At 53.8% G+C, this 70,629-nt stretch overlaps 1 protein-coding gene across 1 annotated transcript; it reads right to left on the reverse strand.

Moving 5' to 3' along the window:
• Positions 1-12,255: 12,255 nt before the first annotated feature.
• CUNH14orf132 (chromosome unknown C14orf132 homolog) lies at positions 12,256-24,353 on the reverse strand. The gene is made up of 3 exons (XM_040975685.1): positions 24,242-24,353; positions 23,881-23,975; positions 12,256-12,480 (listed from the first exon to the last, which is right to left on the reverse strand). The coding sequence occupies exons 1-3, from the start codon at positions 24,351-24,353 to the stop codon at positions 12,256-12,258; spliced, it is 432 nt and encodes a 143-aa protein (XP_040831619.1).
• Positions 24,354-70,629: the final 46,276 nt, after the last annotated feature.

Raw genomic sequence — 70,629 nt, forward strand, 5'->3', positions numbered from 1 at the left:
TCTGGAAGCAGCAGGAGGCCTCTCACACGCACTGGAGTGACTGTGGCTATTCTGGGCTTGTGTGCTACACTGCTGCCCATGACGGGCCCTGGTGGGGCCTCCAGACTGGCTCCTGGCGGAGTTACTCCTGTGCCTGCTGCAGTCATGGACTGATTGGCATTTCCTCCCTGCCACACACACACACACACACACACACATACACACACACACACACACATGCAGACACGCACACATACATATTTACCTGTTTCTGTCTTTGAAACAGGAGATTTTCATTTCAAAATGTATTTTCATTTACTTAAAAGGCAGAAGGAGAGAGAAGAGACAGAAAGATCTCTCACCTGGGTCATTTGCCTAAATGCCCGCAGGAGCCATGTGTTTACCAGTGAGTCCCTGGGGAGGTTCCTGTGTGGGAGAGGGTGGGTCTTGAACCCAGAGCCCCAGTTCTTGGGCGAGAACCAGGGAGTTGGGAAACGTTTGGCCTGGGGCAACTGTTGTGGCTCATAGCCTCCCCCTGCTGCTTCCCTGGGTCTGGGCAAGGATGCCAGTCTTGTAGAGTTTCCGCTCAGTGCCATGCGTTTTCCCAGCATTGTTGACCTCAGTCTCCACCGCAGCCTTAGAAAGAAGGTGTTCTCCCTACTTTACAGATGGGAAAATGAGTGTGCGGGCAAGGAGTAGGGCAGGAATGGGAACAGACTTGCAGAGTTCTGCATGCCTACTCCCATGCTCATATAACGATGCCCAGGTTCACTGGGGGCTGGCCACATGCTGTGCGGGGATGAGCAGTCCTGATGCCTGAGGGGAGGCCCAAGGCCCCCGTGGGAGCAGACTCCACTGCTCTTGATCTGGCCCATGGCTGCAGACTGGGTTGGGTGTTGGCAGTGCCCATGCCGGGTCCTATGGCTACAGCCTGGGTCGGGTGTTGGCAGTGCCCATGCAGAGCCCCATGGCTGCAGCCTGGGTCAGGTGTTGGCAGTGCCCATGCAGAGCCCCATGGCTGCAGCCTGGGTCAGGTGTTGGCAGGTATGTGGGGAGACCTGCATGGTGATATGTGCCTGTGGACTAGGAAAACGCTCCAGGAGCCACCTGTCCTCATCCCAAGTGTGGCCAAAAGAGCCCTGGAAATCATGTACTCTAGGAGTATTGAGTCCCCCTTCCCTGCAGGGGGCACTGGGGTTACTCATACTCACACCTGTTAGCACTCCTTGTGCCCTAAGTGATCCTAGGGGGCCTTGATGGATGTCGCGTGTTCTCTAGGGCACCGAGGGCTCTAGCCCTGCCCTGGCATGGCACACACTCATCCCTGTGCCATCCCGTCTCCTCCATCTCTCGGTACTCATGGCTGGCGATGTGCGAGCAGTGTTCTCCCAGGTAAGTTGCCCTTTTGATTTAGGACACATCCTCTGATCAAGGCCACCCATCGTTGCCAAGCCTGTGTCTTCTACGTTGAGAGAAGATCAGAGGGAGCAGAGCACGGTGGGGCCGAGACAGGCTCTACAGTGACGTGTGCAGTCCATAGCCTTCACTGTGCTGTCCCGGGCCTTCATCATGACGACCCAGCCCTTCGCCGTGCCATCCCGGGCCTGCACCATGCTGTCCAGGGCCTGGACAGGAGAGAGAGGTGTCCAAGGCTGCCCTAGAGATAACAGGAGCCTGTGGCTCACACCTCCGGGGGCTGCAAGGCCATGGCCAAAGTGATTCTGACAAGGATGCACTTTCTACCTTGTGGGGCTGCACCCTCACTGGGTCCTCAACTGGGAGTGAGCAGCTGGGGAGGAGGGAGGGAGGGGAGGGAGAGCTGCTGCGGCTTCTTTGTAAGACAGTCACCCTGCAGCGTCAGGGCCCTGGGCTCAAGAGTCTTTTAACCTCGTGACTTTCTGGCTTTGCATACAGTCACTCAGCACGTGGATGCTGGGGATCCCCCTGCCCCCAACTCCCGGCGGGAGGGAATCAGGACAGCTGTTGTTCCAAGCATGTCAGGGTTGGGGCTGAGACTTCCTGGAGTGCACTGGGGGATCCCCTTGTCCAATCCCCTGGGCACCTCGGTTTCTCCATTGAGCAGCGTGCTTCCTGGGTCTCGGGCTTGATTTGAGCAGTGGTGTGTGGCCATGGGGGGCTGGCCACCTCCAGCCCCGGGGCAGTTTGCTTCTCCCGGAACCCCTACACTGCCTCACCACAAACGTGTTGGAACATGAGGCCCAGGCAGAGGTGTCGGTTGCCAAAACAGGAGTCAGACTGTTCTAGAACACCTAGGCGTGTGCTGGCCACAGGTTTGTTGTCCCGTCCGGCAGGACAGTCAATGAGGGTCGCAACCAACGTAGGAGAGAATGAAGGGACAAGAGACGCGAAGAATGGACAGCAAGACAGGGTGTCTGATCAAGCTGTCAGTTCACTGATTTCAACTGAGGGTTTTTATATTCTTCAGTAACTAAGGCTCAGGGAGAGAAGGAGAAACTGGGACGCAAGCCATGGTCTCAAGACCGATTGTTCTTGAGCAGCCACCATATCAACAATAGTAACCAGCATACCAACAATAGTGTAGGTAACCAGTAACAGGATGCCGGCAGGTGCAGCATAAATCACATTCTGAAACAGTTGCTACAAACAATTGAAGCTAAGCGTGTGATCAGTTTCGTAACCTCTTTCCCAAGCATCTAGCCAGCCGGGGGTTTTCCACTGTCCCATAGGTCTATATTCAAAATGGCTTCAGCGTGGCTCTAGTACATGGCTCCTGACAGTGTGAGTGAGCCGGCCACCCTCACCCAGACTATACGGAGAACTGCAAGCCAAAGTCAGATGGCTGCAGTGTCAAGCCCCTTTTTTGAAAGTGCTTCATGCATTTATATATATATATATATATATCTTAAAATTATTTATTAATTTAAAAAGCAGGTCAGGGAAGGATGCATATGCTAACACACAGAGAAATAGAGAGCTCTTTTATCTGCTGGTTCACTTCCCAAAAGACCACAGCGGTCCAGGCAGGGCCAAACTGAAGCCAGGAGCCCCATGCTGGTCCCCACGTGGACAGCAGGTGTGAGCCCTTGTCTTCTGTGCCTGGGTGCACTCCCAGGAAACTGGAGCAGGTGGGATGCAAACCAGCCCTCAGATAAAGGCTGCCAGCATTTCAAGCAGAGGCTTGACTTGTGGTGCCACAAAGCGATCGCTGCAGTAAAATGTGACAGCACTGTGAGATGCACTTTGTCTGAAACGCATGGGGCTGTGCATCCTAAGCCCCCTTCTTTGCAAGGTGTTACTGCGGAGCGAGCTCTGAGCTGGAGATCTGGTACTGGTATGGAAAGCATTCTTTCTCCTCAGTGTTGGGTTTTTTCCCTTGCCTGCAGCATTGAAGTTCAGAGCCGGGGCCCTGGAGGCTGTAGAATTGGCTTCTCCAGCTTCAAAAAGCCCACAGGGTGTGGGGGAGGTGGCTTGTCTGGGACTCAGGGGCTTCCTGGACCCAGGAAAGTCCTGCGGGACTTGAAATGGGTTGCTCATGCTGGGATTGGGTCATGGGGCGGCACACTGCAGCTGGCCCAGGGGGTGAAGGTGGGGCAGAACCAACCAGGGATAGCGTGTGTGTGTGTGTGTGTGTGTGTGTGTGTGTGTGTGTGTGTGTGTGTGTGTGTGTGTGTTGGTGGCCACATCCCAGCCAGGTTAGTCATTACAGGCCATAGCCTGGCCTTGGCCGCCAGTGGCCGCTGGCTGCTCTTACCATCTGGTTGCACTTGTTGCAGGTCCCTCAGTGAAGTGTGTGACTCATGATCTCGCCGGCCTGTCGGCTCCGGCAACTCCGGAAAAGGCAGGCCATGTGGTTCCTGGGACCCCTGCACCGCCAGGCTCGCTCTGGCCTCCTGCCTTCCTCCCCAGTCAGACAACCCCGACCTGCAGCGACATAAATGGACTAGCTTACGATTCAGCCACCAGGAGCCCAAGATCATCCTCAGCAACTCCAGCCAGGGCGACTGTGGGGCTGGCTGCAGGGGGAGCCCATTTCCCCATGGGTCCAGGGTCTAGGTGAGGATGCCTACACGGCTGAACCCGAGGCCCCTTCCTGGACTTTCTCCAACCTCCACTCCACCTTCCTCCCATGAGCCCCCGATCAGCCAGTTCTGGTGAGGTGATGCCTCCCTGGGCATGAGGGATGGGGGGTGCCCTTAGAGAACCTCTGCTGGGCCTGCCACATGGTCCCATTTTACAGATGAAGGAAGCAGGCTGGGAGAGCACGTGTCTCTTGCTCAAGGCCAGAGCCATCATGGGCCTCCAAGCCCAGGCCCTGGAGGACTTGTCATGTCCACTCAGAGTGTGGCATGAGTTGGACACCAGTCTCGGATGCCCACTGAGCATTCTTGTATCTGTGTAGTGTCTACTGATGCAGCCAGATGTGGCCTCCACTCATGCTGTCTCTACACCCAGGCTCCTGGGCGAGCTCCTGGGGGTGACGGTGGGGTCAGCAGCCACACGCGTGCAGGGCTGCCTTGCTGTGCCAGCCACCTGCTCCTAATTCCTCACCCCCACCCTTGGGAGTATGATGACAAAGAGGAGATCCCGGGCAGGTGCCATCCGGGTGGCCCGCCTGCCCCCTTGGAAGGGCCACCTCGCAGCCATGCTGTCTCCCATGAAGTCAGTGAGCATTTGCTGTGAGATCCCAGACAAGGAAGCAGTTTCAGTTTCGCCAGCCGCAGGGTCTCGGCCACCACCACTCAGCTATTATTGCTACTCCCAAGCAGGTATAGACGGGGAAGGACGAATGGGCATGACCGTGACCCGTGATGACTGCTTGCAAAAGGAGGCAGTGGACTCTGTCCCAGGGCATTTTGTTGTCTTGTGACCCAGCAGACAGGTACTCCCTGAGGAGCCTCAAGGCAGAACAAGGCTCTGTCCTCACTGTCCAATGGCGGGACTCGCTCCCCTTTGCTCTGCCTAGCAATTACATAAAGGAGTGAATCTAGAAGCAAAACAAACCGAAACACTGAGTGCAGAGGCCTGCAGCACAGAGAGAATTCTGGGGTCACAGGTTCTGATGAGTCAGAAGGGGTGTGTGCGTGCGTGTGACAGACCCTGGTAGACTCTGGGCCTCCTCAGCAAGGGTCAGACAGGACAGGCTGGGGTCCCTCTTCCTAGGCTAGAGGCCTGCCTGGAACAAGTGAGCACCTGCCTTACCCAGAGCCAGCAGCCACCTGGCTTCCCCAGCCCAGGGCCAGGCAGCCGCTGGGCTCCCTGCTGCTGTTGCTGCGGACGGGAGCCTTGGGGACAGACCCTGGCCTTGTGGGCTTCGGGGTGATGTAAGACTCACACATCTTCATCAGTACAAACCAGAGCACACACACGGCCGGTGGAAGAGGAATGAGGGCTGGGTCTTGACCTGGGGCCAGCAGGCAGGGGCACCAGTCGGGCCCTTGGCTCTGAGAATCTATGCAGCATTTAATTGTGTGGAAGGTAGTGGGGGTGGAAGAAGAGGATGTTATAGGAGCTGTCCATGGGTTTCCTCTCTGATTTGGGGGGAAGTTGAGCTCCTGGGAGTTGGGTGTAGAGGCAACAGGGTAGGAAAGAGGTCAGTGCAGAGTTCTGCCAGTTCTACAGCCCCTGTTGCAACAGCTGGAGCAGGGGCCCAGCAGGCTGCCCTGGCTGGTCCCATCCCTGACACCACACTGCCCCCTGCTGGTTCATGCTCGTGGAGATTTTCCACTCAGCAGGGGCCACTGCTGGGGTTGGATGAAGTTCCCCTGCACTTCCTGGGCATAATTGGGAACCTGCTGCCCAGAGGAGGCATTGTCGCAGGAACACAGTTGCACACAAGCACACAAACATCCTTCTTGGAGTTGGAGCTAGGACCTTGGTGCTCCAGCCCCAGGGTAGACAGCAGCCGGGCGTTCAGGGCTCTGACTCGTCTCCTGCAGTAAGTGATGCCCATCAGAAGACTCCGAAGGGGACCTCCGTTTTCATTGTCACCGTCACCCAGTCATGTTCCTGTCCCCTCCCTTCTCCCCAAAGCAAATGTAACCCCAAGTATGCTGGGAGGAAGGGGAGCCTTGACTGAGTACTGGGAAACCTTGGCACACTGGGAGTCTCCTGATGCCCCCACGTGATAGGGGACCGCCCCAAATCTGATATTCATGGACGTTAAAGACAAAAATTAAGATGCAGGCCTGGCATGATGGCTCAACTGGCTAATCTTCCACCTTCAGGTGCCAGGATCCCACATGGCTACCAGTTCATGTCCCAGCTGCTCCCCTTCCCTCCGGCTCCCTGCTTATGGCCTGGGAAAGCAGCAGAGGATGGCCCAAGCCTTGGGACCCTGCACTGGCATGGAAGACCTGAAAGAAACTCCTGGCTTCAGATCAGCTCAGCTCTGACTGTGGCAGCCACTTGGGGAGTAGACCAGTAAATGGAAGCTCTGTTTCTCTAACTCTCCTTCTCTCTGTAAATCTGCTTTTCCAAGAAAAAAATAAATCTTTCACACAAGAAAGTAAGAGAGGAAGGAAGGAAGGAAGGAAGGAAGGAAGGAAGGAAGGAAGGAAGGAAGGAAAGAAGGAAGGAAGGAAGGAAGAAAGAAAGAAAAGAAAGGAAAGGAAAGGAAAAGAAGGAAGGAAGGAAAGAAGGAAGGAAGGAAGGAAGGAAGGAAGGAAGGAAGGAAGGAAGGAAGGAAGGAAGGAAGCAATACCCAATTGTGATGTCTGACAGTGGAGCCTGGAGAGCTGTCAGCTTGCATCGGGTCACAGGGCGAGGGCCCTTGGTTGATTCACAGTTGCTCCTTGCACACAGGGCAGTGGGCTCCCTACCTCTCTGTTCCCTCGTCTACACCTGGTGTGCCGTTCCCAGCTCTCACCAGACCCCAAACCAATGGGCTGGGAACCTCCAACACAATGAGCCAAGGTGACGTTTTTTCTTTATCCGCAGCTCCCCACAGGGACCAAACTGGCGCAGTGACAGCTGACTCACACGAACGCTGGTGCTGAGCGGCAGAGGTGTTGCTGTTAGCGAGGGAGCCAAGGAGTCCTTGAGACTGGCTTGCTGGAAGAGGTTGCAGGGTTTGAAGGAGCAGAGCATCGCAGGTGGTTGTGAAGAAGGGACACCTGGAGACTTGAGTGCTGGGGCACCGTCTCCCACATAGGTACCACGTCCGGGTGTGGAGCCTCCATTCTGTACCTGCTGAGTTACACAATCAGAAGGTGCAGCATGGCTGGCTGGCTGGGTCACCCTCTTCACATCACCATGGCACATTCGAGCCACTGAGGCTGCAGGGGCAGGGGAGGCACACCGAGGGGTGTGGCCCTCCAAAGAATATGGGGTTCTACATGAGAGGGGCAGCATAAATAAGTTTTTAAAAAAATTTTAAAAAGAAAAGCAGCACTGCAATGTTCAGGCCTGGCTGGTGGTCAGGACTCACCCACTAATTCCAGATGAAGAAACAAACAGGTAAAGTTGAGTGTGCTTGCCCGGAACCTGGGTGCTGGCCGCTCTGGTCCAGGGAGCGAGCCTTGCATCCCCAGGGGCTCAGGGTCCCCCCACACAGGCCCTGGAGTTTCCACCCCCACGCCAGGAGTGGGTACCCCTTCATCGGTGCTGGGGCTTGGGGGCTGATTAGGAGCTGGGAGCAACACAAGGGCACCTGACAGAGGCTCCTGGCTGGATGGAGAACACTTGCAGACCCCAGAGCAGCGCAGTGCTGGTTGCCCGGGGAGTTAATATCATTTGTGCTGTTTGTGGGCGAGGCTGCGGCAGCTGGGCTTTCCGGAAGTGGCAATCACGGGGTCCATTCCCCTGCTTTGCTGTAGGCCAGGCCTTGGCAGGAGCCCTAGCAATGAGCCGCTGAGCGGAAAATCCCCAGAGAGGGTGGGTGTTGAAGACCACGGGAAGTGAGTGGACAGCTGAGCAAACAGCCCAGCCAGATCACCTGCCCTCTGCCACCTCCAGGCCTGGGGCAGCTCAGGAACTGAGCAAATGCAGGGGCTGGCCCAGAGGGAGGCAGTGGTTGGCACCCCGCCCTTCTCATTTGCTTATTCCCTATTAGGAGGAGGAGGCCCTTGCTCCAGTCCTGGCAGGGCACCGCGGGACACACAGGGAGAGCCAAGGTGAGGGAGGCTTGCACTACGTGGTGTACAGTTCTTGGAGGGGGGCAGTCTTGTCCTGGGGTGGGGGGTGCCCCAGCTGTGCTATCACAAGGGGTTACCCCTGTGGCTGTCTGAGCAGCTTTCCTTCATCCACCCACTGCCCCAATTTGATGTCCTGTTTGGCATCCCTTGTCACCCCCACACCCCAGGACCAAGATTCACAGGGACAGATAAACAGCATGCAGGGGGCGGAAGCTGCAAACCACATTTACACAATCACAAATCTGATTCTAGATGAGTCATTGTGAGGGAAAGCAGGTGGGTGAAAAAGACGCTGATTCTACTGGTATGAAATGTTGGGAAATGGTAGTAGTTCTATGGGGCAGAAACACAATTGATGGTTGCCCGAGACCACCTGCAGCGGGGGAGTGGATGGTTACAGCACGACATGAGGACACTTGGCGAGTGATGCTATGATGGCAAGCAGAGTCTCAACGATGCACAAATAAGTAAATCCAATTTAGATACTTTAACAACCTGCAAAAACATTTAGAGCGGATCCAGCAGAGAGGGCGGTGTGGCAGGCAGGGGATGCTCTGGCGTGTGCCAGGCTGGCACTGGCCTCAGCAGCATTGGCCTGGGCACTCCACCCTCTCTGCTGGGAGAGCCTTGAAAAACAAAGCTTGCCTGTCTCAGGCACCTGGCTGGGCTGTGGGAGTCCAGGCCATCCTCGTGAGGTGCACAATGGGATGGGAATGGGGGTGGGTGGGGGTGCACATCATGGCCCAGGTTGGGTGGAGGCTCACTGGATGAGCAGGAGCAGACCATGCGAGCGCAGGTTGGAGAGGCACGGCTGAGATTTGCTTTCTGGTCCCCTTGCAATTGCCTGGTGTCAGACACCTTGCCTCCTGCTCCCGGTGCCAGCCTGGCTGGGGGCAGCTGGTGATGGCCGGCACCCACTATAGCTTTCCATGCTGATGTTTCAGACCCTTTCCAGCTGGCTTTCTCCGCAGTGTGACTTGATCTTCAAGCTTTAGCCTTCTCTTCAACTCCCCATCCCGCCCCCCCACCCCCGCGCGTGCCCTGCCTCCCTAGACTCTGTGCCAGGTCGAGTCTCATCTCTTCCACGCTGTCCTCAGTAATGTGTTTGACATTCCTTGCTGCCTGGGGGACCCCGTGTGGCCTCTCAAATAAGTGCTAAAAAACTGAAAAGTTGAGTTAGAAAACTGCCTTCCGATGGCTCCACCAGTGGGGAGAACTGATGGGGTCCAAGGGTAGCTGCTGGGAGATCAGCTCCGTGGGCGTGGGCCCAGAAGGGAACCTTCTGTGGGGAGGGGATGCTGGGCACAGCCCTTGAAACATGGTGAGTGGATTGCATCGTTCACGCCGAGTGCAAATGGGACCAGGCACCCAACACAAGTTTTTCTTTTAATTATCCTAATAGAAAAACACAACAGCTGTACCAATACTAACAAAGATTTCACAGACATATTTTTACATCTGAAAGTGGGATAATTTTCATCAAAAGAATACACGAAAATCCTGGAAATCTTATGTTACAAAAAGAGCCTTTTTGCCGCAGGTAGTCTGTGAGCCACGACAAACCCACGGACTAGATAGCAAAGGACGTAAGAAGAGTTAAAACACCAGTAGAGGCAGTCGTCAGGTGCTCACAATTACAAGGCGGCTGTGAAAACCAAGCAAGACCCAGGCACACTGCCCACCGGATCTTAGTCAGAAACCGCCCCCCGCAGGATGAACTCGGCCCCTTCAGAAGACGTCACAAGTAAGCTGGGGCATGGCAAAGGGAGAAAATGGAGGAGCCACCCTGGTCCCCAACCCTCTTCCAGGAGCTCGGCCTCAGAGTGGCCCGGTCTGCAGGAGCATCTCCCAATCTGTGTCATCCGCCATGCCGTCTTGGTGGGGGGCTGGGGGGAGACACTCAGCAGCCTTCTGGCCTCCACCCACAGGATGCTAGTAACACCCTGCCCTCCCCCACCCCCACCCCTAGTCCCAACAACAACCCAGACCATCTTGGACGTTGCCAAGCAGCCCCCAGGAGACTAAACTGTCCCCAGTGCAAAAACAGCCAGCTCAGCGGAGCACTGTGCACTTTGGAGCCGGGATAACCTGGGTTCAGGGCCCTACCCAGCTAAGCTGCCCAACCCTGCCTAGCTGAGTTCCAGCCCTTCTCAGCTCTCAGCCTGCCAGCCTGCCAGCGCCCACGCAGAGCTGGTGGACTGTTGACCATGCTCTGGGTTGCAACAAGGGGCAGAAACTGCTGGTGAGGCAGACACAGGGTTCAGCAATAAGCATCTGCTAAATGCCCGCACGTGTGCCAGGCCAGGCTGCATCCCCCAAGGCTGAGCGGACAGCAAGCCTCCTCTCAGGTAGGCAGGAGGCCGGCCCAGAAAGGGAGCCAGAGGCAGAGGACACACGGCACAGATATTTGCCAGGACTGGTACCCCAGCGGGGGCCCGAGGCCAGCATCTGGGCCCTCCCAGGTGCCTTGCCACCTCAGCCAGGGCTGGTGTCCCTCCTTCTCCCCTCTCATTCATCTTCTGTTCGGATAAGAAGCTCTGTTGCGGTTCAGGACAGTGCCCACTGCCATGCCAGCCCCTACGCTGGAGTACTCGTTGATGCTTCTGCTGGTACTGCCTTCTCACTCGGCATCCCTCTTCCCGCCACTGCTCGAACTGCTGCATCCTCTGCTTCCTCCCAGCTTCCCCCTCCAAAGGAAAAACACCAAGTGCTCACCCCAGCCTCAGAAGGCTGCCCTGGGAGGACTGGGGGTGCCGCCACTCTGGTGGGGATGCTCAGACACCCCCCTCTCCTGCCGGGCTTTCAGGCCCCAGCTCACCCACGCTGCCCCTCCCTGTTGCTCTCTAAGTGAGTGTGGCCAGAGCAGGGGAGGTGGGGACACCCGCATATAGACCTCCCCCTGGCCTCTCAGGCCCCTGGGTCCCACTCCCACTCCATTCCAGCAGCTGAGCCCACTCCTAGGACTTGCTCTGGGGATGATCATTGGGCATCTGATTGCCAGCCAAGTAGGCATGTGACAGCCAGCAGGGACCCCAATCCCATTTGGGGGCTGAAGCTGCTCCTGTGGGGGTCCCTCTGCCTCCCAGGGATGCCCAGTGCTCCGGGAGACACAGCTCCAGGCCTGGTGCCCAGGGACTTAGCAGCTCACCCACTGAGCCCTGGCTGCAGACCACAACCACCACAGACACCCAAGAGGCCCCGTTCCTGCCATCAGGCATGCTTGTGTCTCCTGAGACCCCAGCAGTAAGTCCAGCATGCTTGTCCCCGGGGTTCCTGTCCCCAGACACACACCAGGGCTTCCACAGCGGCCATTTAGGAGCACGGTGTGGGCAGAAGGAGGCAGCTGCTGGCATCTACAGATAGTATCTCAAGCTTCCTTCCCACTGTGGTCTGTCCAGGACGGCAGGGGAGGCTGAGGTATGAGACAGGGAGCCACCGTTCCTCCCTCAGTGGACACGTGTCCTCCTCCTGTCCCACTCGCTGTTGACACTCAGGTGGCCCTCAGCGTTATCTGCCTGGGGGACCCAGAGGTCAAAGGCTACCTTCCCGCTTGCTAGCAGGAAGTGCATCCCTGGAAAGGGCCCCCTTTGCTGGATCAGCAGGGATCGCCCAGGTCTGAGTCTCCTGACCCAGGTCCCCAGGTGTTTGGGGACTAAGGTACTGTTTCCAAAGGGGCACTGGCACATTCAAGATGGCGAGGCACATGCCAAGGGGCAGAATAGGAAACCGAGATTGGGGTGAGAGCTCGAAGGCTCTCAGGGCTGTCCTGGCTCCAGCCCCCACACAGCAGGTCCAAGACATCTGTACAGAAATAAGACATACAACAAGCCACTGTCACATCTGGGCCTGGCAGTCCTCACTGCCGGCCCTGCCTGGTCTCCTCTCCCAGGGATGCAGCTTGGAAGCCTCCCCAACCACCTGCTCCCTGCACATCCCTGTCCTGGTCAGGGCCCCAGGAGCAGAAAGCCCAGGGCCACTGTGGTCTCTTGATGAGCTCCACCCACAGCATGGGCTGCTTGCAATCGGGAGGTCATTGGTTGCTGGTCCTGGAGAGGCCGTGTGTGTGTGTGTGTGTGTGTGTGTGTGTGTGTGTGTGTGTGTGCGTGCGCGCGCACAGCCAGGACTCCTGGTGGGGGAGCCGGCAGCAGCCCAGGCACACACATCAGAAGGTGAAGGCATACACCACCCCCACCACCACGATGTTGCCCAGCGTGGCTATGATGGCAATCCACAGCAGCACAGCATCGTTGGAGGACCGCGGGGGCTCATCCGGCTGCCCATGGCCATTGGAGGCCGCGTGGACGTTGGCCGAGGAGTTGAACAGGGAGTATTCAGTGCTGAAGTCCTCATTGGGTGAGTCCATAAACACTCCTCCCATCATGGGCAGCTGGGCAGGAGGGAGAGAGAGAGGAGAGAGAGAGAGAGTCAGAGCCCGTGGGAGCCAGGTATGTTAGCAGGAAGCTGGGCTGCAGTGTGGAGCAGCCAAGGCTTCTGAATGGGCTATGGTCCCCTCAAGCAGCAGCATCTCCTACTGAACCACAACACCTGCTCCTAAATTGATCTTTTCATTCCATGTATCCTATGAGCTTAAGACGTTTTATTTCTTTGAAAGTTTTAACCACAGAGTGGGAGATGAATTGCTCTTTCATTCATTGTTTCCTTCTGGAGACGCCCACAGTCAGGACAGGAAAGGGGTGAAGCCAGGAGCCCTATCTGGGTCTCCTAAGTAGGAAGGGCTCAGGGACCCACGTATCTGAGCTGCCATGCGGAGTGCACACAGCAGGGAACTAGGTTGGAGGAGAGCTGGGGCTCAATGCCAGACATTGAGACAGGACACCCCTCCCCCAGTCGGGGGCTTAGCCCACCCATCCCTCTAGGATCATTTTCAGTACCTTCGTGTACCCATTTCACAGATGGATGAGCAGAGGTGGAGGCCACAGTGGCAGTCCACGATAGAATCCAGGTTGGAAGCCGAGTGTGTGGAAGGGGCTAGGTACATCCCACTCACACAGCCTCCCTGGTCTCACACACGGGGCTCAGGAATGCCAGGAGGTGCACAGGGGTGCTTGGATGGCTGCTAGAGGTAGCACCAGGTTCAACCCACTTTGAACACAATGGCTTCATTGTAACTCTGGACCATTTCTGAGTCAACCAGCATGGAGCGTACAGCTCCGCTGAGATCAAGCCTGTTCTGGGCTTGAGCTCAAAGGAAGTGAGGTCTGGTGGTGTAGTGACAGGAAGCGGCCACTAGGCGGAGCTCAGGGCAGGCGCTGCAGGTGACTAGGTGGTGCTCACAGCAAGTTCATTCCTCAAGTTGAGCATGCGTGCCTCAAGCAAACATGTTACAACATATCTGAATATAAGTAACAGGCATAACGACAGACAAACGAGACAGCGGCAGCTGCTTACACAGATTGAGATCCCCGTGATGGGGTGCAGCCGGTTAATAGGTTGAGATTCCACGCTCTGCTCATCCCTCCCACGTGGCATTCAAGTTAACAGTGTGGAAATGGAAATGGCTCTGGAGGCAACGGCTCTGGGCATCCCTCCCCTCCTGCCTTCTACCGTGCTACTCACAGCTCCCTTCCCGTCTCCTGCCTCTTAGGTAACTGAAGGCCTGGAACTGGCTGAGCATCCCTTAATCTGATTGAAGGATGAGGGCTTAAAAATCCCGAATCAGCTGCCCAGTGCAGTGGCTCCAAGGGTGCAGCAGGAGCTGTTGTCACCAAGCTCGGCCATTGAAGACCCAGCACCTTGCACTTGCATCTGCTGTGACCTCTCTCGCACTCTGCAATGATCCCCAAAGGCAAAGGATCCTGACACTGAAGCTTTTTGAGCATCAGGGTGACCCCATAAATGCAAAATTCCACACTCAACCGTGAGTGACACCACAGGGGGCAGGCGTTGCACGTGGCAGTGAAGCCACCAGCTGGGATGCACGGATTCCACACGGCAGTACCTGGAGCAGCACCCCACTTTCACTCCCTGGCTCCAGCTTCCCGCTAACCTGGTCGTGGGAGGTAGCAGGTGAGGGCTCTCGTGGTGGGGTTCCTGCTACACATGGGAGACCTGGAGTCAATCCCCAGCTCCTGGCTCAGCCCTGCCTCGCTGCTTCAGGCATCTAAGGGGAGATGCCTGGCCCACCCCAGCTCTGCCTCCTTCTCTTGGCCTTGTTTACCGAGCCTAAATATAGAGATTGGATCAATACAGAATGCATTCATCAGTTATTCATCAACAAACACTGAAGGCCCACTCTGCAACAGGAGGTGCCGGACAGATGCTGGGGACGCCCAGGGGTTACCCATGACTTCTGAGCTTGAAGGACTCCACATTTATAAAACCGAGAGAATGAGGTCTTGCATCCTTTGACAGTCATGGGATCCCTGCAGTGCGGGGTGGTGTGCAAGCAGGGTCGCATAGGACAGGAGAGCATTGAGGACAGGAGACTCCCTCTGGGTCTCCCATGTGGGAGGAGACTCAGACTTGAGCTGTGCCCCTTACCTTCCAGGGTGCACATCAACAGGGAGCTGGACGCAGAGCAGGGACTTGAACCCAGTACTGCGGGAGGAGGGGCTGCCTGAATGGGCACACGGTGTCTGCGGAAGGATGCCCCGCAGGAGAACATCGGTGCTGGTTCTGGCCCAGCTTTGCCTCCCAGACACAGACCACTTCTACGGCCGAGTCTGCTTCCTGACTAAATGGGAGGATTCTAATCCTGCATTCAAGGGTCATTCCAAAACAGTGACAATACAGAGAAAAGGCTTTGGTGCCAGGCAGATGGAGCAAAGTCCGTTAGAGATCGCAACAAGGAACCCACAGTGCCTACTTGGGGCTTCAGTGGGCACCCCGCCTCTGAAGCCATCTCTCCTGCCCATGCAGCAGCCCCAGCGCAGGCCACCAAGCATGGCTCTCCCGTCCCCCTGCTTCCTGCACATCTCACACCTGTCCTGGTGAGCAGGCAAGCAGTGGACGTGAGAGCCTGCACCCCCACGTCACGTTGCACCAGGTCCGTCACGCTGCATACTTCATCTGTGAGCTCATCAAGCGAATGAGCTAAGTCTAACTTCTCTTTGATCCCACCGCCTCATAAAACATTTTCCACTTTTCAGAGCTTGCTCAGTTCCACGCTGTGAAGGGAGCTGTGGCTGCAGTGGCCCCGTGCGGGGCTGGGAGGACGGTCTGCCATGTGCCCAACATGCCCAGGCCCACAGGACTTGGGCAAACAAGGCTATTTTTGGAAAGCCTGAAAGCATGAGAGAGTTGAGAGGACAAAGCAAATTCTCCCCTCTTGAAAGCGTTGCCATAGTAACTCAGCCCAGCGTGTGGGGAGGTGCTGCACCTTGCCTGTGGTCATCCTTAATGAGAGGACATTTGACCTGCAGAACAAATGTGCTTGCAGGAGGAGGGGTTAGACCCACACTGACTGCAGGTCACCAGCAGAACCTGGGGAGCCTTCGTGGAACCCCAGAGCTGTAGCTTGGGCTTCAAGGAGCCCCTGGCCATGGACCTGAAGGAGAAAGAGCTGAGACTGGCTGGAGATGAGTCCACATCTCTGACAGGCTCAGGTGTGAGGCAGTCAAGCCCGGGTGGGTTCTGCCATGTGCACCATAGGCGGCAATTGGGCAAATGCAAGACAATAGGAGTTTTGAAGCCTTTCCTCCTATGACTGCTGGCATCTGGTCTACCCCTAGTTATGTCAGGGGCGTCCCTAGAACTGGATGGGCACCTGCTGGCTGGCCTGCATCTGCTGGGTGACCTGCACCCTGATGCTGCAAGAGAAAAGCCCCCATGGGATCCTTATTTGGGAAGGAGAGACAGAGCGGGAGGAAGAGAGAGGAGAGGGAAAAGCCGGCCGGGGGTTGGTGGCGAGCAGAGAGCTGCAGCCAGCCATGAGCGCATGTGGTGTTGGTGGGGGGGTTTCTCTCTTACCCCCCTCCCCCCCGTACTTTGTGTCATGAATCTCAGCTGTGCTCATGTCACGGAACAAGCACACAGCAGCCCCAGCAGCCCACTCCCTCTGCTGAAGTGCCTGGAGAACTTGGTTGATGATCTCCCCCAGGGGAGCCTGTGTCTCCCCGAGCATGAACAGGCAGGAGGGCTACCCCACGACTGACACAAACAGGTTCAGAACACGCTTCGTCTCCCCCACGGTTACCCCGCTGTCCCCTCAGGGTCAGAAGGCAGAGGTGGCTGACATCCACACCCCCAGCTTCACACTGTACGATGGACAGGTCAGGCCGCAGCAGGTGGACAAAGTGGCCAATTTCCACAGAGCAGGCCTGGGTAGGGTCCCACCGGGGATAAGCCAGGTGTCAAGACAATGCTTTGCTATTCCTTAGAAAGGAAGCCATGAGTGGGAAGGGCTTGTTAAAACATGTTTATTTATCTTTGAAGGGTAGAGAGACAGAGGTCACCCATCGGCTGACTCACTCCCCAAATGCCTGCAAGCAGGGCCAGGCCAGGACCAGGCCAGGAGCTCGGAAACCAAGCCAGGCCTCCCAGATGTCCGCGAGCCAGAAGCTGAACTGGAAGCCAGCACTTCAATGAGGATCGGATAAGTGATGCGAGTGGCCCAGGTAACATCCTAAGCCCTGTGCCCAGGGCCCACCCTAGAAAGGACTTGCAAGAGCAAATTTCTTATAAGGCGATGACGCTTTTGACATCCTGTTCCTGGGGGCAACTGCCCACGAGGGCCAGGGAGGTGAGCTCTGCCAGGGGTGAAGAGCCGAGCCTCTGGCCCACAGCTGCAGTGGCCAACCCAGCCTCGCCCTCCTCCCGGCCATTCTGCATGCCTCTGGTAAGAACGCTTTTCTTGGTAGGTGGTGAAGTTGGTATTTTTGCGTGTGCTGACACCCACAGCTACGTGGTACGAGGCAGGGAAGGATCGCCCTGTCCCAGATCATGCACGTTTGGCACTCTATAAAAGATCCCTGGCTCGTCTGTCTCACAGAAAGCCCACCGCATGCACCTGCCCACTGGGAGAAAGTTCATCTTCCCAGGAGCTGCAAGGGCACCCCGCGGAAGGACGCCCTTGCTGGCCTGCTGTGGGCAGCGCTTCCCTAGCCTGCCGGAAAGCCCGGTTAGGTTTCACCCAGAGGACTTGGCAAGCAGATCCGGACCTTTCCCCCGGGGGAGTCTGGCATGGATGCTGTTCGGAGAAGTGGTTCTGAGTGCATGGGAGCGATGCCAGCGGCTGGCTGGGGCTGCTAGGAGGCATTCACCTGGAAAAGAGCAACAACCCTGGTGTTCCCGATGCCGACAGCGAGCCTCTCCGGGCCGGCCTCTGTGGCAGGTGGGGAAGACAGAGGGAAAGCAAGATGAGGCTCCCTGCATCCTTTCGATGCCGTTCTTTTCTGACTCATCAGGAGCAGGTGTCAATGGCAACACTTGGGATGGGGCTAGATGAGGTGGGAGGATCCAGGCTTTGTCCCCTGCCAGCAGGGGGCAACAGAGACGCACAGCTTCACACCCCACCTTTGCTGGGGGACCCCATTGACAGGCCAGGCCTGATGCGGAAAGGAAAGGAAGTTCACTCCTAGGACCCTGGCCTCTCCGAACCTTGAAACAATAAAAGCTGCGATGCCCATGCAGGCTCCAGGGGAAGCTGGGCCAGCCGTGGCCGCGACATGGAATCATGCTTGTCTGGGCAGCATAGCTGCCTCCCCTGCTCACCCCAACGCTCAGTGCTCCATCAGCCATCCCTACCTCGACAGGGATGTGAGCTCAGGGTTCAGGCCCAGTGCTGAGCCCAGCTTAGCCCCTTCCTTCCTGGATGACTCGGGGAGGAAATGCCCAGGCTCTCAGCTCCAGGCTCCCTTTCTGTCCTGTGGGATGGCAGTTCACAGCCAGGCCCTGAGCAAGGGGGCTCAGGTCACCAATCACCTCTTTCTCTTGCCTTGGCCCTGGCCCTGACCTTGGCCCTGGCCCTGGCCCTGACCCTGACCCTGACCCCAGCCCCAGCTCCGACCCTGGCCCTGGCCCTGACCCCGGCCCCAACCCTGAACCCAGCCCCAACCCTGACCCCAGCCCCAGCCCTGAACCCGGCCCTGGCCCTGACCCTGGCCCTGGCCTTGGCTCTGACCCCGGCCCCAACCCTGACCCCAGCCCTGACCCTGGCCCTGGCCCTGGCCCTGGCCCTAGCCCTGATCCCGGCCCTGACCCTGGCCCTGGCCCTGACCCTGACCCAAGCCCCAGCCCTGACCCCAGCCCCAGCCCTGACCCTGGCCCTGGCTCTGGCCCTGGCTCTGACCCCGGCCCCAACCCTGACCTCAGCCCCAGCCCTGACCCCGGCCCTGGCCCCAGTCCAGGCAGGCTGCTGTGTCAAGGTTTGCTTGACTGTGTGTCTGTGCATAATGTGGGCTGAGGAAGAAGATGATGAAGGCTGGTGATGGCTTCTCCAAGCTCCCAAGCACTGCCTGTCTGCAAGGATGGCTCCACCTGATTGATCTGGCCATTGGGACACACAGCAGGGCCCAGGAGAACCCCCAGAGGGAAGTTAAACAGGCCTGGCAGAAAGGCAGAGGGGAGGGCAGCAGACAGCAGGGGCAGTGAGGCTATGACATGGCACAGAGGAGCACAGGAGGCCCTGAGGAGCTCATCCGTCACCCCCCTGGTCTCCTTACAAGCTGCTGGAAACAGGGCCTTTCTAATAGCTGGCACAGCTGTGCATGGAGGAAATGGGCGAGGGGTGTCCACAGGGGGCAAGCAAAGTATCCGTGGGTGGCTGAGCACAGAGGACAGGGGACGGTGGTGGCTGGAGACAGCTGCTCCCAAGTCATACAAGCAATATCTAGGGCTCAACATGATGGCTCTGCTGACTAACCCTTCACTTACAAGCAAAAGCATTCTGTATGAGCGCTGGTTGGTGTCCCAGGTACTTCGCTTCCCACCTAACTCCCTATTTATGGTCTGGTAAAGCAACGGAGGATGAACCAAGGCCTTGGGACCCTGCACCCACTTGGGGGGCCTGGAGGAGGCTCCTGGCTCGTGACTTGGGATCAGTTCAGCTCCAGCCATTGAGGCCATCTGAGGAAAGAACCAGTGAATGGAAGATCCTTCTGCCTCTTATGTGTAAATTTGCCTTTCCAATAAAAATAAATAAACTTTAAAAAATCTAAACACATATGCATACACACCTACACAATCACACCTAGACACAGCTGTACACCGACACATCCACACTCACACACACCCCAGACAACCCCCCTCCACACATACCCATTCCCACTCACACACAAACACACCCAAGGAATGGAGAGGCACTTGACAGTTAAGCCCAAGAATGTTTACAGGAACACAAAAGCAGCTAGCACTGAGCAAGGTACACACAACCATGCATTGAAAACAGCAAGAAAGTAAGACCATTGAGGAGACGAGGCAACCAATCAAACCACTCAGGACTGAGAGCTTAGAATCGGCAGCCATGTCCCTACAGCAGCCATGTCCCTGCAGCAGCCATGTCCCTACAGCAGCCATGTCCCAGCTGCCATGTCCCTGCAGCAGCCATGTCCCTGCAGCAGCCATGTCCCTGCTGCAGCCATGTCCCTGCAGCAGCCATGTCCCAGCTGCCATGTCCCTGCAGCAGCCATGTCCCTGCAGCAGCCATGTCCCTGCAGCAGCCATGTCCCTGCTGCAGCCATGTCCCTGCAGCAGCCATGTCCCAGCTGCCATGTCCCTGCAGCAGCCATGTCCCTGCAGCTGCCATGTCCCTGCAGCAGCCATGTCCCTGCAGCTGCCATGTCCCTGCAGCAGCCATGTCCCTGCAGCTGCCATGTCCCTGCAGCAGCCATGTCCCTGCAGCTGCCATGTCCCTGCAGCAGCCATGTCCCTGCAGCTGCCATGTCCCTGCAGCAGCCATGTCCCTGCAGCAGCCATGTCCCTGCAGCAGCCATGTCCCTGCAGCAGCCATGTCCCTGCAGCTGCCATGTCCCTGCAGCAGCCATGTCCCTGCAGCAGCCATGTCCCTGCAGCTGCCATGTCCCTGCAGCTGCCATGTCCCTGCAGCCATGTCCCAGCTGCCATGTCCCTGCAGCTGCCATGCTGGCCGCTCTGTATGTTTAGAACACTAGAGAAAACACTGGACGTGTTGGGAATGGAAGATTCTTTTTTCAAAGACAAACCAATCTTCTGGAAATAAGAACTATCATGTTGGAAAAAATACACTGGTTGGAATTATCATCAGATTAAATATTGCAGAAGTTAGTAACTGTGACCTGGAATACTTAACAATAGCAACCATCCAAATCAAACAGTAACACAAAAAGGTTTAAAAACAAACTAACAGGGTAACAAGGAGCAACTTCAGACAGCCTACAAGTTTAAATGGAGTCTCCGAAGAAGAAGAGAAAGAAGAGGGGAACAGAAAAAAGGCTGCAAGATTTTCAAATGGGATGCAAAGTATAAACTCACAAATGCATGAAAGTCCTCAAACCCCAAGTCCAAGAAACATGGAGACATAGTCAGATTACTCAAAGCCAGTGGTGGGCCTCAGTTTGAATCCTGGCTGCTTCATTTCCAATCAAGCTCCCAGCTAACATGTCTGGGAAAGCAGTGAAAGATGGTCCAAGTGCTTGGGTCCCTGCCACCTGCAGGGGCGACCCAGAAAGTGCTCCTGTGACATGGTGGTGTGAACTTTCAGTTGCTTATGACATCATTTGGACTGCGGTAAGTTAAATGCTTACATAGGAAGTACCAAAGCAGCCACTATGATCATAAAACAAAGAGTGGTGTCTGAAAAGGTGAGCGAGGAACTAGTGTGGCCATGGGAAGGGGAGTGGGGGGAGGGACCAAAAACTTCCTCTATGCAAAAGTCAGCAGGGAGTGAAAGACATGCTGTGGGGACACGTTGAAATCCAACCATTCGCCAGTCACATTAAGCATACAGGATTTACGCCGTCCGACTCGAGGAGAAACTGTGGGACTGGATTTTAAAAATAGGCTCCTGAAAATGCCAGTGCACACCAGACCCTGCGCTCGCACATTTACAGCAGCTTTTGCTCACAAATGTCACAACGCGAAAGCAACCAAGATGTTCCTCAGTAAGCGAGTGGATAAACAGAACACGCCCCCTCCCGAGGATTCAGTGCTGCAAAGAAATGAGCTACGGAGCCACAAAAAGACGCGGAAGCTAAGTGCGCACTGCTAGGGGCCAGAAGGCAACAGGAAAAGGCTACCAGTGGCATGATTCCAACCACAGGATGCTCTGCAAGCTACAGAGGCAGAGAAAAGACCAATGCTGGCCAGGCCCAGGGGAGGGAGGCAGGAACAGGTGCCACTGCCAGCCTTTAGGGCCTTGCACACACACACACACACACACACACACACACACACACACACACACACACACGACGGTGAACAGCTCCTACATGTCGCCCACACGCAGAGTTTGGCTGCTGCCAAGGGCAAAGCCCAGCTCAGCACGAGGAGGTGTCAATGTGGGTCCATCGGCTGCAGTAAATGTGCTGCTCTGGTGGGTGTTGCTAACGGGGCACGATGCGCCTGATAGCAGGGGGGTCAGGAATCCTGGTGTCCCTGTCCATTTTTCTGCGACTTCAACAAGAGGTGCACTGATTAAGCAGAGCTGCAGAGCCACTGGGCTTCAGCTCAGACTCCAACTTCCCGCTAAGGTGTGCCCCGAGGCGGGAGGCAGCAAGAGATGACCCAAGTGATGGAGACCCTTACCCAGTGTGGGAGAGGACCCTTACCCAGTGTGGGAGAGCCAGACTGAAGCCCTGCTCCTGACTGGGCCAACTCGTCCCCAACTGCTGCAACCGTCTGGGAGTAAACTAGTGGGTAGAAGACTCTCTCTGTCTCTCCCTGTCTCTAGTTCAAATAAAGAAAATAAGAAAAATTCTAAACAGACTGAAGTAGCATAGAGAGGTGAGTTTGAATCCCACCTGTGTACTCTGGGCAAATCATCCTGTCGCTTTAAGCGCCGGCTTCTTCATCTGTAAGGTGGGTCTGCCAAGTGCCTGTTCCACGGGGAGAGTCCGTGTCTGCTTCCACACTGGGCACTCGGTAAGTGGCAGTTCTAATGGGAGGGGCAGGTGTGTCTCCAGCGCAGAGTGGGGAATGGGAACACAGCTCAGGGTCCATCTTCTCAGGGTGAAGAAACTGGGGCCTGGGCCCCCAAAAAGGGCAGAGCACACAGCAGGTGCTCCCCAAACAAAGCAGATTTGTCTGGAGACTAGCCCCAATGTCTTAGCTCTGTGACGCTCAAGTGTTGCCACTCAGATGTACAGAGTCTCTGGACATCGTCTAGGAAGTTGTGTGTCTCTTTCTTGCAATAGCAGTGCACCAAGGCTTAACTGACACCAAACATCTGTCCACAGCAATAAACTCACCAGGCGACACTTGAATTGTAAGGAAAAAAAGGACAAGAAGAACCCATTTTCTAGGCAGCTGTTGAGAAAGTTACCATAGCAACCCCAGATGCTCCAGCCAGCCCAGGGCTAGCGATGATCAATTCGTTTTGTAACCATGGAAACGGCAGCAGTTCTCTGGCTTCCGGAGCCAGCTGAGGACTCTGCATCCCTGGTGCCTCTCTTTGGAGATTTGCTGTGCCATCCAGTGTGGATTCTGCTGTTGCTCTATTTTTAATATATACTTTCTGTTTTTTGCAGACACACGGAAAGTGCACATATTCCCACCCAGTATTTGTTGTGTGACCTGCAACTCGGGTAAGCACCTGGGCCTCCTGCTCACCTAGCATTTCCTCCCGATCACTGGGTGTTAAGGATAGTCGGAGGGGGAGAAGGGAGTTTGGGGGTTCTACTGCAGAGAAACACGGAGCCTTTTGGAAGAGAAACCTGGAAGAAAGGATGGGGCTTTTTCACGAGAAAGGATGAATGCCCTTGCACAGGCTTCGGCCCCGGAGCACTTCTGAGAATGACAACACGTCCCTTGAAACTTCTCTGTGGAAGAAAGCAGCAGGTGGGGCTCCTGCCTCACACCCTGGAGACCTGAGCTGCCCCTCTGTGCCCAGCCCACATGCCCACACGCCCATCGAAGCCAAGGTTGAATTCGATAGATGCTGACTACCTCTCCCAAACCCAGCAAGGCGCTTCGTGGAGCCGGCACAGTGATCAGAAGTGGCTGTCCCCAAGCAACAGTCGACTAGAGCGAGGCAGCACCCCCCTTTGTTCTGGTTCAGGAGAGTAGAAGCAGAGAGACACGGCCCCCCAGAACTCTCGGGGGCCCAGGGAGGGCGTGAGGTGGGAAGGTGAGACGTTATTTAGGAACTAGCTAGCTTCGTGGGCTGGGCGGGGGACCACTGCGAGGGGCACAGACAGCCAAACAGATTTAGCACGAGGCCAGCAGGGACGCAGCCAGCATGGCGGGGCACAAAGGCTTGGTCTCCACTCCGAGGCGAGGAGTGAGAGACGCGTAACCTAGCGCCAGTGCTTCGCAGAAGCGTCCATGGGGAGAAGCGGGGCTGCCCACGCCCGGGGTCGCACAGAGCGCTCCAGGGTTGCGCAGGGGTTCAGCCAGCGGGGGCTGGGAGAGCAGCCTCCTGCTCGCCAGCTTCAGGGTGGAATAGCTCGAACGGTGGGCACACAGGGTGTATCTCCCGCCCCCCTCCCAAAGGGCCGAGCTCGCGTCGCCCCTGCATCCCCTTCCAGGCGCACACCAGGTTGTGGCGGGGGGCGAGGTGGGATGCCCGCTTGGGGATAAAGGGGCCGTGACCTGGATTCTGGGTGGATGCCGCTGCCCCAGCCCCCGGTGGAGAAGGAGTGACTGTGGCCTCGAACTTAGCAACCCAAGGTTCGTGGGAAAGGCATCCCGTTACCTGCGCGGCCATAAAGGACAGATCCATGGTGTCGCTGCTACCACTGCCGCCGGCGCTGGAATCCTCGCTGCTGCTGCCGCTGCTGCTGCCGCTGGCTGGGAGCGGGCGGAGCTGTGAGCAGGCGTACCCGAGCCCCGCGGCCCCAGCGCAGACCTCCCAGCCCCGGCGTGGCCTCGCGTCCCCAGCCTACACCGTGCGCCCTGCTCCAGGCTCCAGACAGACAGTGGGCAGGGGACCCTGGGCACGGGGCGGGGCAGAGCGGCGGGTGGAGGGGAAGAGAGAGAGAAAGAGAGAGAGAGAGAGAGAGAGAGAAACTGGTCCCTGCACGTGACCGGTTCCAGCCCCACCCCCTGGGTGGGACCCAGCGCATCCCCGGAGAGCTCCTTCCGCTCCCTGCGTGGGCCAGCTGAGGAAACTGAGGCTTGCGCCGGCCCGCTGGTGGCTGCGAACTCCAACCTCGAATTTGAGTCCATTGCTCTTTGACACCCTGTCCGGTGTGGAGCATCCAGGCTGCCCCAGGGACCATGGATGGTGCAGAAACAAGCATCTGGTTGCGGGGACACACGGGTTTTATGTGCACCCCGCTCACTGCGCTCTGGGAGCTGGACGGAAGGAAGGCCAAAGCTGCTCTGTCAGGCAGCTTGGGCCACTTAGTGTCTGGCTGAGCCTGCACTTGACCCGAGAATAAAGGGAGGTGTCATCCCTCAGCGCGCTCCAGCGTGCATGACAGTAGAAGACCCTAGGCTGGGGTTGCCTGGTGCACAGCTGGCAGCACTGGGTGATTCGTCAGTGACCTCCTCACAGCACAAACGGGTAGATGCCCACACCATGCAGGTGTGGCAGCTCAGTCGAGGGGGGCATCTGAGCAGGGATGGCAGTGGCACTGCAAGTCCTGATGGGCCCTGAGAGGCCGCCTCTGGGCCACTCCTTGGCCCCTTGGGAAGGAGTTTGTCCTGGGCCTCCCCAGTCCTGGTCACCTTAGCCTCTGAATGGCCACTGAGGCCACCAAGCCCTGGACCCCCAGGCTTTGTAGGAACCTAGTTGTGCAAGGCCACCGGGCAGCTATGGGAGCCGGGGCCTGTTCCCAGCCAGTGTCCCCTTCCCCGGTCTCCTCCATCCCCTCCCTTCTTTCTTTCCTCCTTTCTCTCTGGCTTGCCTCTCTTCCTTCACCCCTGTCTGAACCTTCTCCCTCCCTGGCCTCAGCCACTACACCCCCCCTCGGGCCACTGTCCAGCCTGGGCCTCACATGCCTGCCCCTGCTCAGAGTCCATCCCACTCCAATCCTCCCTGTGTTCCAGGCCCTTCTGGCACCTTCCTCCACTCCCCGCTTGCATTATTAAAATCCTGTATCTTGTGCTTACAGTGTGCGTACTGCGTGTGCACAGTGTGAAGTGTAATGAAGCCCCTGCCAGGCTGAGAAGTAGAATGAGAAGCAGTGTATATGGTCTTCCGATCTGATGGACAGGAATTCTTAATTTTAATGTGTCGAAGTTGATCAATATTTTCCTCCATAGGCAGCCCTTGCTTAAGAAATTCTGTCTCAACTTGAACCAGTAAGGAGACTGTCGCATCATTTGAATATGACAATTAAAATATTTGAAGTTTGTTTCACTTGAAGGGAGAGTGACAGAGTGCGGGCGAGACAGATTGATACTCTGTTCACGGGTTCACTTCCCAGATGTCTGCAGCTGGTGGGAGCCAGGAGTCCATCTGCATCTCCCATGTGGGTGGCAGGGACCCAAGGACTTGGACCATCTTGTCTTCCCCAGCACATTAGCAGGGAGCTGGATGGAGGTGGAGCAGCCAGGGACTCGAGGCAGTATGCTGGTGTGGGTTTAACTCACTGCATACGGCACAAGCTCATCCACAGACTTCTTTAGATAATGTTGACGAGATCTGTGGACCAAGGGTTTGTCACCCAGCATAGTTCTCTCTGCAATTGCGTCCAGGTCATTGCTACAAGCATTCATGTGTAAGCTTTTATACAAACACATCGTCATTTCTCTGGGGTAAATGTCTGAAAATTGAGCTGTATGTTTTTGAAAAAGCTGTTTTCCGTAGTGGCACTGCCATTTGACGCTGCTGCCAATGTGGGTGAATGGCTTCCACCCACCCTGGTCAGCACCAGGAGCTGTGACGGTTGATTTTGTGGGTCACCTTGGCTGGCCATGGGAGATGAAGTGAAACGTGATTTCCAGGCATGTTTGTGTGTTTCTGGATGAGGTTAGCAGTGGGTAAGGTCAAGGGTGGGCTCAGTAGAGTGACTCGGCTGAGTGGGTGGGTGGGCGTGATTCTGTCACTGAGGCCTGGAGTAGAATGAAAGGAAGGCTGGGAGACTTCTGCGCTTGAGTGCCTTGCTGTGTGGACTGGGCAGTTCAGCTCAGCTCTTTCACACCATGGGCTCTGGGTACTCAGGCCCCAAACTGACACATGACATCATTGATTTCCAACTTGCAAATGGAAGACTGTGGACCCTCTCAGCTTCCAGAGCAGCCTGCTTCGTAGGGTAGGCGTCTGGCGTGCGAGGTGAGATGCCACGTGGGACTCCTACATGAGAATGCCTGGGTTTGCATCTCAGCTCCAATCCCCATCCCAGCTTCCTTATAAATGAGCATTCTGGGGGAGCAGGTAAAGGCTCACGTATTTGGGTTCCTGTCGCCTGTGTGGGTGACCTCGGGAGAGGGGCCGGTTCCTGGCTTCAGCCTGGCTCACCCATGGCAGTGAGAGGTATCTGTCTATTTGTCTGCCCGTCCCAGTTTTTCTCTCTGCCTCTCAAACAAATGAAGACCTAACAACCAAGTGTCCTCTTCTGTACCGGTATATTTGCTGCTGGTTCTGTTTCCAGGCGAGCCCTGACTAAAACAACGTCATCACACTGAAGGCATTTGTGCAGGTGCACAGGCATAGCTCACCGTGGGCTCCGTGTGTTTCCCCCTAAGGGCTAATGATGGTAGCAGCTTTCCGACAGCTTACTTGTCATCTCTATATCCTTTATAGGAAAATATCTGTTCCAATTTTTCTACATTTTTTAATTAGATTATTTTTACCCTTCAGTTTTTGAGCGTTCTTTTTTATATACTAGAAATGACTCCTCCATCACATAAGTGCTTTGCAGATCTTTAACACCCAGCCTGTCTCTTCGGCCTTCTCCCGGGATGCCGGACAAAGCCATCCTTTTACTTGGTGATGAAGTCCAGTCTAACTAGTTTTACTTTCAGGGTGTCCAGTGGATGAACTCTGCCTAGCTTGAGAGCCTCAAGTTGTCCTCCTCTTTCTAAGGGGTTGATGATTTTATGCTTTATGTTTTCAGTTTTACACAGAACGCGAGGTTCAGCAGAGGTTCCGGTTCTGCCTTTAGTAGCCACGTGTTCCAGCCCTCTTTGTCTTTCCTGCCTTGCCTTGATTTTGCACGTGTGTCAAAAATCAGTGGGGCATTTTGTGCAAGTCCCCCTGCCCCACCCTGCTGACCTGTGTCTCTGCCCTTCAGCTGAAGCCCGTTTTGATTATTGTAGCCATGTAGCAAGTCCTGAAGCCAGGCAGACATTCTTCCCAATTTGCTCTTCTATTTCAAAAGTTTGAGCTATTCTAGTTGTTTTGACTTTTTGCATTTTAGAATATTGTTGCCTGTATCTATAAACAATGCTGTGATGTCATTAATTAATTTTATGTGTTGAATCTCTGGCGTGTTGAGTCTTCCAATCTGTGTTCACAGAATGCGTCTCCATGTGTTTACTTAGATTCTCTGGATTTTTTTTTCTCCCAACAATATTGCATTGTTTCTAGCGTGTAGGATCTGGTTGCGTCTTGTTTAATTTGCACCCAAGGGTTTCTATTTATTTATTGTGATCCCACATGTTTTATTTATATAAACTACATACACATTTGTATAATTATGTGGAAGGGAAGGGCAGGAACAGCGAACATTATGCAAAACCTCTCTTACAAGGACCAGCCCTCCCCAGACGCCCCGCCTTCCCTACCCAGGACTTTGGAATTTAAATCCCTGGCTTCCGATTGTCTCAGCTTTGGCCACTGCTGAACCAGCGGAAGGAAGATCTTTGTTTCTCCATTCCATAAATCTGCCTTTCCAATAAAAATAAATAAATCTTTTTTTTTTTGTAAAAAAAAAAATGTTGTCAACAAAAGCAGAATCTTTAGAGATTTAAAAATTTCAAATACATCATGTATATATACATGTGTCCACTTTAGTGTTGAACCCTTCACACACACACACACACACACACACACACACACACACACACACACACCTGCATAACTGGAACTATAATCAAGACTGCAAGTATTTCTGTCACCTTCAGGAAGTTCTCCCCTCCTCTTTTGCAGCTAACCCTTAGCCACACCTCACTTTTCCGCAGTCACAAGGACAAAAAGCCAGCTTGCTCCCTGCTGGCCCACCAAGCGGCCGAGTCCCTGAGGCTCCCAGCCACCTGCCTGTGGAGCCACTTGGGTCAAGTGGGCCTGGGGTCAGCCCAGGGACGCAGCAGGAGACAAAGGTCAAGGGTGCTGAGAGGATCCAGCGGCTTCCATGTTTAGAGCCCTGACCGGCACCAGGCTAGGAGCCCTGCCTAATCCGTCCTCTCTCCTCTGTGCTGCAGCTGGAAGCTGTGACCACCTGCCCAGGGGCAAGCTCAGACTCTGGCCTCCACACCCAGCTGAGGAGCGTGGGCCACCTGCAGGTTCTGAGTGCTGAGGCTGGGGAGAGGGAAGGCAGGGCCTGGGCTTCCAGGCAGCATCCGGGTTGCTGCTGTGCCAAGTGCTGCATAATTCATGCATGCCATGAACTTGGGATCCGGGGATAAGGAACACTGTGTTCCTTTAAAGACTGTTAGCTGGAAGGCCACGGTGGCACCAGGGAGGGCAGGCTTGTCATTTTGCCTCATCTAGGACCCAGATGGAGAAGGCAGGGAGCCACAGAATCTGGGGTGGATGCCTGCTCTGCCGGGGTGCCCTTAAAAGGGTTTAAAAATTCATGAACCTCGTGCTGAGCCACTTGATCCATTATTTAAGGCACATTCTGGGGCTGATGTGGCCCAGGACCCAACACTTTTAGCAGGCAGGAAGGAATGAGGACGAGGGGACAGAAGGACATAGGAAGTCCGTGGCCACGCCCACCTCTGTGGGATCACACAGCAAAGCCAGCAGGCTCTCAGCATCTGTTGAACAAGGCTCCCCGGCGCCCCTGCTGTCGGGTCACTGGAGAGCTTGTGAAAGGAGGGCTTTCCTGCCGGGTGGGCTCTGCAGTCTGAGTTCCACGTGACCCCGGGAGACCCTCACACCCGTTCATCTTCCTCCTATCCAAGCCATCTCCTTTCCAGGGCCCCCTGGACTCTGCTGCGCAACTCCAATTCAATTCAAGCCAATTTCACAGGCCGCAGAGTCCCTAAGCTTGGCTGCACACAAGCTCGGCCCCTCACACACATTGCCTTGAAGCAAGAAAATCAGTAGAAGGGCTGCCTGGCCTGACTCAGCAAACGTAAGTAATGGCAGACTTCGAACCCAGGTCCTTCTGATTGATTGCTTCTTTTTGAGTATTTATTTCTTTATTTCAAAATCAGAGAGGGAAGAAGGAAAGAGAGAGAGAGATTGAGATTCTTGACCCACTGTTTTACTCGCTAGATGAACACAATAGCTAGGGCTGAACCAGTCTGAAGCCAGGAGGTTCTTCCAGGTCCCACATGGATGAAGTGCCCATGGACATGGGATATCCAACACTTCCCTGGATCAGAAGTGGAAACAGCCAGTACATAAACTGGTTCCCAGGGTTAGGGTTAGGGTTACAGTCTGTGGCTTTCTTAGGCCCAAAAGATCCCCGAACCATGGACAGACAGGTTCCACATGCAACAATGCCAAAGCAAAGAAACTATTGCTAGCTCGAGCTAGGGTCCTTGTCTTATTCATTGCAGTGGAGTCTTGACAAGGACCCCGCTGGTCTCTCTCTTTAAGATTTATTTATTTTTTTATTGGAAAGGCAGATATACAGAGAGGAGGAGAGACAGAGAGGCAGAGCGGAAGATCTTCTGTCCGATGATTCACTCCCCAAGTGAGCTTCACTCCCCAAGAGAGCGCAACGGCTGGTGCTGCGCCGATCTGAAGCTGGGAACCAGGAACCTCTTCTGGGTCTCCCACACGGGTGCAGGGTCCCAAAGCTTTGGGTCGTCCTCAGCTGCTTTCCCAGGCCACAAGCAGGGAGCTGGATGGGAAGTAGAGCTGCCGGGATTAGAACCGGCGCCCATATGGGATCCTGGCGCATTCAAGGAGAGAACTTTAGCCGCTAGGCCACCACGCCAGGCCCGCGCTGGTCTCTTTCAGGCTGTTTTTCATTCCCTCCTAGTCACGTACAACACGTCTCCAGCAAGCAGTCATCTTGGTCACGTGCAGCTTGTGCCGGTGTAGGCCACATTCCGTGCAACCTGCACAGCGCCGACTACATTCCACTTGCGGGCATGCGGATGCCCTGATTGGCCCATCTCCAAGGTCGCTGCCCCCTGCCCACTCCATCACTCTGAGGAAAGTGAAACTTTGAAGTGAGGTGAAACAGCCCTGCTCCCCGACCTTAGGCCCGTCATGGCGTCGGTCCTGTTCTTTATGCAACAAAGCCAAGCAACGATTGCAGAAGCCAAACATAGCAGTAATACTAACAGTTAAGAAACTCCATTATCACTGCTGTTGCTAAGAGTAAATCCTGCCTCCCAGCCTTGCACCCCGACTCCACAGAATCCCAGCTCCTTAGCTGTCTGGATGTAGACTTGCAGGAAGCAGAAGAAGTCATGGGCAGAATGGGGAGGCAGACATGGCACTGACTGCAGTAGGGGTTAACCGTGTCACCCTGGTAAACTTTCTGCATACAGTAGGGACTTAATAAGTGTGGGGATCCACTTTTCTTTCTGTGTCTCTACCCTAAGCTGACTTGAAAGCAGGTGCTTACTCTGCAAGGTTAAGTGCTGATGATAATGAGCCTCTCCTGCCCCCGTGTGGTCTATTCAAGTCAATGCAAGTATTTCTCATTTATTGGAAAAACAAAATGAATATTATCTTTATTTGCTAAAAGATTCATTGACCTGTTTATTTGAAAGGCAGAGTGACAGGGAGAGATCTTGGTACCCTGCATCGGCTGGTTCTCTCCCCAAGACTACAAAAGCCAGAGCTGGGCCAGGGTGAAGCCAGAACTAGGCGCTTAGTCCTGTCTCACATGCTGAGCAGGAATGCAAGTACTTGGGCCACAGCGCGCCGCCTTCCCAGGCACACAGCAGAAAATGGGTCAGAAGCAGAGTAGCTGGGGCTCAAACTCATCCTTCCACAACTCCATGCACTGTACCGCAACACTGACTGTTTGTCTTAAACTGGAATTCAGCTTTCTTTGCTCCTGAGTCTGATTCTACAACATCTTATTTAGATTGATGCTTCTGTTGAGAGCGTACAGTAACCCTGCTTCATTCTGTTCCCCCACTTCTCTCCTTTGTTTCCAACATACACTGGAACCTCACAGTAGCCTATAGGGTTATTGTGATGATCCAATGGCCCTCAAGCCTGGGAACACTTCAAGTAAACTCCGAATGTTTGTTCACACCTATCCACAAAGTTTAGTTGCAGGACCTAGCCGGTGCCCCTGCACCATCCGATGGGCCTCCCTCGGAGTCCTGGTGGCCTTACAGGTGACGGAGAGATGACCATGGATGGTGTTGCACGCTGGGCAGGGCAGGGCAGGGCCGCAGGGCAGGGCAGGGCAGGGCAGGGCCGCAGGGCAGGGCAGGGCAGGGCAGGGCCGCAGGGCAGGGCAGGGCAGGGCAGGGCAGGGCAGGGCCGCAGGGCAGGGCAGGGCAGGGCAGGGCCGCAGGGCAGGGCAGGGCAGGGCCGCAGGGCAGGGCCGCAGGGCAGGGCAGGGCAGGGCCGCAGGGCAGGGCAGGGCCGCAGGGCCGCAGGGCAGGGCCGCAGGGCAGGGCCGCAGGGCAGGGCAGGGCAGGGCCGTAGGGCCGCAGGGCAGGGCAGGGCAGGGCAGGGCCGCAGGGCAGGGCAGCAGGGCAGGGCAGGGCAGGGCAGGGCCGCAGGGCAGGGCAGCAGGGCAGGGCAGGGCAGGGCAGGGCCGCAGGGCAGGGCAGGGCAGGGCCGCAGGGCAGGGCTGCAGGGCAGGGCAGGGCAGGGCAGGGCCGCAGGGCTGCCATGAGCTGTGTCCATGGCTGGGAGGCAGGGGACACGTAATGCGATGACCCCTGAGCTCTGCACGGGTGCACGTGTAGGGGCACGGGGACACGGCCGAGGCTGACCCAGCCCGGATTTTGTGTTGAGGAACAGGGACACAGATCTCCCCACACAGGGGAGGGCGTCAACAGCTGCTGGGCAGTTACAATGAACACTGGCATCTGCCTCAGTGCCACCTCAAGTGACCTCGATTGACTTTCAGCTATAGATTATCTTCCTCAGCCTCATCGAGTCTGTGTTAGCCCATGAGATGCAGCTTGTCAATGGGCAAGATTTATATTCATCTGGAAGGAACGTCTTGGGTCTGGAGCACGTCAAGATTTCGTCTTGGAAAGTTATCCTTACAAAGATACCTGGGCCCTCTCTGGGGATACGGATCTGGAATGCACGTCAGGATCGCAGAGCACCTGCAGGTGGAGCCAGAGGATTTCTGCTGAAAGACGGGATTCTCGCCACAAAAACTTGGCTGTTATTTGCCCTGTGATGTCCCTTGCAGACTTCTAGGGAATAGGAAAGAAAAGGAAACACCTCTGGCTGGAGTGGAAGATGAGCATACAATGCGATGAAAAGTTCTTAAGCCCCGAAGAACCTATTTACAGCCACGGCTGGTGATTATGGAAGGAAACCGCTCTCTGCTTCCCATTTGCTCCCGAGAGATATCGTTGTAGACTGGTTGCCATTTGAACTCCCACTTTAAAGAAAATTTGGAGGTAGTAGAAAAAGAAGCAAAGAAGTCAACTTATGGTGGGGGTGAGCTGTCATCTATTAGGTTACTGTCAAATGTCCACGGTGGCCAGGGCTGGAGCGAGGAGCCAGGGGTCATGAATGCCTCGCAGGTTTCCCACATGGGTGACACGGACCTAAATGCCTGAACCACCCCCACTCCCCAGGGCGGCTGTGTTGGTACGAAGCCAGAGGTGGGAGGTGGGGGCCAGAGCTGCAATCAAGAGCTGTAGACGACCACATCCTCGCTGCTGGCTGAACACCCACCCCTGCTCTGTTTTTTCGCTCCATTTGTCCACAAGCTTGCTGAAGCACCCATGTGTGCGTTGGGAGTATGCATGTGTTGTGTGTTTGAGTGTGTAGTTAGAGGTAAGCTACAGAATAGCTTTGATGGGCAGGTTTTCCATGGGTGTCCTGGCCATCCCACCTGCTCTCAGACAACAGGAACCCTGAGCTGCACTGTGCCTGGAGCTGCAGGCTCTCCTGGCCCCAGTCCGTGCCTTTGGATCTACAGCTAGATGGCAATGCTGCTCTTCTGCCTTCACTCATGCTAAGTCGGCTTTATGTTGCATGGTCACGGCTGTGGGGTCTAGATGGGCATGTGGCTGGCTGGCTTTTCTGGCTCGCAGCTTCAGCCCCTTGAGGAAGGAGCTGGCTCGGGGTGTGGGACACTTTCACGGTCCTCAGTTCCTTCCAAACTGGCCTGACTTGGGTCGTCACCTTTGGGCCGCACTGTCAGCTGCTCCATTCCCTTCCCTGCCTTTCCAGGAAGAAGACTCCCAGTGGGCGTTCAGCTTCAGCACTGACCCAGTTTCTCAGAGTCAGAGAAGATGTACTGGGCAGGAAATGCCTGCTCCCTGACATCCCTCGTCAGGGCAATGTCCCCTCAGAGTCACTGTGCCGTCTGTGCCCTGGAGAATGCAGTGTCAGGCACCTGTAGGACTCTCCTCACGGCCCAGGGGCCCAGGAGCTACAGCCTGCCCTTGGCTGAGGGAGTGAGAGTACTGGGCTGAGAGTTCAGGGACTCGGAGTCTCTCTCAGCATGCTACTTCCTTGGCAGGAGAATTCACTCACCTCTCTCTCTTTCTCCTCTCCCCTCTCTCAGTTCTCTCATTTCCTGCAGCCACCGAGGCAGTCATTCATGTGGAGACACTACAGAGAACATGAATTCATAACTCTAAGTCTTGCTGAGAAGACCATTTACACAGCCAGAGAGAAGTCGTACTAACACTTAGCAGGCCTCCACATGGGAAGGGTGGAGCCAACTCTGGGCCACACTGCCTTCCTAACCTTGGCTGGGTAGTTTCCCAGTGGAGGTGTCGCTTGGCCTGGCCTGTGAGGATGCACCCAGGAGGACCTGGGTTGGCAGAGGCGTTAGAACTCTGGATGGAACACCTCTTCCAGCCTGCTGGGCTGTGAGACACAGTCCCCACCTTCAATGGTCACATGTGTCCACAGCACCAGGGATGAACACGATACTGGCAAGTCCCGTCTGAGCTCCGAGCCCAGCTCCTCATCCGGAGGGAGACAGACTGGACTTCTTGGCCTTTTGGACACTCTCCAGAATTATTTAAGCGCTCCCAACTCAGGATTCAGAAGAGACTGTCGCTATCTGTGGTGCTGACCGGCAAAGGCACACTGCAAATAAGGTGGCGGTTTCTAGGAAATGGGAAACCCCAACCCCTGTCTCGGGTACTCACAGCTGTCCCCAGGCCCCTGACCTGTCCCGAGTAAGGAGTAGCTGGAATTGGCATGCTGTGGAGGCTGTGAATCCCCTGCCAATCAGAATATGAGAACAGGTATAGGATCTGCTTCTCACTGAGCAAGGACCAGGATTGAGAGGTTGGGGGGCGGATCAGGACTTTGCCTGTGTCTGACTCCATGTCCCAGATCCTTGCCACGCATGCAACATGGTGATACCAGGTGTAGAACCTGGTGGCGCTGAGGCCAGTGCACTGGCTGACTTTGTCACATACTCACATCTCAGTCACTTCATTGATGCTCCAAAGCTCTGTGTGGCTGCTGCTCAGGGTAGACTACCAATCAGAGCCATCGCTGTGTCAGTTTGGAGCTCTGGATTGGCGGGGCCTGTGCGTGATGGCTTCTGGAACTTTTCAGCCCACTGTGCCCGGGCTGCGTTTGAAACTTCAGAATTTCAGTTTTGTTTCCATGATGTGCCAATAGTGCCTCGGGAGCACGGAGATGTTACGGGTAATTATGGTGAATCACTTAGCAAACAGTTAGGGGACGAAGGGCAAACAAGTCACTGTTTCCAAACCTCTCGTTAATAAATTTGCACAGCCTCAGAACACAGGGCAAATATCAAAGCAATTAATCACTGCCAACCTGTCAGTCAAAGGCAGCTTATTTCCAATTAATTATAGGCAGTTGGCGTTCAGTCCCAGGGTGAACTGAAGTTCCATTCAAGGTTACAGTCTGAGATCTGGGTCCCCTCTCATGGGGCACAGATTCCAGTCAGTTCTGATGCTTCCAGCAGGATTATCTGTCCCTGGCCTAGCTCTCATCCACAACAAACTCTGAACAAACCTCATGATTTCATCAAAGTCTTCTGCACGACCTTTCTGTAACCTTCCATGATGGGAAGGGGTGGGAGCCAGTTCCAGCAGTTTTATAGAGAGGTAGTTGCAGTGGAGCTTCTGTGTTACCCAAGCCATGCAGACAATCTGGGGAGCTTGGGAGGTTCCCAAGAAAGGCAAGGACGTTTGGGGGGCAGCGCAGGGCGACAGATGACCTCTGCATGGGGTGGCCTGGCAGCAGAGTGGGGGGAAGGTGTCCCAGGTGACGTACAGAGACCCTGCAGCATGATCTGAAGTGCGACACGTGGCAGGAGCTGCTCAGTGTGAGCTTGGATGGGTGGGCACAATATGGATCAGAACTTTGTGGCTTCGTGCAATAGAGCAAGCTCCTTGACAACTCAATCCATGGGTGGCCTTCTCTGGGAGCTTTCACTGCTACAGCGGGGACCCCCACGAGTCCAGCATAGCTCACCTCCTCATGATTCACGTCATTATTGATGGTCAAATGTAAGTGCACAAATGTACAACCAAATCCAGGGAAGGTGAAAGATGGCAGGGTGGACACATGGATTTAGCTTTATGGCCTTTTGCTGTCCTTCAAAATCACAATACAGAGATTCTTAAGAAGACTTATGCTTTTAAGACCAAAGAAAGAAGGAGGAGACAGCAGAGCTTGGAATCTGCACCTGGAAGCTGGGAAGTGGAGGAATCAGAGATTATAGTCAGGACAGGTGTGGGGCACTGCACCCTAAAACTGGGCCCAGGTGGGTTTCAGAAACAAGTAGTGGGCATCAGAGAACACCCCAGGGTTCTGGAATGCTGGCACTGTTCCCTGAAAATTGGGGGTGATTGGGGACTAAAACAGGAGGGCTGGTTAAAAGTTCAGGAGCGGGAAGATGTCCAACTTCCCCTTGCCACCCCCTGCCACAGGACATGCCCCTTTGTTGGTCCAGCAGGAGGCAGGGGATGGGGGTGGGAGCAAGGCTTGGTCTCCGAAGAAGAGCTATGGGTGTGGAACACCATTGGTGCCTTGTGCCAGCTGAATTTTGAGAATGCTAGAGATACACAAAGCAGCCAAGGGAGGAAGGTGGTGGACGGGTGTGCCTTGGGCACAGGAAAGAAAGACACACGTGATCTGTGAGGAAGTTCACAGAAGCCGGAAAGCTGACGTGGTGCCCCACAGCCTTTAGGGAGAGGAGTTTCAGTGAGAACGTGAAGATCCCAACACTGAGCATTGCGGCTGGACAGATCCATGGCTCGCTGGAAGAGAAAGTGGGACCTTCCAAGCAATCAAACACAGAATCACCAAGGCCAGCACTGTGTGCAACAGGCTCAGGTGCCACCTGTGCTGCTGCTTCCATCTGCAGTGCCAGTTGGTGTCCTGGCTGTTCCATTGCTATGGGGAACACCATATAAAAGACCACTGAAGCCAATTTAGAATTCAAGGAGTCTTTATTAGCCAACTGGCATCAGCCCCCACCCAGAACGGGTCTGAGGGAGATATTCCCAAACTGTTGGAGCAATGAGCTTTTGAAGGAATAAAACCCACACCCTGGTGGCCTTTACGCTGGCGAGCAAGCACGTGTAAAGAAGCTATAAGAAGCAGATTAGAGCCAAAATGAGTAATTCTGTAGTTATAATTACAGTTTAACTTCTTGGAAATTGGTTCCACCTTTCATGGGGTCCAATTCCCAAGACCTGCTTCCTCCTTAGGGAAGGAGGGTCAGTCGGATCCGACCTGTTATTGCTAGAAGCACTCATTCTTCAATTTTTCACTCCATCACACCACTTCCCATCCAGTTCCCTGCTAATAGCGTGGGAAAAGCCGTGGAGGATGGTTCAAGTGCTTGGAGCCCTCTAGCCCATGTGGGAGACCCAGACCAAGTCCCTGGCTGCTGGCTGGCCTTCTGCAGAGGGAAACAGCAGATGGAAGATCTTTCTCTCTCTCTCTCTCTCTCTGTCCTTCTTCTTCTCTGTGTAATTATTTCAAATAAATAAATAAATCTTTAAAAGAAGACACAGAATCATCACATTATCCAGATATTTCACTTCTGGGTGTGCAGCCAAAGGAGCAGAAAGCAAGGGCTTGGGGGAAGTGAGAATTCTACACTCACTCCCGGCTGAAGCAACTCGGTCCTCCATGCACGAGCAAGGGGACTTAGAAATGGTCAAAGGACACATCTCATGATGGGCATGTTTTGCCACCAAAAAGATCAGCCTGCTTGGTATCACCACAATGTGCTGCCCATACCGAACAGTCCCCTAGCTACAATATTCCTTCTGGAGAAGCACCTTTTGTGGCCTGTGATATAAACAACCGCTGAATTTTGATGCTGTGGAGGGAAGCCACCGGGCAGAACTACTTCATTCAGTCTTTTGTGAGCTATCAACTTCCCGTGAGAGGTTCTAGAAGAGTCCCAGCACACATGGGTGCTGTACCCACTGGTGAGTACACTGGTGACAGCTCCTTGGAGAGATGGGATCTTCCCAGGCCTGGTGGGGGTGGCGGTGCAGCTGCCTGCATTCCTAAAGACAGTGGGACGGAGGCTGCGGGAACAAAGACACAGTATCTGTCATTCCACGTGGCCATTCGGAATTTTATCTCTCTGAAGATTTAGCTCTGAAAATCACAGCAGGAACCGAATGAGGTATTTCTGCTTGAGAAGTGCCACTCTGGTTTTTATATGAAGCATTTTCCTGATCTGAAGAAATATATTTACAATGAAAATGCCCCTGCCTGCTCTACCCACAAATAACCTACTCCAAAAGCAAAGAAGAAATACAATGATTAATGTTGATTTTTACATGATTACTGCAGCTGTGAAATCTAAAGTTTTTTTTTGGAGGTGGGCTGAGTAGCACTCTAGTGAGAATTGAAAGTCCATTCCTCCGTTGGCATCCAGAAAGAAATGAGGAGTCTTGTCTGGGAGTTTTTCAACCAATCCAAGAGAGAAGAATCATTTCCTAAGGACATTTTGGAACCAGATCACTGACATAACCACAGCCAGCAAGCTCCCCTGACCACATGCCCAGCTCTCCACTTGGCTTCAGAGTCCAAAGCAGTAGAACTCAGAAATACATTCCATACCAAAGCTCTCCAAACCAACTTACCACAGAGCCACTTGACAGAACAGAAGATATCCCTTGGGATAAATCATCCTTACTTGGGGCCAGGATTGTGACGTCACTAGTAAAGGAGTCGCCTGTGATGCAGGCATCCCACATGGACACTGGTTCCAATCCTGGCTGCTCCACTTCCGATCCAGTTCCCTGTTGATGCTGGGCAAAGCAACGGAAGGTGGTCCAAGTGCCTGGGCCCCTGTCACCCACTTGAGGAGCTCAAATGAAGTTCCTGGCTCTTACCTTCAGCGTGGCCCAGCCCTGGTTGTGACAGTCATCTGGGGAGTGAATAAGCAGATGGAAGATCTCTCTTTCACACACCTTCTTTCTCTGTAACTGATTTTCAAAGCAAGTAAGTCTTTATCAAATTATCCTTGCTTTTTGTTACTTTTTCCATAACAATGTTTTCTTGAGAGGAAGGCAATGCTGAATCCCAAAGTTGGAGGAACAGGAAGAAGACACAGACAAAGGAGAGAGAGACATATGAAGAGCAAGGACCGTGTTGAGATGATGGGGTGCTCCAGATGAGGATGTCCTGTAGTGGGGCCAGCGCTGTGTCACTGGCCACACAGCTATGACCTTGGAGTGAACATGGAGTTGGCCAGAGAAGCAGCTGGGGGCTGTCATCCAGCCCCTGACCCCCTCACCCACAGCGAGACACCTGCCAGAGGTGTTTCTCAGTTTTCATAGCCACCACCTCCGAGGAAGGCAAAACGCACTGCAGGGCTCAGCACAGCGCAGCGCTGCCACGGGCAGGGTCCTCAGAAAGCTCACGGAGAAATGTGTTATGGAAAATGTATGCTTGGATTTCGAAAACATGTTGCACCAAAGTAACAAGTTTTGCTTCCGTTTTCCGTGAATGCGTTGAAACGCCGTTGCAGCGCTCATCAGGCAAAGCTGGCTGCCAGTCTAAATAAAACGCGAACACAACTACGTGGAGAGAATAAGAGCAGGGAATGGGCATGGGATGGGAAGGGGGCTGGCGAAAGCAGCTTGCATTCACAGTGGAGAGTCAATCCATAGGTGATGTCCCAAAAGCAGGTGCCGCAATCTGTCCTGTTCAGATGGGGAGACGAGTCTGAAAAGCATTTGCCTGGAGAATGGAAAGGGACGTTTTCCGAGAAGCAGAAAGAAGAGTGGGGAGGCTGAGGGCGCACTCGATGCCAGCCAGGGTTAGTGGTCTAAGAGCAGGTGCTGGGTGACCGGTGGCCCTGTGCTGATGGCAGTGGTGGAGTGGATGGCCCGGGGTCTTGACCCTCTGTCTTCTGCAAGGCTGAGCCATGGGTCATGGCTGTTCATGTGAGAGTTCTTCCAGAACCTTGCTGTGTGCACCAGCCTCTCAAAGCAGCCCCTCCAGGGGCAGCCAGTGCGGTGCTTGCTTTCCAGGTTCATTTTCATCCCCACTCCCCCGCTCCCACCCTGTCTGCTCCCTCACTCGCCCCCCCCTCAGCAGGTTGAGTCTGGGCTGCTGAGCCAATGCCGGGTGGTGCAGCAAAGGAAGGTGGCGTATGCATTTTAATGAGCGGAACACGCCTGAGGGGAATAGCAGCCTGCTGTGGTGACGTCAGCTCACAGATGGAACCGGCAGGTAAGCAGAGCAGAGCTGGCTGTGGCTCCAGCTGCTCCAGCTGTGCCCGTGGTAAGGAGCCAGGTGGGCTGCAGGGCAGGAGGAGGGGAGCCAGGGAGGTTCCACACACCCCTGGGAGTCTGCAGTCGGGAAGGGAGCCCCAGGGGGAAAAGAACATTCCCAAGGGAGACACAGGGTCCAGCCCCGCTCAGCTGTAGCCACACTAGTAGAGAGTGCCCCTTGCCACCGTGACTCTCAGATGCCACTGCACCCACAGGTGAGAACTTGGGCCGGCGAAGGCTGAGCAACAGTGAGCAGCGCAGTACGCATCTGACACCTGCTCTCAGAGCTCTGTGGCTGTTGGCAGCCTCCATCTCCCTACCTGTAAAGGGAGGAGGCCTCGTCACCCATCCCAGCCCTGACAAGTGGCCACTGCACACAGCATGCAAACACCAGGGGCCTGTGGCAGACATGCGGGCAAGAAAGAGTACAGCTCTTTCCTCCCGAGAACAGCAAGAGACTGAGAGAGGGAGGGAGGGAGGGAAACTGAAGGATAAGCATGTGGAACCTTGAACATGGCTCTCAGAAGGCAGGGGAGACACGAGCCACACATCCTGCTTCCTGGGAGTGGTGCAGCTGAAAGAGGCAGGGAAATGGCAGTGGGTTGCCATGGCAACAGCAGCAGGTAGGAAGGGGACCTAAAGATGCCAACAGTGGTATATTATTATTTTTTTTCCCCTTTTTGTTTCTGTCAAGGAAAGAGGAGGGGTAAGGGGAAGCAGGAAGAGAAAAGCAAAGCAGAGGGGAGACCCAGGAGGCAAAACTCACCTTTCAGTCACAAAATGCACCCCCTTCCAAGCCAGCTCGCTCTGATTTGTGACTGGAGGGCAGGGGTAGTTTTCGGCAGGTGCAGGGGCCCGCAGAGCAGCCTTCTTCCCATGCGGCTAGCCCAATCCTCACCAAGGTGGCCATCAAGGTAGACAATCAGGCCCATTTTACAAATGGACACCTGAGCTTCCAATAGGGCAGGGACCAGACTGAGGACAGTGGTGCGGCTGGGAGCCAGGCCCCCTGCTGCACAGTAAATCCTTGAGAGGAGCAAGGAAGGGAGGGGCGTGGATTTCAGCCTAGGATGGAGGTATGTAGCCCATGAGCAGCTGCCCCAGGGGGTCAGACCCCACTGAGGCAGACTGCTGGAAGACCACAAGAAGCACATTTGGCACATGTAGGTAACCTTCTCATGGCAATGGCCTTCTGAGACCTCCCACTGGCTCCACCTCCCAGATGCTGCAGCTACAATAGGGAGGAGTTGCTTCTCAAAGCTTCGACATAGCTTAGGGCACGGCTCTGACCTCTGCTTCTCCCAGTTTGTGCCCAGTGGGAGTTTCCTGCTCGTGTGCCAGTGAATAATAACCCCACCCACTGTGAGCCCAGACGAGGACACGAGAGGCTGTGCCAGCTCTCAGGGGCTCCCACCTCTGAGTGCACATGTGCATGTGCGAGTACACAATTCATTTGAATTGTAACCCCCCGAAAGTCAACCTCCTTGAGTTAAAAGATTATACTTTCAAAGATTTCCATAATTTGTTAATAACATCACTTTTGCACGAATGCAAACATTGGTCTGGACTATTCATTTAGCTCACTTCAACAGATCACTGTTTGCTCACAGCCGGGGTGGGGCCCTGAGAACCAGCCAGGTGTGAGGGAAGACCAGAGTTTCTGGAAGGCTCTTTCTGGAAATAAGTGCAAAGGTGTCGGGAGGCAGATCTGAAGGCAGGGCCACCTGTGAGAGGTGGGCACTCACCTGGGGGATGTCTGGGCTATGAAGAGGGCATCGCAGAATGAAAGGAATTGTAAACACTGAGCACCAACCAGAGGCCCAGCACCAGGCCAGGACTTTGCCGATCCTTACTCATGAGTGCTTTGTGGCAGGTGTATCTAGCCCCATTTTGCAGGATGGGAAAATTGAGGCTCAAAAGGAGACACAGAAGCTTGTCTATGGTCAAACAGGCATAATAATACACGTACTCTTGCTGCAGCCCTTGGCTGGGGGCGCTGAGGGTCCTGGAGGGAGATCATGTTGTCTCCTTGGATGCCAGAACAGAGCCTGGTCTCTGTGTTGCTCCATGGCAGGAATGGGGTTGGAGCCTTCAGAGCCATGGATGGCTAAGTTCATAGCACATGGGTTTCCCAGGGTGAGAGACAAAGGAGACATCACCCCTTCCCCTCGGGAGCCAGTGTGAGCAGCACTCCCGACACATAAGGGAATGAGCGAGGTGTCCGTATGGCTGGCTGAGGTGGGCATTCAAGGCCCGTTGTCTGCCTTCTCAAGGTGGATGACTCAGCAGGCGGCTCCCTGCGGCAGCTCAGTGGCACGTCTTTGGGGAGGGATGGCTGTATTATTAGAAGATGTTGACGTGGCACTCTGCTAGCAAAGCATCACTTCTTGGACACTTTTAGCCTGAGAAACAGCTGGGGCGAGTTTGCTGAAGCCTGAGCATCACGCTTCTCTGGGGACCCCTGCAAAAGGGAGTGACACTAACATGGGGACTTGTGGGGTCATCAGGTACCAAGCTTCTCTGTAAGTACGAGGGACACAGCACCATCTATAGGCCCTGCCTTGCCATTCACAAAGTTGACCAGGCAGGAGTTTGGCACAGCAGATAAGATGTCACTTTGGGACACCCAGATGCTACACTTGAACGCCCAGTTCAAGTCTAGGCTTCACTTCCCATTCCAGCTTCCTGCTACTGCACACCCTGGGGGGCAGCAGGTGATGGCTCAGGGGGCTGGGCCCCTACCTTCTGTTTGGAAGACCTGGACTGAATTCCTGGCTCCCTTTCTCAGCCTGGTCTAGCCTGAGCCATCACACACATTGCAGGAGGGAGTGAACCAGCAGGTGGGGGATTTCTCCATCTCTCTGCCCTCCAGCTAAAATGAAATTAATTCAACATTTTAAAAAATTGTGGAGACAGGTCCAAGGAGACTCCACAACATTGTCAGGATCATTAGACCCATGTCACCACAGCAGGAATGGAATGGAACCTCCCTGACTCTGAGCCCTTGACAGGAAGTGTGACTGTGAGTGGGGGACTTGTTGACTCTTGGGAAGCTCAACTGGTCACCCTTAATGGCCTGGGAAGCTATGTCACTCCAGCTGGTCAGTGTTGGTGGTAAGACCTGAACTTGTATCTTCAGCTTTCCAGGTCGGTCATTTCCTGTCCCCAGAGTTGGCACTTGAGATCCCTCCTACTCCAGCCCTCCTCTCCCTGGCCAGGCTGTCAGCTTCCGGGGAAATGGGTTGCTGTTCCATCACTCAACACTTCTGAGTGCTTCTGCAGCACAGGGAATGAAGAAATGTCCACCTTCGGAGACTCTAGGGCCCACGCAGTCTCTTTGCCAGCCCCTCTCGGACCTTGGAAAGAGGTCTTCATGCAAGGCTCTGATGTGGAGCAAAGAACCATGGAGAAGCAGACCCCTTAAGGTATGTGTCGTTGGTGAGACTGGAGGTGAGCATCGGGACCTCAGACCTGGAAGAGCGGTAGATGCACAGCCGTGACCTGTGCTCCCACCTGCAGGGCCTGCGCCCGGAGGCCACAGAGTCTGAGTGAGGTGCAGGGGATGTGGGTGCAGAGCTGCTCCTGGAGGTGCACCCCACCATCATCCCAGTCCCAGTCTCTGCCCCGCTTGGAGATCCTATGAGCTCCAGACAGCTTCCAGCAATTCCTGTCTCCACTGACTCAGCACAGGGCGGACCTTGTTGTCCACAGCTGAGAGTCATGCTGGACTCAGACGTCTTTGCGTCACCATCATCATCATCACAGCCGATTTTATGTTGGGCTTAAAGTTGTGTCAAAAGAAAAGTGTCTGAGTATCTTTGATTAAAAATATTTTGTTTCACCTCGATCCTCCCCACCCTAATCAGAGGCCCACAGGGGTATGCAACCATATGTAACCATATTAAAAATATGTAACCATATTAATATGTAACCATATTAAAAATAAAATAAAATTATGCACTAAAAAGAATATTTTGCATGTGGCCATTTTTTGTGGCACAGTAGGTTAAGCCACCACCTGCAGAATTGGTATGCCATACAAGCACCAGTTTGTGTCCCGACTGCTCCACCTTCAACCCAGCTCCTCGCTAATGCATTTGGGAAAGCAGCTGAAAATGGTCCGAGTGTTTGGGCCCCTGCATCTCTATGGGAGATCTGGATGGAGCTGTGGCCCATGAGGTCATCTGGGGAGAGAATGAACAGATGGGAGATTCTCTCTCTCCTTTTATCTCTGTAACTCTTTCTCTCAAATAAAATAAGCCTTAAAAATATTTTGTGTGCCATCATAGACCCTGGAGTTGGTGAACTGTGCATGTAGACATGTTCAGCCAGCGTTGGACAGAGGCGGAGGTGGAATTCTCACGATGATTTATTTTATGCCTGATGTATGCGACGATGTTAGGCCTGTGTCTGAGCTTTTGTTCTTGGCAGGTGTTTCTGCTGGGTTGATTTCAGCTGCGTGTAACAGATGAGTTCAGCAAGTGTGGTTTAATTGGCGAAGGGCGGCCATCCCCGCACCCCAGCAGTGGCAGTGGAGCCAGCAGGAGGGTGGAGACGGCATTGCTTCACTTTAGGACTCTGGCTCCTTGGAGCCGGGTCCTTTCTTTCTCCTGGCTCGGTCACGTTCATGAGGTTGCTCTGGTTCTCAGCTTCATCTCCTGGGAATAAGACAGTAGAGTTACTTCTACACCCCCAGAGACACGACTCACAGTGCCACAAAACACCCAGCCTCTTCTAGCCTTCCTCTGGAGCAGTGATACCAGGGTTCTTAAAAGTTCATGGCCATATTAAATTAAAGATTGTTTATACGGGCAAAAAGTTTTGAAATTCATTCATATGGGTTGAGGGGTGTATGTGTGTTTCTTCCCAAAGCCCCTAGAATATGTATATTGGGCAAAGACTTCGAGGATTTCAAAATTATTTGCATCAAAAGAAATTTATCTTTTCATTCTACTCATTCACAACATTTTAAAGGATTCTCATACTGTTTTCAGAAGCCCCCTAGCAAATTGTTCCCCATGTCATGTCTCGTCTAGTCTTGTGGGTCACTAAATTGTGCCTCCGTTTATCCGTGGCCACCCGCAGCAAAGCGGAGGACTCCGTTGCCCAGAGAAGGAGGCGGTGCTCACTGCCTTCAGCGCACTGGCCCTTGAGCTAGCCACTTCCAACTCTGACCTCTGCCTTTCTGTAACACACAGCTGGGTGCTGAGAATCCTGCTCTTGAACTTCAAGCTCCGAAAATTGAACACTGATTTGCTTAAAGCCTCCCAGATAGCTCCTGGGAGGACGGGGTAGACCTGACTGCCATGGAACCCCCCACAATCCCAAGGGGAAGGCATTGGACCTACAGATGTTCGCCAAGTTTTGACTAAAGCAAAAAAACCTTCATCAAACCAGCTGGCTAATTGGAGGAGAAGGCAGAAATATGTATTCCCCAGCTGGGTCTCACCTCGTGTTTTAATAAACAGTGTAAAGGAAAGAGGAACCACTTCCTGCTGGCTGCATGAAGCCTGCCTGTGTGCTGCTGAAATATTTAGTCGGCAGTAATTGTGGGCTATCCCTCAGGCACCGGGAAACTGCTGCGCGAGGTAAAAAATTCAGCGGTGCCTCAGTGGTGCTTTCCGCAGGCAGCACCTGCTGCCAGTGGGTAACCGGGCTTGCCGATGGTCTCCTCGGGAGCCTCATCAGGGATTTATTTCCGGGTGGAATCAATTTCTCTTTAGAGGGAAGAGCCTTAGCTGCCTCTTCCGGAGGGGGCTGACAGGGGGAGATCTTACTAATTTGCTTTCTATAAGGCCGTCTTTCCCCTAGGCACCTGGGCTGTGCTGGCAAATTGCTTTGGTTTTGGAAGGCGGTTTTAATTCTAATTCAGACAAATTCGATTTATTTTAATTCCATGTGCTGAGAACATGGGCTGTGAGCCTGCTGGTCCTGTGCCAGGAACTGGTGGCTCCCGGGGGCCTCTGAAGGATTCCCCCGTGCAAACACTGCCCTGCCATCAGGAGAACATGCTGCCCAACCTGGGTTATGTTAGGTCTTTTGCTTTCAAATTTCATGGAAAGAAATAGATGGTGTCACACTGAGCCACTGGCCATGGGAAGCCACTCAGGGTCAGAGACAAAGACCAGGGTCCCCCTGGGTCTGTTCCTGCTGCCAAGCTCTCCTCCGGCTTGCCCCCATGCCTGTGATCTCCCGTGGGAATGGACCACCTGTCTGCACTGTGTATTGCTACAGCCCTGGCCGGGCACCAACAGGAAACAGCAAGTACCCATCGAGTGAGTGAGAAAATGGGTGAATGAGTGAACTGTTCTCGAAGGCTTGTCTGGGAGGGTGGGCCCTTCTACTTCCTTAACCCGGAGGTCTTGCCACTTTATTTCTGAAACTCTGAAAAAGGCCGTGAGGGTGAGTATATGGAGTTGCCCTTTCTCAGGCGGACAACAGGGTCCAGTAACACCCTCTTCCCTATGCATGGAACACACGTGCATGTGTGCACGTATTAGAGGTGTGGCTGTAGTTCGTGTCCCTTCGTTAATCACCGAGCCCACGCTGTGTGCTGAGGACTGACCTAAGCGCCAGGGTGGTACTCCCATCACACTCAACGTCCTGTGCTCTTGGGAATACTGTTGGCTCCATACTTCCTGTCTCTCTTTAGGTCAGAGATCAAATGGAATCACCTCTGGGTCCCCCCTATCTGTGGTCAGTGCACCCTGGGCTCCGCGTGGTTCTTGGCTTTCCTTCATTGAACTGCTCTGTGTTGCAGCTCCAGCTCCCCCTGACCGTCCTCCCCAGTGGACAGTGGGGAGAAAGTGCTTGTTGCCAAATTTTCTAGTGCTGGATCTCAGTAGACTTAAAAAAAAAAGATTTATTTATTTTTATTGGAAAATCAGACATACAAAGAGGGAGAGAGACAGAGAGGAAGATTCTCCATCCACTGATTCACCCCCAAGTGGTTGCAAAGGCCGGTGCTGTGCCAATCCAAAGCCAGGAGCCTCTTCGGAGTTTCCCAAGTGGGTGCAGGGTCCCAAGGCTTTGGACCATCCTCAACTGCTGTCTCAGGCCACAAGCAGGGAGCTGGATGGGAATTGGGGCTGCCAGGAAGTAGAACCAGCGCCCATATGGGATGCCAGGCTACCACACCGAGTCCATCAGTAGACTTAGTTTAATGACTAGGACAGAGCCGATGGATGAACTGTCCACGCAGTCAGGAATTACAGGTACACACTCTTTACACCCTTCGCCACTGAGCTCTGCAGAGAACCTCCTAGAAATGGTGCCACAAACACAGATCCATTCCTGACTCATCTGTCTCAAATGGGGAAAAGCCCCCTCCCCCAGTGTCTGCAGAGCATGTGTCACTTACCAGCTGCTGCTTGACCCTGTGGGTTGTTAACCCAGATGCTCAGCTCGAGTCTCTGCAGTAGGAATAGTCACTGTCTTCCACATCTTACAGGAAAAGCAGCTGAGGCATAGAGGCCTCACTCTCCTCCATCTTCGTGTTCTCTGCCGCGGCTCCCCATTGATTGAATCCAACTGGAAGCCAGAAATGCAGGTGGTTTGTGGCTGCAAACCAGAGCTCAGCCCACAGGAGCCAGAGCTGGATAGGGCAGGTGGCAAGTGACCTGGGACATGCCAAAGGCATTTGGCAGAGCCAAGAGGTGGCACTTGGGGCAGCCACAGGCTGCCTGGCTCGAAATCCCTGCAGCTCCCACCCTGAGCTTCACGGAAGGAGCTGGGTCCTTGGAGTCCCTGATGCAGCAGGACCTCCTCGCGGGGATTTCCACGCGGCCTCTCAGGCACCGCCAACTCACCCATGAATTATTCACCCTTTAGATTAATATTTGATTTCTAACAAAAGAGCTGGCCTTGAGAGCACTTGGTACAGAATGGGACCAGGTAGTGCCCAGGGCTACAGCCCATTCCTTGCCAGTCTGGTCACCTTTGGCAGGTCAATATTTCAGAGGGTGGCCAGGGGTCCCTGCCACATGTTGTAAATATTTCAGGAGTTGAGGCTGACTGTCAAGATGATGGCTCATTTATGAACGTTGATGGAACCCAACCAGTGAAGGCAGTTCCCGCAGTTAACATAGGAGCAGCTCTGGGATCAACCAAGGAAGCCTCAACTTAGAAACCCAGGGCTGGAGGGGCTGGGGTTGCAGCTGGGCCTCTTTCGCTTAGATAGATAGATAGATAGATAGATAGATAGATAGATAGATAGATAGATAGATAGACTGACTCTGTAAGAAGCTAGTATTTTGAGAAAACTCCCAAAACAACCAGTCCTGAGACAACTGAATGCTATGAGGTGGGACAGCAAGTGGTGAGGGCAGGTGCCCTGGGTGGTGCTGACGGTCTGCCCTGTGGAAGGAGGCAGACTCATGCTCTGTCCATCTTCGGTATCCTTGCGTTTGCTTAGGATGATCTCTGCCTTGCATCTCACAACCCAATCTTACTCATCCTTTTAAACTGCGTGTTTTCCAGCAAGGCTTCCCAACAAGAGAATGGGCCCAGGATGCTTGGCACAGGGCCTGGCACACGGCAAGTATCCAGCTTTTCTCTGGGTTGACAAACATGGGCCGTTTTTGGGTTTCAAAACGAATTCCTTCCCTGCTATCTGGCTTTATTTCTTGTTGCAGCTCCCCTAGGATTCTTACCAAGGAGGCTGCAGTTAGAGGCAGATTCCGAATATTTCTCAGTTTTCATCCCACTGTCGTATTTCATGATGAACATGGTAAGACAGGGCAGAAGATGCCACCAATTTCCCTCTAGTGGCTCAGAGATTCTGATTCCTTCCCATGGATGCTTTCCAAGTACCGAGATTGTACATACTGTAGACCTGACTCCTCTTGCATTGGTCACCAGTTTCAACCTGGATGCAAGTAGCCTAATGCAGCCCCGTTATTGCATCTTGGTGTGAGCCCGAGCGGAGGAGCTGGGACGGCTCTGGGCATAGAAGCAGCCGGCCACTTCTGTTCCTGCTCCCCGGAGGGAGCTCTCCTCCCAGCATGAGCAGGGTCGGAAATCAAGGCGGCCTGCCGGTCACAGAGCATGGCCCTCAGGTACTGTCTTCCCATCAATTTGATCGCTGAGCACCTTACATGTGTCGGGCACTGTGCTGGGCATAGAAAGCATCAGAGGGGAGTGGGTGGGCTCTCAAGTCCTGACTGCCCAGGGAAGGGAGCTACTTGCCCCTCAGGAGATAGAGGGCAAAGCTGAGGGGTTCTAGGTAGAGCAGGGGTGGTGGGAAATGGGCAGGTCCCATCCCCAAGGGCCCTGCATGCCAAACCACAGGTTCCCACGTGAGTAATGCTTTGGAAGCAGAAACTCCACAGGATCAGAGTGGCTGTCCTGGGGAACTTGGGTGAGGTGTGACAGGCTGGGATTGATGGATCCAGGCTGGGCCTGGGAGGTGGGGCCCCACAAGGTGGGAGCACACAAGGGCTAAACTGAGGCCAAGGATGTTAACATGCCAAGACTGTCCCAACTCACTGCCCCTCATCATGCCCATGTGACAAGGCACAGGCAGTAGCTTTTTTTTTTTTCAAGAAACCAGAAATAAGAGTGAATGTGGGGTGAGGGGAAGCGTAAGGCCAAGGGGCTCCAGGTAAAGAGGGTACATGCAGAGATGCCGCAGCAGGGCAGCTCTGCCCCAGAGGAGATTCTGTGCTTAGAGTTCCTCTGTGCCCAGTCCTGACTCCCGGGACTTGGAGGCTAAATGTGGAGCTGGGTCCTCCAGGAGCATTCTTGGTCTTCCTCTGCAGTGAATTCTGCTGAGGTAGAATTGGCAGCCTGTGGTCTTGGCACCAGCTCCTCCTGCTTCCTTCAACCGGTCAAACCTCGGAGGCAGTTCCTTTGGTCCCTAGCCATTGTGGTGCCCAGCAGCATCGGGCTCTGTCAGCTTGGAAGGCAGCAACTCTGATGCTGCTACCAAAAGGGCATTCCGTGAGCTCTGCAGAGTTTCCTATCCATGCCAGGGTGCGGGCTCCTGCTTCAAGTCCTCTGGACTCTTGGCAGCTGCTGGGCAGAAGACGGCTCTTGCGTTTTCCCAGCCCCTGGTGTTGGCGGTCAGCTCTGTAAAGCTGTTGTCTACGGCATCCCCCTCCCAGTGGGTCCTCCTGGGAAGGACCAGAGAGTGACTCTGCCTGGCTCTCCCTCTAGCCTCACGAGTCGTGGCAAGTATGTCCCTCTTGCATGTGTCTTGGCAAACATGTATTTTGTGGGAAGCACGTATCTTGGATTCTCCCAGCACAGCCTTCTTCTCTTGTGCGGATTATCAGCAGCTCAACCCTCTTCCCGGGCATGCCAGTCCTCAGCCCGTCCCACCTCCACCCTGCAGGAGACTCCAACACACCTGAGTGTTGGAAGTGTGACTGTTCCTTAGGACCGGAAGATCACCCTGCCCCCTAATCCCTTCCTGAGAAACTCTCCCTACAAAACCCCCTCCCCAAGTACCATGATGGATCCAAGGTGCCCTCAAGGTGAGCAGGAGACCACATTAACTCTCCCCTTGACACACAGGGCCTGCTGCTCTGAGGCCCCAGAAAAAAAAAAAAATGGATAGACACACCCTGCATTGACTCTGGGTGGCTGTGGGGGGGTCAGTTGGAAATGGGGCGGGGCAGGGAAGCATAGTGCTATAGTATAGCTGGCAAAACCATCAACAAGGACACCAGCATCCCATATGGGCATTCATGTGAGCACCAGTTTGTGTCCCACCTGCTCCACTTCCAATCCAGCTCCCTGCACCCGGGAAAGCAGCAGAGGACGAACCAACTGCTTAAGCGCCTTCCACCCACATGGGAGACCCAGATGAAGCTCCTGACTCCCAGCTTCAGCTTGGATCATGGCTGCTGGGCCATTTAGGAAGTGAACCAATAGATGAAAGATCTCTCTCTCTCTCTCTCCTCTCCCTTTCCATAATTCAGACTTCAAATAGATGAGTAAATTTTTTTAAAAGTAGGAAACAGAGGGTGGCCCTGAGAAAGAGAGAAAGGCCCTGAGTGGGTACCCAGGGTCACCCTGGGCTCAGGGTACACTCCACATCAAGAGACAGTGAGCACAGCCATGGACTGTGATGCCCTCTTCTTGGTAATTCTCACCTGAAAACTCACTTCCCACGGCAAACCTGTCTAACAGGTTCTCTCACTGCTACCCTCACCTCACAAGGAACAGTCCAGGCACAATGCAGTTGAGTAACTCACCAAAGTCATCTGGTTAGCAAGTAATTCAGGCAGGACTTGAGCCTGACATTGAACTCCAGAATTTTGTCCTGGATCATGGTACCACATTGCTAAGTCATGGCTCTGTCCCTCTGCCCCTTGGTCTCAGTTCTCTTTGCCATGTACAGGACTGTGGACCTTGTCAAGCCAGGACAGAGTTGCGATATAGATTGTGACCAAGATGTGGCATCCCAGCCCAGAGATGGACATCTGGAGGTATTGGCACAAACCTGGGCTTTGGGACAAATGTGGCTCATTATGTACCCAAAAGCTGGCATCCCGGACCGACCAAGCCAGTGTCGGCTCTCTGTTTAGACAAGGATCCCAGGGCGCAAGACCCATGGGCAGCTGTCAATACAGAACAGAAATACATCATGTCACTGGGCAGGCAAGAGTGGCACACTTCCAAGCGAGTTTGGGAAAACAGTTCCGTCTTCTGCCCACCAGCTGCCAAACATGTCCTCTGTGAAGGTGGCCTCACTGCAGCCCACAGCAGCCTGACAGGTACCCGCCACTGGCCACGGCTGTCAGCAGGGAGGCAGGTGCTTCCTCTCTGGCTGTGCCTCAGGATTAGCGTCTTCCTCTGCCTGAGCCTGTTTCCCGTGGCTGTAGAATGCATGGGGTGCTAGCACATGCCCAGTGTGTCCTAGCCTGGCAATCTGTTCATTCCTGCATCCATGCACATGAACAGGTGGACTCTGATGCTGGGTTAGGGGGTGGGGGAGGGGCACACAGACTACCAGCCAAAAATGGCAACCAGGTGTGTTAAATAGAGGAGGGTAGAGTTTGGATACTCAAGAGCTTCCTCCCCACAGGTGCCTGCGTTTCCTGTTAACACAAACATATGGCATAGAAGGAACAATTTCTGAGCATTTCTCCTAAGCAGGGTTCTTTTGATTGCCAGAGATATAATGTGAACTTTGTTGTTGTTGTTGTTGTTGTGTTCCCAGGATGGAGCAGGAAGTGATATATGAAGACCCAGCTCCAGGCTTCATTTTGTCCCACCCACTTCCTCCCTAGCCAGGAAGTGAATAAAGCAATGGAGACATGTAGGTAAGCAAAGGCGCCCTGGACCTCTGCCTGGGTTAGCATCTCAACTCTCCTACTGTTTAGGTTGGTGCCCCATTAGCACGTCTGCTAAAGTCTCAGAGCCTCCGTATTGCCTTTGGTAAAGTGTGTTTGTGATGTCAGAACCTATGGACCATCCAGCTGGTCCTGGCATGACGACAACAATGATGATGCTTGCTGCTATCTCACAGCTTTGGCATTCAAGGGACTGGCACTCTTCTTAATCTTTACTTTTAATTACCTTGGCTTGGATCAGGTGATTAACCCTGGACCATGCAATTTTGGTCGTATGAGAGGTTATTTTGATTCCGCATTAGCTAATCGGAAGTAGGGTTGCAGAGAGGATGAATCAGGACAAGATGGCAGCTCTTGCTGACATCAGCTTAAATAGTGGGAGAGCCCCCAAGGAAGAAGGGAGTCCTGTCTGAACAAGCAAGAGGGCACAAGGGACACTGAGTACATGGGAGCAGATTCTTCTGCTGGTCAGAAACTTGACAAGGTGCTGTTCGTGTTCACAGAGTCCCACGTTATTGCAAAAGCAAAGTATTTTCACAAACACTTCTGGCTAAAACACTGTCTCTATCCAATGCGATTTTGCTTCCATCCCACATTTCTTGGTGTCAAGTGACACTGGAGTGTCTTTGAGCATTTCTGGTGTCTGACTAAAGGGATCTCGAGCTAGAGACATATTTATTTGTTTGCAGTTTTGTGAAATGAATTCATGTCATTCACAGTTACTCTCACAGATGGTTAAGCTCCTGCTGGTTCTCCCAGTGCAGGCAGTGCTTCCAGGAAAATCCCCACTTGCTGAGCTGACTCAACTGGCTTCGTGACCCAAAACACAAGCCTGGACTCGGCTTCTCCACATGAACATTATCAATGGCAGCCAGCACCAGCAGCCAGCACCAGAAACCAGCTAGTGTGGCTAATGGAAGGGAAGCCAGGTTGAAATCACACAAAGAAAATGTGGAAAATTCCTGATGCTTTCAGCTTCTAGACTCTTACTGTTGGATAATGTTGAACACACACATGACAACTTGGATTTGTCTTAGAAGAACACTAGATGTAGTGAGATCTGTACCAAACAAAACTGTTTAAACCTTATCTTACAAGTGACATTACAAAGATCCTAGCAAACATTTTTGGAATCTCAGAAGATGAAAACAAGATGCAAAAACTTCACTTGAGATGTGGGCATGTTGAGTGGCATTCTAAATACACATTTCTCTGATGATTAATGTTTTGCTTTGATGGCTGGTCAGTTGCAGGGCCTCCTCATGTAACGTCCGTTGGAGTTTCTTGCTTATTATAAAAAACTGGATTGTATTACAAGCCCTTTGCCAAATATATTGTGAATACGTTCTTCCAGCTCATGCCTTAATTATTCATTTTCCAATAAAGCCTTCTGATGACTAGTTGTAAGTTTAATGAAGTCTAATTAATCAATTTGTTGTTTCATAACCAGTGTTATCTGCAGCCTCCCTTGGAGCCTTTTCCATATCCCAATGTTGAGTAGGTATTCCCTTATGCTTTCTTAGGGGGACTTCTACTTTCAGCTTTTGCCTTGGTCACTGGCCCACTCTGCAATGTGAGATGGAGGCCGAGGTTCAGTTTGTTCTCTTCGTGGAGCACTGCTTGTTAGGCTTGCATCAAAGCCTCGTCAAATTACTTGGCCTCGTAGCTTTCTCAACTTTTTGTTCTCTCCCCATGGGTCCGTATGTCTCTATGAAAACCTCGACATCTTGGGCGTCGTAGCTTTAATATGCATTTTGAAATTAAGAGGTATAAATCCTCAGGCATACTCTTTTTAAAAACTGTTTTGGCTGTTATATTTCCTTTTGCACTTCATGCACAGTTTGGAATCAGCTTGTCAGTTACAACCCAAAAGGCAGCTGGCATTTCATAGGGATCATATTAATCACATTGAACAAATTTAGGGAAAATGGGAATTGTTAAGTCTTTCAATCTGTGAATATGAAATAGTGCCCATTCATTTACATATGTTAAAGGATTTCTTGGTCAAGTTCTATGACTTTCATGCACAGGTCCTGGACATACTTTTAAAATGCATTCTTAACTGCTTCTTATCTTTTATACTGGCATTTTGTTCTAAATTTTGAGGTGGAGGGAAGCATTTTTCTTTTTTAATCCTTCAGCACGTTGAAAAAGTTCTAACCTTTGCTTTCCAAGATTTTTTGGTCTAAAGTACTTTGTGGGTCCATGAAAACTGTTGAGAGCCAGTGAGAGCTGGGACTAGGGCAGGCTGGGCTGGGCCAGATTGCAGCACCTGCTAGGAAATGCCAAGACTGGGGGCAGGCCATCTCAAACTGGGTTGTAGCACCTGCTGGCGTTCAGAAGACTGGGTTGGGAGTGGGTTAGTAGGAGCTCCGTCGCTGGACGGCTGCACCCGCTGGTGAGCAGGAGATCCAGAATGGGTGCAGGCCAGCTGGGCGAGGCTGCAGCACTAGCTGGCAAATGTCAGGTCTGGGTGTGAGCCATGTCATTCTGGACCACAGTACTCCCTGGCAGACACAAGATTTGGGGTTGGTAGCTTGCCTGGTAGAGGAACTGCAGGCACTCCCCAGTACCCCAGACAAGATTTGTTGGGCCACAGGAGAAAAATCACAGGATATGTGGTCCAACCTTGGAGTGCAAGTACCAAGACTGGGCCTCCTTAGCTGCTGATGCCCGTGCAATAAACAGCAGGTCCAGATACACACAGCTGGAAAGCAGCTCATCTAGTCCAGCAGGAGACATTGACTAACTCATGGATAGAAAGTAGAATATGTTAGCCCACTTTCCTGGCCAAGCTTTGCACTATGTTCCTGGGTCTGCAGATGACTAAGCTGGATTTTATCAACCAAAGTCCTTAAAAAGATTGTCTCAACCATGGCATGATGAAACCAACAACTTCTCAGCACTACTAAATTCAGTCAAATAACATCCTCGACACACCCTTTCTCACATCAGGGTTCTAAGGTGTCCCTCTCTCGGAGTGCTGATGTAGTTTGACAGCAAGGAACAACCTCCCACCTCTCCCCTGTATATACAGAAGAAAAAGAACTGGGATATTTGTCCCACACATCTTCCTGTATGCATGAGCCTCCTCACCCTAATCAGAGGCCCACATGGGTATGTAGCCATCACAACTGTGTAGATAATATTAAAAAGAAAATATGAAATTAAAAAAAAAACCATGTGGGCTCAGAAATACCAAGGCTGTGGCCCAAGACCCATGTCCAGTATGCACACAGGCCTCCTGGTTTTGAATCTCATCCCCATTCCTGTTGACTTCCCAGCCCACAGCAAAGGGGTGTGTGTCCTGGGTAAGGCAGGAGACAGGGATTTTCCAGCACTCACAGGCAGTGGAACTGCCCACACCCACATTCACACTCACAGGTGTGGAACTGCCCACACCCACATCCACACTCACAGGTGTGGAACTGCCCACACCCACATCCACATCCACACTCACAGGTGTGGAACTGCCCACAGATTTTTCTGGAAGAAATTGTGATAGATGAGAACTGCAAGGCAGCTGCAGTGGCCACGCCAGCATCAACCCCCAAAGCAACCCTTGGAACTGAGTTCACATGGAGGCAGGCTCAGAACTTCAGAGCCCAAAACTCGCCAGTGGGCTTCAGATCTGAAAACACCAAAGTGGACTCTCTGAACTGAAATGAAATGTTATCAAAAGGAGGATCATGGCTGACCTTAATCAGGTAATGTCAATAGGCTGGTTCCACAGCCAGACAGAGGCGAGGTGATGACAACCATACGGCATGGTGGGTGGCTTGGGATCTGTTTTCAGAACTATAGCGAGGAGTGGACTGGGGGTTGACCCAGGGGTTAGGTGAACTAACCACACGTGATTGTCCATGGTACCCCCAATAGTTAGTTCTGGAACATGCAGGCCTGTGAGCAGATGTCTGGGCCACGTGCTCCTGGCTGGGCATCTCAGGGAGTCAGGGCAGCTTTGATTTGCGGGTGGTGCACAGTGGCTCGCTCTGCATCTGTTGGCTTTCGTGGTAGAAGTCACTCGAGGACTCCTGTGATGCCGCTGTTCTGTGATGCACACACCTGCTCTCCCATGGATTCTGCAGGGAGCTACACAGTCTCACTGAACCTGCTCGGCTAGCACCTGGTCATGGATGGGTAAACCCAGTTACAGAGGAAGGGATCTGTCCAACAACCCATGTCCTGGTGCCTAGGTGGTCACTCCGGGCATACCCCCCCCATTTGCCATTGGAGGTACTACCATGAGACCCTGCCTCAGGATGACCAGCCAGAGATCCAGAGCAGAGGCATCAGCCTGGGGAGTATTAACACACATCAGGGTGGTCCCGACCACTAGTTTATACCCATTGGCAGTCATCTGGGAAGAACCCCATCTGAGACCACTCTAGGGGAGACATGGGGAAGCCAGGCTAGTGCCTGGGTACAGGACTGATGCCTCATGGAGATGGGATGCACAGGTCTCTGGCTGTGTGACCTTGGCCCAGTCAAGTTGCCTTTTGGAGCCTTTTTTCCCCTCTTGGAAAACGAGGATGAGTATGCACAGTCCACAGGACCCTCTGCATCCCAACAGGTAAGTGGCAGGTGCTGAGTAACATACACAGTCCAGTTAAACCACCCCTGGCGATGATCACACGCCCGAGTGGAAAGCTGGTTGGACTCCTGGCTAGCACACTTGCAATGCCTGGGAAGCAGTGGAGGGTGGCCCAAGTACCTGGCTTCCCGCCATGCCTGGGGGAGGCCTGGATGAAGAATCTGGAAGCTATCCTTTTCTCTCTCCCCTCATCCTGTTGCTCTATCTTCCACATGCATATCCATGCCCTGGTGTAGCTTTGAGTCTAGCTACCATGATCAAGGCTGGGCTTGGGCTCACTTAGGCATTTAAAATCAAAGCCGTTGGTAGTCTCCCTCACACAGCCCCTCACCGTGGCCTCCGATGCAGAGAAGCCATGAGCTGGCCCTGCGCAAGTGTCTGTGGCTTCCGATGCAGATCCCAGCAGCACAGAAATGCGGTGCTGCCTGGCAACCTCGTATTTGCAGGCCGTGGGTTAGGAAGCCCAGAAGCCCCATCTGGAGAGCTGTTCCAGAGACCACAAAGGCATTGTATCCCCTCCATAAATTTCCAATTAGTATCCCTGAAAACACCTAGGCCCCTATGGTCCAAATGCAACAGAAGTTCATGAAATAGAATTCTTTTCAATTTTTTTCCCTTTAAATACATCCAGGCAAATGGCACTAATGCTTTTTTAATGCCCCAACATTGGAGAAAAGGACAGACACAGATAGTTTGTTCCATTGCACCTTTATTGTTTCCTCTGTCCAGAATTTTCATACAGTTTCCCAGAATCACACACCAAATCACTCCCTAATGGTTCACCGTATGCCTGCCCAGCCTCCTCTCGGCTCGCACCTTATGCATATGACATTCTATCAGTGTCCAGGGAGTTCCCAGGGTCACTGGTCCTTCTGGGGGTGTGGGGTGGCGAGGTGTGCCGAGCTCGGCAGCAGGCTCGGCTTCATGCCCTGGCACTTCATGCCCTTCCCCACCCCTCACTTCTTCCTTTCCTGCCCCCATCATTGGCTGAAGCCCTCCACCATCCTGGCCCCAGTAAGGGCCGTGTGATCTCAGGAGGTTGTTCTGGCCTCTCTCTGCACCTTCCTGTCGTTCACAAGGTGGGGACAAAGATTCCTCCCTTGTGGGGGTTACTTAGGATTCAAGTGAGTTCAAGAATGCCAAGTGCCTGGCACATGGAGTGCCCTAAATACGCCGCAGCATCCTTCCTTTGGCAGGGAAGGGAAGGCGTCTCATGAATCAGGGTCAGAGCCCAATGCTCACGGGCACTGGCTTTCGACAGAGCCCAGGACATGGGACGTCAGACATCAGGGCCCAATGCTCAGGGGCACTGGCGTTCTAAGGGAGCCTGGTCCCCAAGCACAGCCCAGTCGCCAGAGAATGGGGCTGGAGGCAAACACAGCCTCAGCTGGGTCTAACCAGGTGGACAGCATCCCTCCCGCCCACAGGCCAGGCTAGCTCTGGTGGCAGGGACCCTGTCAGGGGATGGCCCATTTCAGGAGAAGAGGGCCAATTTGCATTTATTCAATTGCTTCTGCCAGGGAGGAAGCAGGGAGCTTTGTGTAAACCAGGAGCTTTACAAAAGCAGCCATCCTTTAGGGTGGGCAGTTATCAAATCCCCTTCTAATGCCCTTGGCAAGCCACCTGTCCCAGCCTCACTGTCAGCTCGCACGGAGGGCAGGGAGTGTCTTGGTCCCCCACAGCCTCACTGACTTTGGAACAGGAGCCCCAGGGATTTGCCAGGCAGGGAATTGTGCACCTGAGGCTGGGTCTGTTGCTTTGATCTTCCCACCACTCACGGTACACTGCCATTAAAATCCAAGAAGGCTGCCAGGACGGAGCTGAAGATTTTCCCAGTAGCTGTGGATCTGCAAAGACAACCACGCTCGTCTTCCTCTGTGGGAGTCCATGCCGTGTTTGCGAGCTGATCTGCCGCTCAGCCTTCCTGCACGCGTAATTCTCAGGAGGGATGGGGCGGGGGGCGAGGAGAGGGGGACATGCCCACAATCATCTCACAACACCAGCGAAACAACAAAAAGCCGCTCAGTGGGCAGTCTTAAAGCATGCACCAACCAAGACCATGGCTGGTATTATGGAAAAATGTCCTCCGAGGAAAGGAGAGAGGGAGGGAGAATTCAGGATGAGACAAGACAGAATGGCTGGGCAACTGAATGTCTGCAAAGGTACAAAGCAGATTAAACCAAGGACACTAGCTCTATGGTTCTGGGAAGATCTCTCGGGATATTTGGCTCATGCTAAAAAATAGAGCACATTTATTAAAAATATAGATTTATAAACCTTGATATGAACAGATACACACGTCAAGCCAATGGAAAAAAAGAAAAATAAGTTATCTTCCTGGTATCAAAGAGTGAGATGCTTTTGACAAATGGGATGCCAGTCGAAGGGCTGCCCCTGTGGCTCTCCACACAGCATGGCTGGTGGAGCTGGGGGTGGGGCATTTGGCCGTGGAGACACACGCCACTGGGCTACACCTGCCCAGGTCATTGTTTCGGATGTGTCAGGAGGAGGGAGGTGTCAGTCAGCGGTCCGGGACGATGCGTGCCTGCAGCCCTCGGCTCGCCGTCAGTGCCCGAGGCTGGCGATGCCCCTCCATGCCTTCCTCCCGGCCTGCCGCTGGGGATGCCGAGTTCCTCGCTGTGTGCGTGAGTTTGATTGGATTCATTGTGCTTTAGTGTCTGCTCCTTGCAGCAGAACTGGTTGGTTGGTCGGGACTTTTGTATAAAGTCCAGAGGTGCATCTGAGCAGGCGGCGTGCGTGGGAATCACACCTGCTTGTTCCTGCCCTGGCAGCTCACGGATGTGGCCACCCATGGGGCTGCTATCCGGGGACCATCCCTAGGCCACTGGGGCTCCCTTCAAAGAGTGGTGTATATGTAGACGAATATGATGACGATTAGGTTCAAGATGGTCCCGATGATGCCCAGCATGGCCAGGACACTCTCCTCCTTACTCTCCTTTTCTTGGCCTCCCCTGTCTTCGTCATTGCCACCTGTGATGACCATCTTGGTTGCAAATGTCTTTATCTTCCTCACCAGGCTAACCTGAAAATGGAGAGAGGTAGCAGGAGAAAGGTTAGCATTTGTTACATGGTTTCTGTGTGGCCAGGAAGGGCTGCTGAGAAGAGCACACCAGGGGACTGTATGCTATCCAGTCTCAGGACACACTGCTCTCACTTTGGAGGGCAACAGAATCTGGTGGCTGGACTTCAGGATGCTGTGACATTGGAATAAAGACATCCCCCACTTGGGTACCCCCAGAGAGGTGAGCAGGTGGGTCTGCGGTGATGGAGCCATGCAATGGGGCAGCACGCAGCAGCAGCAATGCATGATGGTGTCCCATGATGACACCAAGTCCAGGCCCTTGGCGCAGAGGAAAACATACATGGCACAACGCTATGCACATCCAGTTCAATTCAGACAGACTTGGGGCTGCTGTGGAGGGGCCAGGAAACGCTTGTCTATCCATTACTAACCCCAACCCTATAGAAACCACGGGTGTGTGTGCCTGGAGGCAGCAGCCATCACCTGGCTGCCATGTGACACCAGGGGACCAAAGCTGCCATGGTCTGGACAGCCAGGGGACTTGCCACGCTCCAGGGATATGCTGGGTAATTTTGTGCATTGCCCTGGTCAATGCTGTTCTAGGGTGCCAAGAGGGTGCTTCAGGATGCAATGCCTGTGCAAGTGGCAGACTCGGTGGAGCTGACTGCTGAGGCAGCACTGGTGGAAACTGTCTGATTCGTGGAGAGCGGGACCACAGCAGAAAGGCCACAACAGCCGGTTGATGCCTCCTGTCTGACTGCTTTCCAGCAGGAACCCGGCCTTTTTCCTGTCTTTGTACTCAAATTGTCAGCTTCCATCGGCTCCTCCCAGGACTGCAAGAACCCGGGGCACTGTCCATCCCAGGTCTCCTGCTGGTGGACTCCCACTGCAAGGGCCCAGGGCTTGCTGGTCTCCATCATCGCGGCATCAACTGCTCACAATGAACCTAGCTCTATAGAATAGATGTGCCCATTAGGAAGATATGCCAGAGCAAATCTCCAGGATTTCCATCAGGAACATAGACAGGAGAAGGGTATGGCTGAAAAATAAAGAACTGCACACTCCTGCAGCCCGAAGGGTGGGGCTAGGCCTCGACAGGTGGAAGAGAGACACGAGGAATGAGCGCAGAGTGTGCGTACCAGGGAACACACGAACGGCTTCCGACTTTGGCTAAGAGAAGGCTCCGATCCTACAGCTCGGTCAGGCTGTGTCCATGTCCTCAGTCCTTCCTCTCCCCTGCCCTCACATGCCCATCTTACAAAAGTGCATGGACAATGCATGTTCTGAATAAACTCTGCACATATTTCAAAGTTGGGGACACCCAAACAAACTGATCCTTCAGGGAATTCCCTTTTCTGTAGAAGTCCTCTGGTATGGTGGACAGGCAGGAAAGTGTACTTTACACAGCTTAACACATGCTTGAACCTGGAGAGCCATGGAGAAGCAGAGCCTGCCAGCCGCCCTGGGACTGCCCACGGGGCCCTGTTAGTCTCTCCCCTCCTCCCTTCCTTCTGAAAACCACAAGACTTCTAACACCAAACATAGGTTTTGCCTGCTTTGGAACAGAAATAAATGGAATCCCACAGTATGGGGTCTTTCAAGGTTCATTTCTTTGCCCCACCATGTCTGTGAGATCCATGGAGGTTGCTGTGAGTCACTGCAGCCCATTTGTTCACTTGGCAACAGTTTTCCATTACACCAACACACAAAACACACAATGTCCACTTCCAGTCTACTGCCTCCAAATGACATATTCCACTACTCTTACTGAACTACGGTATGTTTACTTTTCCTCTGTTGAAGTGGAGAATTAAGTCTTTCAGTAAAATACAACTAAAAACATTATCTGAAAAAAAATGAGAAAGAATAAAACACTACAAGCTTTAAGCCGCTGACAAAGGCAAAGCGGCGAGAAGCCCCCTCCTTCTGTCGTCCAGCCCGTTCCACTCTGAGCGATCCCTGGGCAGCAGGCCCTCGATCTCTGGAGAAGGAACCGTCCCCTAGCAGTGACAGGGACATCCAGCCAGCATCCGGCTGCAGGTGACACGTCTGGTGGGGGACAGGGAGGGCTCCAGATGGTAAACACCCCAGCATAAGGTCAATGCCCCCACCCTGTCCCTCAAAGGTGGCAGAGGCGACACTGACGCCGATAAGAAAGGAGGGATCAGGCGTGTCCCACCTAACCAAATGAGGAGACAGAGTGCAGAAAGATGCCAAGGTGCAGACTGCAAAGCCGAGCCAGGAGCACTTTAACAAATGCAGATGGGCCACCGGCCTGGAGGCCAGCGCTGTCGGCTTTGCGTGAAGACATCTGTGACAGGGGCCAGGAGCCTACCAGGCACTGGGCAGAAACGAACCCTGCCTCACCCAGAATGGGGACAGTCATAGTAGGGATTAAGGTAGCATGCTCAAGCAGTACCTCCAGGGTGGCTCCTGGCACAGTGAGCACTGGCCTGCACAGGGATTTCATTAAGCCCTACCTATTGGAGGATGATGGGATGGGAGACGCGGGGCACCTGCTGTGGTGCTTAAAGACACTGCTACGAGTGCCCACATCCCACAGCAGAGTGCATAGATTTCGATTTCGCCTCCACTTATTTTTTTTTAAATATTATTTTATCCACTTGAAAGGTAGAGTTTCAGAAGAGAGGAGAGAGAATCTCATTTGCTGGTTCATTTCCCAGATGGCTAAGCCAGGCCAGTCTGAAGCCAGCATCCAGGACTTCCAACTGGATCTGCCACTTGGATGTAGGCGCCCAAGCACTTGGACCACTGTCTGATGCTTTCTCTGGTGCACTGGCAAGGAGCTGGATTGGAAGCCAACACTCAAATTGGCACCCATGTTGGAAGCTGGCATCCCAGGTATCAGCCTAAGCTCTATGCCATAATGCCAGCCCCCTCAGCTCCACTTCTGATTCAGCTCCCAGTTCATGAAGTGGCTTTTTTTGGGGGGGATGGCTTTTAAAAAATATATTTATTTTCTTTTTGTTGAAAAGGCAGATATACAGAGAGGAGGAGAGACAAAGATCTTCCATTCACTGATTCATGCCCCAAGTGGCTGCAACAGCTGGAGCTGAGCCAATCCGAAACCAGGAAACAGGAGCTTCTTCCAGGTCTCCCATGCAGATGGATGCAGGGTCCTAAGCCTTTTGGCTATCCTCGACTGCTTTCTCAGCACCCAAGCAGGGAGCTGGATGGGAAGCAGGGCTGCCAGGATCAGAACTGGTACCCATATGGGATCCCAGCATGTGCATGGTGAGGACTTTAGCCACTGGGCTACTGCGCTGAACTCAAGTAAATCTTTTTATAAAAAATGAAATTCATGCATAGGTTTTTCATCATTTGTGAACTTTCTGAAGATCCCTTGTGCCATCTGATTTGTTATACAATGTGTGTGCTAATATTAAAATTAATTGGTTAAATGTTCAATCAAAAGATATGCCAAGCATAGCTACTTGAAGGAATATATGCAAAAGCAAACTTGTATCAGAGCATAAACTGTAAAGTGCCATTCCAGAGACTGCTGAGTAGGGCAGCAGAAGCCAGGAGGAGGTCTGAGATGAGGTAGGCTTTCCAGAGACCACAAGGAGATCGTGCCCTTGGCACTGTGTGCATAATGTGGAGTGCTGGGCCCACCTCTAAGGGAGTCTGGGCACTTCGCATAAACTCTGTGCTGGTGGGAAGCGAGCTGTTGTTTGGTAGCTCCATTCTCACCAGGGCCAGGCTGTCTACTCTAAGTGAAGCTCTGCCCTGCCTGCGGGATCCAGCAGGGGGCGGTGCAGCGCTGGCCCTTCCTAGAACTTTGTTGCCCTGGAATGCTTTGGAACCTGGTTGGCCTCTGGTCTTGGCAATGACATGGTAATTCATGTAGAAAATACTGTATTCAAGTGCCACGCGGGGCCAAGGGCCATGAGAGGTATAGGGCACACCACAGGTGCCCAGGCATGTTGCGTGCCTGCAGGGAGCTGACCGAGGTGGCTGCCACTTCATGATGGATGCTCTGGTGGGTAGGCACCGTGTCGTCCAGGAGCTGATGGAGGACAGCAAGGTCAGGGAGATGTGCCAGCTATGCTGGGGTCTGAAGGGAGGGCAGGAGCAGAGAAGGAAGCAGCATGTGCCACAGCTCGAAGGGAGTGAAGCTTCAGCCAAAAGGCATCGTGAAGGGCTGCAGGTGCCAGGAAATGATGCCAATGTGATTGGAGGCTCTAAGGAGCCGACTACACAAAGGCTAGGAATGACTGAGTAAACTCCCACCTGTGGAAGTCGTGGTGCTGGGTCCTGGTGCTGCTCATAAAGCTGCCTGAACCTTGGCTTGTCTCATTCCACAGCTTTCTGCCCCCTACCCTTCTCACATACACACCCACTCACCCTCACATAGGCACCAAGTATTCCCACACACGCACAAAGTACACACACACCCCAAGTATACAGTCACACCTCACACACATACCAAGTACGCACACATGTGTACCAAGTACACACCAAGTATACACAGTCACACACGCACACACCAAGTATACAGTCACACCACACACACACCAAGTACACACACCAACTATACACACACCCCAAGTATACACAGTCACACCACATACACATACCAAGTACGCACACATGTGCACCAAGTACACACACACTCCCACCAAGTACACACATACACCTGGAAACTTGCTGGAACAAGCTCTTTGGAGACTGAGGTCCCCCCAGCAGGGTGCCCACCACATCCAGCCTGCAGGCCCACCCTTCCTGGCCCCAGCCCCGGCTCCCACCTGGCCCACAGGCCCTGCCCAGCACTCTCCTTCCGGCTGAAGACCCAGGTCTGCTCTTCTCACTGCCCTGCCCTTCTTCCCACAGCGGTCACTACACGTCATCACCATAGAGCTCAGACATCCCTGTGCCCAGAGCTTCCCAGGTGTGTGTCCAGAGCTTCCCAGGTGTGCACCATGACTGCACCTCCACCTGCTTGCCAGAGGGCTCCAAGAGAAGCCTGCATCATCCCCACACCTCTCACTGCACTGGCGGTAACCAGCCCAGTCCTGCTGGAAGTTGCTGTGGAGGCCTCAAGCTCTTCTAAGACCCCTGAAAGCACTTATAGAACGTACATAGGTTTGGGGGAGCCTGCTCACCCAGGCACGGCCTCAGGGGCTGTATTCTATGTAGCTACCCGCTGAAGTTCATGGCCCCCTGCAAGCCTACCTTCTCAGGGCACCGGGGACAGTTCACATCAAGGAAGGCATTTCCGTAAGTGTGGTTGCTGCCAGTGGCCTGCGAACCCTGTTCCTCCCCAAGGTCTCTCAAACCCCGATCTGCAATCCTAAGGGCCAGACCTCGCCTCCCCCGACTACCACCCCCTCCTCAAGTGGAGCTGCCCATCAGGAAGCCGCGTTCGAAGCATGCCAGGCTCCAGCAGGGCATGACATTCGTTAATTTGCCCAATTTATTTAGGGGTCCCCAAGCCCTCACACAGATGCAGCACTTAGCATGTGTTCAACGAGCGCTCATTAGCACCGACTCAGCGGCTCACCCCTTGCAGAGGTCCCACTGACAATGGGGCATTTTTCACCAAAAGGAGACCATGTCAGAGGCGTCTGCGTCTGCATCCGACCCTCTCGCCGGCACAGAGCCACGCACTGCGCAGTGCGGTCACACCTGCTCACCTGGCATGATTGCTTCCAGCAGCACCCTTCTTCCCTCTCTCTTCTGGACATCCCCTCCCCAGTATCCCCTCTCCATTTCCCCCTCCCTAGTTCCCCCTCCCCAGTATCCCTTCACTGCCAAGAGCACAGCTGCTCCGGCTCCAGAAGCTGTGCACAAACATAGGCCGAAACTCTCCAGTCATGCACACTCTACATGATGGTGTGTCTTCGAGGCGGGGTGAGGGCGAGGCAGCAGGTGGGCAGGCGGCTCTGATGCTGCCCGGCCCCCTGCCAGCCCAGCTGAATCCTAAGACCAAATGGGGGTCACAGAAATCAGCCTGTGCAAATGGCTCTTGGACAGGTCACCTCGGGTGAGTGGCACTCGCTTTCTCAGTCAACTGAGTGCCTGCTGGGCACCTGCAGCCCTGCCCTCAGCGGGCTGCAGAGCAGCTGGGAAACAGGTACTGAGTTATGGCGGTTGAGGCTGGCTCCCGCTCTAAGGTTTACCCCAGACTTTGCCTTCAAGGGCCAGGCAGGTGCTGTTCTGAGATCTGCTGCCCTCATGGCTCACTCAGCTGTCATCAGGCTCCTGTCTTGTCCCAGCATTTTTTTTCCCAAACTCCCATCCTCCAAACCTGGCTATCTTTTGAACTGCCGGAAGATCCCTGCTATCCGAACCACACAGCCTCCTCCTGCCCTTGCACTGTCCAATCCCCTCCCCACCATACATTTCCTGGGTTTCCACTCCCCCCTGCCAGACTCTACAGCATCTCTGCTCCCTCCCAGGGGCCTCTGGTAAGAAAACTTTTACAGGGCATGGCTAGACAGAAGAGCACCCACCACCATGTGTGTGGGTTGGATAGTGGGGCTGGTTGGGTTGAACTGGCTTCAATGTATGAGAGTTGAATGGGATACAGGACAGACTGGACCAGTCTGCTGTACATACTGGCAAGCATGGGAACCAGCACAGGGGGCAGGCCTGGTAAGGGTTATTGCGGCTCGCTCTAACTAGGCTGCAGCTCCCTCTGGTTTGTGTGAGGGCCAGGTGTGAAGTGGGTAGGATTGGGCTGGACTGCAGCATCCACTGGTTCACGTGGAAGACAGGGCTGGATGCAGAACTGACCCAGCAATTGCAACCACCAACATGTGCATAGGCTGACTGGGGCGACGGTCTGTGCCGGACCCTGCTCTGGCAAGCACACACAAGAATCAGGTCTGAAATCACCTCAGACAAAGTTTCTTTGGGGATCCCTCCAACTGAACTGCTGATCTCAGAACTCCAACCATGAAGAGAAGTGCAGGCTCCATGGTTTGACCATGAAATGCATGTTTCAAAGCTGAGCCTCTTCAGAGGCTCAGACAGAGCAGTGGACAGCATATCCAGGTACACATGGAGGACATGGTAGTCCATCAGAACCGGCAGGGGACACCTGTACCACAACAGAGGAAGGACAGAACAAATCGATCATCTACCCTAACCTGTGTTGGCAGCGAATAACTGGGCAAAGGGAGACTCTAAGGTGAACTCTGTCAGCCAGTGGATGCTGAAGAAATTTCATTGTGCTTAGAATCGTGAGATGGCAGCAATTCAGAACTGTTGAACTATCAAAACCACTTGAGCAATGCCCTCAGAGCATACCCTAGGTCGGGGACCCTGGGATGGGTGGAAAGCTGGGTGGAACTTCTCCCTTTATCTCCCCTCTTACCCCAGATACAGAAAAAAAGAGAGAGAGAGAGAAAATATAGAAACAATGGTCTTACTCACTTTCCTGTAGCCCTTGACCTTTTGTGCCCTAATCAGCAATATAAAGATTATCAAAATAAAATAATAATTCTAAAAAAAAAAACTTCTGCAGACTCCCAGGCACTGAGCCTCCTTGAATCTAGAACATTTACTTGTAACTGGAGCAAGTTTCCACAGGAGCCATCTCCTGGCCCCAAACTGCCACCCTTTGCCGGGAGCACTTCCCCCGGGAGCCATGGGGCCATCTCCCCTGCAGCTAGACGGATCCAAGCTCCATCCTTGGCAGTGTTCTTCCATCAGACCCCTTCCTCCTTAAGCGTAGGCGGCGGGGGTCCGAGGTGCAAACGGTTTATGTGTGTTGCTGCACGGAGTCCCACGACAACCCCGTGGAGTGCTTGGAAAGCACAGATCAGTAACACGGAGGGTCGGATGGAGTTCCTGGCACATAGCCACGTGGTGCCCAAAGCTGCAGACATGCAACAGCTCCCACCATACACCTGACACTGTGGCGGAAGGGAAGCAGAGGCAGCCAGGTGGCCCTGCCCTAGGAGTAATTGAATGACTCCAGCTTGGCTCTCTAAGCTCTGACCACTTCCACAAACCCAGCCTTGACCATGCCAAGGTTGGAAAACTATTCTGACCAAGAAATGCACCAGCCGTCCCCAGCAGCCCTGAAGAAAGCCAGCGCGTGCAGCCCTGCTCTCTGGAACACACAATGTGCCCAGGCTGCCGCCCACTCACTGCGCCAGGCACTGGCAGGGTCCCAGACAGACACCCAGTGACACAGCCCTCTCCCTGAGCTCCAAGCCGGCAGTGGCTGACTTCACGCCCGTCCCTGGGGAGGGCCTGGGGAGAGGGACAGAGGGCTTCAACAGGAGTTTCAGGTTGAGGGGGCCTGAGCAGCACCCTGGTGAGATACTCCCCTTGGGCAGGACAGGCTGACGAGCTGAAGGTGAGGTCCACTAGGGCAGAGCCATAGTTGTCTGTTTAACAGAATGCCTGAACTATGCATGCTCAAATGACATGCTCAATCACTAGCAGCCATGCCTTGTTCAGGAAGAACACATTTCAAAGTGCAGCTCAAGTAAAATGAGGTCATGCTGCAGGACAATGGGTTCAAACCCTTTGTGTTTCGGATGGAGACTAAAGAGGGAGACCTGGATGGAGACGTCCACATGAGGACAGAGACTGGAGCAACAGCTACAGGTCCAGGAACACCCAGAATGGCCAGTGATGCAGCCAGGATGCTGGCTAGGAGCTGTCCGAGGTAGCAGGGCCCTACAGACACTGTAGCTGCCACTTTCTGCCTCCAGCTCTGCTCTTAGTCTGCGATTAGCACAGCCCTAAAGGCACAGAAAGGCTGGCCCAGGACGTGGGACACACAGCACATAGCCCCAGGCAGAAATCGCCTCCCACCTGCCCACAGGGTGAGTGTGTTATCGCAGCAACACTGACAACTGCCATCTGCAGGAGCTGGCTAAGCGGCACAGAAAACTGGCCAGCCTTCAGCTCCCACCCTGTGGTCCCAGGCTTTTTCAGTCATTCTATGCCACAAGCCGTGCCCACATGCCATCCCTCCACCATGTCCCCTGTGGGGTTGCTAAATTCGTGCTCATGAACAGGCTCCATGGGCAGAGCGCAATGCTGTGTGTGCGTGCATGGCAGAGGGGGTAGGTGCTATTCTAAGAGCCAGGAGTTTAACCCAGAAAAGGAAATCAAGACTCAAAGCCCATGCGGTCCTCCTGGCCTGCTGGCTCTGGACTCAGAGGTGGGTAACACACAGATCGGTCTCCAATCAGGTTCCTTCAGTGTCAGGCCCCAGAGAAGGTGGGATTCTTGGGTGGAGCTTCCCAGTGGGCTGCTTTCAGCAGCTAGTTCATGCAAACAGATGGGCCAAGGCCAAAGATTTGCTCTATTTAAGTGGTGGCCAGTGCGGAGTTCTAGTGTGCAAATGTTAATTTAACTCCCACACTGCCAAAGGGCTCTTTCTAAATCAGACCAGATCAGGTGGCTTCGCTGCACCCAAGCCCTGGACACAGGTAGCTCTTCTTGCTATGAGCAGAATCCCACTGAAAGACCTCTGAAAACCTGAGACTAGCTAACCACTGCAGGTCCCCAGTGGGAGCCCGCTGGCCACCCAGGGCTGAGACCAAAGCAAGCAAAGCAAGAACAGTGCACTTCCATTGATGAATCTAGCCACCTCCAATTAATCCAGTTAATTAACTAATTAAAAACACTTTAGGGATGGGTGTTCTGCCTGGCAGTTGGGATGCCCACATTCCCTCTTGGAGGACCTGTGTTCAACACCCAGCTCCGCTTCTGACTCCAAGCTTCCTGCTAATGCACACCTGGGAGGCAGCGGGGTGGCTCAGGCAGCGGGGCCCCTGCCACCTGTGTGGGACACCCACACCAGCTCTGGGGCTCTGGCTTCGGTTTGCCTCAACAACAGTTGTGGACTAAAGCAGCAGAGGAAAGTCTCTTTCTCTCTCCCTCTCTCTCTGTCGTCTCTCAAAGTAAAACATTTCCTAAAGTCTTCAAACAGATTGTAACGTTAGGATTTCCTCTTTTAAAATCATTTCTCATCGGATGGTGATAACAAAGTTCGGAAAAGGGCAATCTGGTAGTTTCACACCAATTCTCCAGCGAGAACATCAAAGAGCTGACACCACGGCCCCTGTGGCCACTGCACGCCCATCCTGGCAGCCTGTCCTGGGGACTGCGCCGGAGTCAAGAGAGGTGGCTCTCACGGCCACAGGCCCCCTCCTATCCAGCTGCAGCTGTCTGGACGGGGGACCCACCCCGGTCAGCTGCTCTGCTGCTCTCCTGGCTATCTGGGTCCCCGAGGAGATGGACTCTGGTTTCCTCTAAAAACAAATTATTTCAGATTTACAGACACAGAAGCAGAAACAGAGAGATGGATCTTCCACCTGCTGGCTCATTTTCCCACATAATCATAACAGCCACCACTGGGCCAGGCCAAAGCCAGCAGCCAGCAAGGCACAGGGACCAAGCTTGAGCACGCACACATGCAGGGGCCAAAGCTGCAACTTAGGGGTGAGCAGGTGCTCAGAGGAGCCAGAAGGGAAAGCGAAAGAAGGGAGAGAGAGGGATCGAGCGCTGTCTGGACCACTGCCAGTGAATCCAGACCTCCAGACTTCTTGCTCAGTTCCCACACAATGTCAAATCCTTAGAGATGTGAAGAAGTCC

This window comes from Ochotona curzoniae, unplaced genomic scaffold (genome assembly GCF_017591425.1).
Source record: "Ochotona curzoniae isolate NIBS_2020 unplaced genomic scaffold, NIBS_Ocur_1.0 contig_2688, whole genome shotgun sequence".
Lineage (NCBI taxonomy): Eukaryota > Metazoa > Chordata > Mammalia > Lagomorpha > Ochotonidae > Ochotona > Ochotona curzoniae.

What these genes read in the sequence shown, in the direction of transcription:
- CUNH14orf132 (XM_040975685.1), bottom strand. Translation starts at nt 24,353, where the DNA reads ATGGACTCAAATTCGAGGTTGGAGTTCGCAGCCACCAGCGGGCCGGCG. An exon ending in GCTCTCCGGGGATGCGCTGG is followed by an intron (nt 23,976 to 24,241) that starts GTCCCACCCAGG and finishes GCCCGCTCCCAG; the next exon opens with CCAGCGGCAGCAGCAGCGGC. An exon ending in TGTCCTTTATGGCCGCGCAG is followed by an intron (nt 12,481 to 23,880) that starts GTAACGGGATGC and finishes CCTCCTGCCCAG; the next exon opens with CTGCCCATGATGGGAGGAGT.